Raw genomic sequence first — 72,089 nt, 5'->3', positions numbered from 1 at the left:
TCTTTATCTCACTCCCTGAGTAAAAGTAATTTTTATCTTCTCAACAAAACCTATAATTAGAAAGATTTCAAAGGACTTCTTGTCTTATCTTCTCTGCTTCCTTTCAAATTCCATGCCATTGACTCTATTTTTTTCAGTCACATTCTGATGCTAAATTGAGATTTAGGGATGATCAAAATACAAATATACCTGAAGCCATAATTTCACTTTATCATTCTATTTTCCTTAAGTTAGTTCAACCTTGCATACAAACAAAATAAGTTAATTATCTGTGGCAGAGTCTGTGAGGATATTTAGAGCAGGAGTTCCCAATCCCCAGGTACCCATCTGTGGCCTGATAGGAACTGGGCCACACAGCAGGAAGTGAGTGGCGGATGAGGAAGTGAAGCTTCCTCTGTAGTTGCTGCCACTCCCCATCGCTTGCATTACCACCTGAGCTCTACCTCCCGTCAGATCAGCAGTGGCATTAGAATCTCATAGAGCATAAACCCTATTGTGAACCACACATGCAAGGGATCTAGGTTGCACACTCACTATGAGAATCTAATGCCTGATGATCTGTCACTGTCTCTCATCACCCCCAGATGGGAACTAATTGAAGGAAAACAAGCTCAGGGCTCACACTGATTCTACAATATGGTAAGTTGTATAATTATTTCATTATATAAAACAATGTAATGATAATAGAAATAAAGTTCACAATAAATGTAATGTGCTTGAATCATCCCAAAACAATCTCCTGCCCCCAGTCTGTGGAAAAACTGTCTTTCACGAAACCGGTCCCTGGTGCCAAAAAGTTTGAAGACTGCTTACTTAGAGACACTAAAAGTAGTCCTTTGCATAGCTTCAAGAAGTAGGGGAGGTAAAGCACCAGCATCTCTTAGGACATTGAACATTCTTATTGTTGTGATGGAGCAGTTGCAGTACAAAGATGTGAAAATTCAGAGTGGGAAGAATACTTTTAGCTCAGGGAAACAATGCAAAGTATGTAACAGCCATAGAATCTGAGCTGAGAATTGAAGAACAAGTCAGGAAGGGTAAAGGGGAAGTAGTAATTATTGAATGTGTACAATGTGCCAAGTATTTAACATGACAGAAAAAGGGAAAGGACGATGCAGTATTACTCCTCTGGGAAGAAAGAACAGATCTCCATTTAGTGATGCTCTGTCATTGATGAACAATTTAGATACTGTGAAAATAGTCTATCTGTGCATGGCCAGGATAAGCTAGGAATGGGCTCCTAGGGAGAAAAAAACCCACAGTTTTTACCTTTTTGAAAAATGCATTTGATATGGTTTGGTGCTGTGTTTCCACGCAAATCTCATGTCATACTGTAATTCCCACATATCAGGGGAGGTTCCTGGTGGAAGGTGATTGGATCATGGAGGGAGTTTCCAATAGTTTCACAACATAACCATAGTGCTGTCTCATGATAGAGTTCTCATGAGATCTGGTTGTTTAAAGGTTTTGGCACCTTCCCCTTTGCTCTCACTCTCTCCCGCCACTATGTGAAACAGGGGGCTTACTTCCCCTTCACCTTCCACCATGACTCTCAGTTTCCTGAGGTCTCCTCAGCCCTATGGAACTGTGAGTCAATTAAACCTCTTTTCTTCATAAACTACCCAGTCAGGTAGTTCTTTACAGCAGTATGAGAACAGACTAATATAGTATTCTTTAACAAAACCAGAGAAAGTTGATCTGCATAGTGAAGTTTTTGGTTTTTTGTTTTTAATTTTCTCCAGGTAAGAACAGAAAAAAAGTGGGGGCAGCAGACCAAACTGTTAGGCAGATCTGAGGTCAACAGTGAGGCAGAACCAGGGATTAATGCCAGAAGGGCTCAGATAAAACATGCAAATACTCAGATCCTGAAAGATACCAGGAGGGATGCTGGCCTATTTAATGTATAATGGGTGATGTTAATAAACTAATATTGATTAATGTTAAATTTTAAAGGATGGGTTAATACTAACTGAATGAGTTAATCACATTCCAGGGCCTGACATCCAGGTACCATATTCTGTATCATCCTTAATACGAACAAACAAGGTAGGACTTATTGTTGTATTTTGTGCAAGAGGAAGCTGAGGCTCAGGGAATTAAAATGACTTGTTCAAGCTCAAATAGCTAGTAAATGATGTCACTGTACAGTTAGAACCCAAAATGGTCTGATTCTAAACATCCTTCCTCTTTCCATTATTTTCTGCCACCTCCTAAGATATTTGAACTTGTGGAAATACAAAGTGAAATATTTTGTTTTGCTTTATTAAGGTGCTGAGTGAGCAAAGCTCTGCCCAACACAGTAGCAACATCAAGAAGACGAGAGAGAAAATACACCACAAGTAGGTTAAACCTCAGTCAGCAGAGTTAAGACTATGGTGACACCAAGAAAAGGACATGGGCACATTTTAAGCACTTTTTTTTTAGTCTCTCAAGAAAAAGAATTAATGGGTTGATCATTGCCGTGCTCAAGCTATGAGCTCCTTAAATGCAAAGGATTAAGTTCTCACACCTTGCAGGATAAATGATAATTTACCAGTAAAGAGAGACATATTAGACCTGTCACAAATGGGTTTTATAATATTCAGGGCCGCAATGGCAAGCGAATGAACATTCCACGTTGTCAGTTTCAGCTTTTCTGGTTAAATTAACATCTCCAACAATACACCCTTCTGGAAAGAAGAAAGGACCGGGGGTTGGTGGGGGGGATATATTCTGATGATGAAAATGTGCCACTAAACTAATCTAACTTTATTTGTTATGAGTAAGAAGAAAATACTGAGACCAAAACACAGCTGCACATATTTGATTATCTAAGCTTATCTCTGTGTTTCTTTTGTAAGTTTCCGCCACTTCTCTTTACTTCTCTCTACTTCTCCCACGCAATGGCATGACCCTGGAATTATCACTCTCTAATCTTCCATAAGCAATCCCACTCTCTCCACTCTGCCTCTTCTTCCTTTTCTCCCAGAGCATCTGTTCAAACTGCAGCTTCCATATCCTCAAACCTTCCCTAATCACCTCAGCTTAACCGTAACGTTTGCCCTGGTCCCTTAGCCACCTCTCTTCAGTTGCTCTCTGATTTCTTCCTTACCTTTGTTTTTCTTCAAATGTGCTTATCATTAGCTAGAATTGTTTTACAGCTCGATGTGTCTGTTGACAGTATCTATCTTCCAGTCACAAACTCAAGTGCCATGAGAGCAGGGACATTTTCTGAATTGTCCCAGAATTTAGAATATTTTCCAGGACTCTTAATGCCTAAAAAAATATTTTTGAGCATTAAATTGGTAAGAGAGGTAAGTATATGACTAGGGAAGGGAGAAGTCACATGCAGAGCCACTGACAACTTTTCTGTTTCCCTTCACTGTAATCTCCCTGGACTAAGAAGCCAGTTGGGCCAGCTGTTACCATCCCACCCCCTAGAACAACATGAAGTTGTGTATTTGGAACATCTTAGTACACTGACAGTTAGCAAGGCTATTTCGTTACCTCTTGAAAAACCCATGGGCTACTTGTACATCTGTTGAGATAATTTTGTTTAGAAACCCCTGGCAAACAAAGCAAAACAGAGTGGTGCCCAAAGAACATAAGAAATGGATGGATATATAAGCAAGGGAAAGTCTTCTTCATTTCTTCACTGGTCTGGCCACAGTCTGTCTTGTCTGAGGTCTATTTATGTTTCTAACCCTTCAAGATTTAGAGAACTTTCCTTCCCCAAAACCTGTTTATAGCCTTAGATGACCATGTAGTGTTCCAATTTGTCCTGTGCAGGCCCCATGCAGCACTGTTTGCTGCACTTTCGTGGGCTGTTACCATGGCCTCTATAGATTAATGGGGGCCTGGAACCTTAAACAGGCAAGCTAGGAAGGGGTCTCTATGCAAATACTGAAGAAACTACCTTGACTCTTCTGACAGATCTCTTTCAGCCAAGTCATCCTCCAGTGGGAAGAGAATACTCTTTCTTGATCCATTTCTTATAATCCCATGTCTAAAACATAGAAGCAGGTCAGGGAGGCAATATTAGAGAGGAAATTTCATCTCCCTTCATGACATTAAATTATTTTAGAGGTGAATCTTAGGAAAATTTATCTAAATTTTAGGAAATTTATCTCCAATATTGATGTAATGATTTTTATATTATAGGATTGGGAGACTACAGTGATATTTCTAACATAACACATGATACATAGTAGCCACTGAATAAAAACATTTTTTCATAACTTATTTGCCCAGGTGTTTGAAGTTAGGTGTACTCATTTATGAAACCTCTCCAAACCCTGCTCTTGTGTTTAACTGAGAATCTTGGATTCCTCTTTCCATGTGTTCCCTTAAGTACCATGTTTCCTGAAATTGGTAGGTGCAAATAGTGTTTCCTTCCTGCACATCACAACTCTACCTATTCCAAACCCAGTATACCTACTGTATTGTGTGGGAAGAGTGCATCATGCATGAATAGCTCTGCCTCTTGGCTACTTTCCTTATCAGAGATTAATAAAATTTCCTGCAGCAAATGAATGATCAAGAGACACAAACCCCAATAACCTCACTTTTCAAATTAATGCTTTATATGCATTTTCTCATTTAAGCCTCCCAATCCCATGAGGTAATTATGTTACTGGAATTGAGAATTTCTACAGTTCAAATAATTTGACCAACTTGACTCAGTAAATGACAGAATTGGCTTCAGTACAGGTCTGCCTGTCACTAAAGCCCAAATTTGAAGCTCTCACTCTATTGCCGTTTTTGATAACTCACCACTTAATCACTCTCATTAGAAAACAGACCACATTCTCAAGAGAACTTAATAACATCCATACTGAAAACAATATTTCAAATATTTTCGATATTATTAGGCCCTTATTATATTATATAATGCAAGTAAAATGAGACTCATTTAAGACAAATAATCTCATTAGAATCACTGGTTCAGGAATTAGAAGTAGCCATAAGACACCGACTTCCTGTCAGTACACACGTCCAAAGCAAAGTACTAAAACCTAATGAAATACAAGTTGCCTCATGAATGAAATATTTGACTTACCTGTGGTCAGCTAATCAGTTGAGAACATTCATTGCCTGAAAGCTAAAGATGTGCAATTATAAGCATCCTGCAGGGGTTATCTCGTAACTAGATTGTAATAACAAAAGTTCTCTTTCCCAGAACTTAAAAATGGAATGCCTGCCTGACCTTGAAAAAAAAGTATACTTAGTCACATCTAAAATACGTGGGAGGCATTCTTATGTCACTTCTGTTCCAGAGGTACTAAAGCTCTGAAATGCCTCCATATTTGATGAGTGAACAGCCGACTGCCTACAACAGCCACCATCAAACATTTCTGCTAGTCTTTTAATTCCTGGTTGTTTATGGACTCAAAAAGCTATTCAGAAAAGTCATAAAGATAGTACTTAGAAGATATCAGTCAGATAATGCAAATTTTTTGGATATCTTTTTGGTAACCTACAGGGCATCTGTAAACTAATGGAGGAATTTCACTATTCCTAAACTTCTGAAACTAACATCTGTTAGTCAGACTTGCCATAAACAGAACACTTCCTTTCATTACAAATTATGTCCATTTAAGCTTCATCAGAACAGATTTTAAATAATTATAAAAATTAGGCTGGGCATGGTGTCTTATGCCTGTAATTCTAGTACTGTGGGAGGCCAAGGCTGGGGGATCACTTGAGCCCAGGAGTTCAAGACCAGACTGGCCAACATGGTGAAACCCCATTTCTACTAAAAATACAAAAATTATCCAGGTGTTATGGCACATGCCTGTAGTCCCAGCTACTCAGGAAGCTGAGGCACAAGAATCGCTTGAACCCAGGAGACAGAGATTGCAGTGAGCTGATATTGTGCCACTACACTGCAGCCTGGGCAACAGAGCAAGACTCTATTTCAACAAAGTAAAAATAAGTAAAGAAATAGTTACAATAATTATACTCATGGCATTATAGCATAAAATTTAAAATAGTACTCCTAGTGTTCCTAAAATAATGTGATAATATGCTACACATATGACAAAAAAGATAATTAGTTTTCGAAATGACAGCTGCAAAAACTCTTCCTTTTAATATTGGAGAGAAAAGACACGTTTTTCAATTGTGATATGTGCTGTTTCTACTTATAAATTTCTTAAGAGAGAATAACACCAAGATTTCAAAGACAGAGCATGAAGCAATATACTTGCCAGAATCACTCTTCAACTGAGTACAACTGTAAGAGGCAGCAAAAATTGTAGGGTGTGAATACTGAACTATGGAAGTGCCCACATCATCCTATCCCCAGGCTTGATTCAAGTCTGAATACGGACTGAAAAAAAGAGGCCCACGGTGCTACAGCCCAATGGGTTCTTCCTGTGTGCTGCACAGAAAAAAACAATACACCAAGACAGCGGGTATGACAGCAGAGAGAGAGTTTAATTATCACAAGGCAGCCAAGCAAGGAGAACAGGAGATGTTTCTCAAATCCCACTCCCAGAGAATTTAGAGACTAAGGTTTTCAGGGATAGTTTGGTGGGCAGGGTGCTACATAATGGGCACTGCTGATTGGTTGGGATGGGGATGAAATCCCAGGGGGTTCAAAACTGTCTTTGTGTGCTGACTCAGTTCCTGGGTTGGGGGTCACAGAACCAGTTGAGTCAGTTTCTAGATATGGGTCCCTGGTCTGGGTGGCATCGGCTGGTCCACCAGAATGCAAAGTCTGAAAAATATCTTCAACACCAGTCTTAAGTTTTGCAATAGCAGTGTCATCTATAGGAGCAACTGGGGAAGTTACAAATCTTGTGACCACCAGCTATGTGATTCCTGAGCAGTATACAACTATAAAAAGCAAGTTAGGGAACAATGACTAGTTATTGTTTATGCCTATACCTTAGCAGAATTGAGGCCTCTATTATAATTCTAAGCTTGTGGCCTTGTATTGGTTCCACAAAGGCAGTTTTAGTCCCTGAACAAGGAGGTTGTTAGTTTTGGGAAGGGACTATTATTATCCTTGCTCTAAGGTAGAACTGTAAACTAAATTCCTCCCATAGTTAGCCTGACCTATGTACAAGAGTAAGCAAAAGCAGTTAGCTTATGAAGCAAGATGGAGTCAATAATGCTAGATTTCTCTCATTGCTATAATTTTGCAAAGTTTCAAGGAATTTTGACATTCCCAGCCTGTGTAATGTTGCATTTTTACTAAGGCCCCTCAGGGGTTATAAATCTCTAATTTTATGAGATATCCATGGGAATTCACAGAATATTTATAGAATTTGAATTATTTCTTTCTCCTTCTTGAATGGAAGGCTTGTAATGGCCACAGCCTATGCCTTTTCCTCATTAAATGTTGATTGAGATTAATTTTTTATAATAACTTAGATGACATGCAATCTCAGGGAAGTGAATGTTTCTGTTTTTTCCTCCAGTTTTCTACAGACAAAATAATCTCCCAAATCATCCAATGACCATAAATGCTCCCACCTATATCATAAGACTTTCTCTCCCTCCTGATCTCTAGAATAATATTTCCAGCTGTTTTCCATACATTTCTAAAACTCAATTTTAGCATAATGAACTCTTTAGCTTCCTCTTCTGGAAAACTGCCTCTCTGCTGAGGTTTTCTATCTCATTTAATAAAGTGCTTCTATTCTAATTACAAGCACACATTTTAAAGCCATCTTCAACAGCTTTCTATTCTTCATCCACTGCATCCAGATATTCAGAAAATCCTAATAATTCTTGGGGGGTTTTGTAACATCTGTTAATATCTTAAATATGCTCTTGGTTTTTTGTTTGTTTTATTTTAACCTAGACTAATTCAATAGCCTTCTAATCAGCCTGACAAACTCTAACCATTTGCCGCTTTGCCCATAATATTCCTATCCCTTACCAGCTACATAGATCTCGTTATTTCATCTCTCTCCTTTAAAACTGTATGGCCTCCTCATTGCTTCCAGAATAAAACCCCAAGTTCTTATCATGGGTTTTAAAAATAATCAATTGCAAATTATCATTCTAGTCTGATTCCTCTGTATGTAACACTGTATGCTGGTCAATTTCAAAACACACCTTTAGCTTGTGTGTCTTAACATTTTTGTTCCTGTTGCGACTTCAATTCTCAAGTCTTTATTAAAATCCCTCTCATCCTTCAAGACCTAATTCAGTTGCCACCATGCCTTTGGATTGTCTAATCCTATGTCAGAAAAAATAAATGCCTCTTCATTTGGAAGCCTATAATTTATTTATACATACACTTAGCACTTATTTCTTTCTACTTCCATGCTATCTCAAAAGGCAACATAAAGAATTTTAAGAGGGCATGCCAATGATATTAGAAAGATGTGGGTTACAACTGCAGCTCTACCCTTACTAGCTGTATGACCTTGAACAACATACTTAAAGTATCTCAACCTCTTTTCATCATCTCTAAAATGTGGACAACAATAGCTACTCCATATAATTATTATGTTAATGAGAAATCTATATGCTTATAAATACCTGCTATCATTTAAATAATAGGTGTCAGAAGGAAATATTTTCTCTAAACAGTTTTCATTAAACAAATTCCTCTAATATTTTTACTCTAAAGGCATAAAGAGAAGAAATTTAGAAAATCTGAGATGATAACTCAACAAAAAAAGTTTGAATTTTGCAGACAAATTAGATAAGTTGTATAGATTATTTTATCCTTTATACACAGAGGTCACAGAAGATATTCTTCAGGATACAATGCAGGGCATGACATATATCTCCTAAGAGAAACGGGTATAATTATCACTAGTTGTTTATGCGTGTATTTACCCATCTCCACTCCTCCCTGCTAGATTGTAAACTTGAGAAAATGAATCTTGTCTTACTCATTCTTGGATAATCTCAGTGCCTAAGTGGAGTGCATTGCAGAGTTAATAATGTTGAACTAAGTTAAATTAAATTAAACTGAAGCTAATCAATTCTATGCTGTATGCATCAAAGAAAAAAATTTGCAATTTGCAAGTCACTTCCTTCCTGCTCTGTTCCATCCCCTTGACCTCCTGCACTTTGTTTATATTAGCACAAGATGCATCTCATAGTCTCTCTTTTCCTTTTCTTCCATTAGCTTCCATCTGTTGCTTCTGCTGTATTGCATATTCCTGGAAAGTGTTGCCTTCTCTAATTATTTGACTTTGGTATATTCCCCCCTCCTTCGTGATGGACATGTTATTTGTACAATCTGTAAAGTGTTTCGTTAGCAACGATGTGCACACCACAAAGGGGGCGTGCTTATTATTCACATTTGTCATTATGCTGGAACTGCAATCGCTTTTCTCATTTTAGTACTCCCGCACCTCCTCAATTTGTCTTCCTTTGGCTCATCTCCCTTCAAAAACAACCTGACTCCAGTTGTAGTTGTTTGAATTTGTAACAGATTAGTTGGGCCTTGTGATGTCTGTATAACTTCACAGAAAAGGGAAATATGCACCAAGACTTTTCAGCCAGGGGGCTTTTAATTGTTTTCCTCAGCTCCCAATACCAGATAACACAAGGCACTTCCCAATATGAGTCCACAGCATGTTTGCTGACCTATTATCCATCTCCTGAAAGCAATCATTGAACTCATCCATCTGCTCTATCAGTACATATTCCTCTCCTTTCCCCAGTGAAGTTAGGAAGACTGAAACCCAAGGGTAATTGTAATCTTGTTATCAATAACAGCTCTTTCATAGCATATTATAGTCAAAGTATTATTTCTACCAGCTTGAAAGTTGGTAGTCAATAGCAGAATTTTTCAATCATTTCTCTCAAGTCACTATCTAAGAACCACCTATAAGGCCTAATAAGCACACAAAATTCTGTTTCACACCCCCAGAAATTCTAATCAGTGGGTCTGAAGTGGGGCCAAGAATGTGCATTTTTAACAAATTCTCCAGATGACTGTAAAGCATGTAGTCTGTATACAATATATTGAGTAATACTTTTAGAAATGTGATCAATATTTAACAGATATTTGGCTGAATGTGATGGCTCACACCTATAATCCCAACACTTTTGGAGGCTAACATGGGAGGATCACTTGAGTCTAGGAGTTGGAGACCAGCCTGAGCAACACAGTAAGACCCTGTCTCTACAAAAAAATTAAAAATATCTATACAAAAAAATTAAAAATTAGCCAGACATGGTGGCATGCTCCTGTAGTCCCAGCTACTCAAAAGGCTGAAGTGGAAGGATCACTTAAGCCTGGAAGTTTGAGGTTACAGTGAGCCAGGATCGTGCCACTGCACTCAGCCTGAGTGACAGAGTGAGACCCTGGTATATACACACACACATACATACATACACACACAAATACATATATACATACATATATATATATGCATATGTGTATATACATATATATACACACACACATATACACACATATATATACATATATATACACACACACATACATACATACACCATACACACATACACCAGGTATCAAAACCACCATAAAATTTAGAGAAAAAATGAAATGCATTCCAATAATCATTAGGGAATAAGACAATAGGTAAAATTATTAGATTTGTAGCCAATGTTTTGTTAGATCATGAAGGCTAGAGTCAGAATCTAAAGTTCAAATTGTATAAATGAGTGTCTGAGACAACTCTTAATTTTCTAAATTTTGATGTGCCAATAAGGAGAAAACCATGACTCTTGTCTGAGCATCTGTTGCCATGTAATACATTAACAAAAAACTTAGTGACTTAAAATCAGTTTGGGTGTTTCAGTTTCTGTGGGTCAGGAATTTAGGAAAGATTAGGGTGACAACCATCTGGTTTTCCCACAACTTAGAGGATTCTTAGGAAACACGACTTTCAGTGATCAAACCAGGAAAGTTCTAGGCAAACCAGAATGAGCTGGTAGATCACTTTAGACTTCACTGGATGGTTCTGGCACAGGCTGTCTCAGGTAGGTTTAGTCAGGATGTCAGCAGGATCTACCACCATCTGAAGGCATGACTGGGACCAGAGGATCTGCTCTCAACACAGCACACTTACATGACTACTGGCCAGGTGCCTCAGTTTCCTGCTGGCTGTTGGCAGGCGACTTCAGTTCTTTGCCACAAGGTCCTCACCATAGGTCCTCTCCATAGACTCCTCACAACCTGAAAGCTCACTTAACCCAGACTAAGCAACACCAGATAGGTATTAGGAAGAAAGCTGTAGTGCTTTTTTATGTGATCTAGTCTCCAAAGTCATACATCATTACTTCTGCTTTATTCCATTTGTTAGAAGACTATCACTAAGTCCAGCCCACAAGGGAGAAAAATTAGGCTTTATCCCTTGAAAGAAGTATCAAACAATTTTTAGCTATGTTTTTAAATTTCTATTTCAATAGTTTTGGGGGTACAGGTGACATTTGGTTACACTGATAAATTCTTTAGTAGCAATTTCTGAGATTTTGGTGTACCTGTCACCTGAACAGTGTACACTCTACCCAGTGTGTAGTCTTTTATCCTTCAACCCCTTCTCAACCTTCTCCCCCCAAGTCCCCAAAGTCCATTATATCATTCTTATGCCTTTGCATCCTCATAGCTTAGCTCCCACTTGTAAGTGAGAAGATATGATATTTGGTATTCCATTCCTGAGTTACTTCAGTTAGAATAATGGCCTCCAGCTCCATTCAAGTTGCTGCAAAAGACATTATTTTATTCCTTTTAATAGATAAGTAGTATTCCACGGTGTATATTCATATATTTTATCCACTTGTTGGTTTATGGGCACTTAGGTGGGTTCAATATCTTTGCAATTGCAAATTGTGCTGCTATAAATATGCATGTGCATGTGCCTTTTTAATATAATGACGTCTTTTCCTTTGGCTACATACCCGGTTGTGTGATTGCTGGATTGAATGGTAGTTCTACTTTTAGTTTTCTTTAAAGAATCTCCATACTGTTTTCCATAGTGGCGTTATTAGTTTACATTCCTCCCAGCAGTGTAAAAGTACTCCCTTTCACCATATCCATACCAACATTTATTATTTTTGACTTTTTATTTATGCCCATTCTTGCAAAACTGAGGTGATATCTCATTGTGGTTTTAATTTGCATTTCCCTGATCATTAGTGATGCTGCAAATTTTTCATGTTTATTGGCTGTTTGTGTATCTTCTTTTGAGAACCATCTATTCATGTCCTTTGCCCACTTTTTGATAAAATTATTTGTTTTTTCTTGCTGAAATGAGTTCCTCATAGATTCTGGATATTAGTCCTTTGTCAGATGCATAGTTTCAAAATATTTTTCCCAATCTGTGGGTTGTCAGTTTACACTGCTGATTATTTCTTTTGCTGTGCAGAAGCTTTTTAGTTAAATTAGGTCCTGTTTATTTATTTGGGTTTTTTTTTTTTCTTTTTGCATTTGCTCGTGTGGTCTTACTCATGTATTCTTTGCTTAAGACGATATCTAAAAGAGTTTTTCTGATGTCATCTTCTAGAATTTTTATGGCTTCAGGTCATAGACTTAAGTATTTAATCCATCTTGAGTTGAGTTTGTGTAAGGTGAGAGATGAGGATCCAGTTTCATTCTTCTACATGTGAACTTCACAGATTTTCCAGCACCACTTATTGAATAGGGTGTCCTTTCCCCAATTTATGTTGTATGCTTTGTTGAAGATCTGTTGGTTGTAAATATTTGCCTTTATTTCTGGGTTCTATATTCTGTTTCACTGGTCTGCCTGTCTATTTTTATACCACCATGCTGTTTTAGTATCTATAGCCTTGTAGTATAATTTGAGGTCAGGTAATGTGATGCCTCTAGATTTGTTCTTTTTGCTTAGTGTTGTTTTGGCTATGAGGGCTCTTTTTTGGTTCCACATAAACTTTAGGATTGTTTTTCTAGTTCTGGGAAGAATGATTATGGTATTTTGATGGGAATTGCATTGAATCTGTAGATTTCTTTGGGCAGTATGATCATTCTTGCAATATTGATTCTAGCCATCCATGAGCATAGGATGTGTTTCCATTTGTTTGGGTCATCTCTGATTTCTTTCAGCAGTGTTTTGTAGTTTTTCTTGTAGAGATCTTTCACTTCCTTGGTTAAATATATTCCCAAGTCTTTTATTTTATTTTATTTTATTGTTTGCAGCTGTTGTAAAAAGAATTGAGTTCTTAATTTGGTTCTCAGCTTGGTCACTGGTGGTATATAACAGTGCTACAGATTTGTATACATTTATTTTGTATCCTGAAACTTGACTGAATTTATCAAATCTAGGAGCTCTTTTTGAGTCTTTAGGGTTTGTAGGTATACAATCATATTGTAGATAAAAACAAGAGTGTGACTTCCTCTTTTCCAATTTTGATGTCCTTTATTTCTTCTTCTCATATGATTGCTCTGGCCAGGACTTCCAGTACTATGTTGAACAGAACTGGTGAAAGTAGGCATTCTTGTCTTGTTTCAGTTCTCAGAGGAAACACTTTCAACTTTTCCCCATTCAATATGATACTGGCTTTGAGTTTGTCATATATGGCTTAGCACAACTTTTGCTGTATCCCAGAGGTTTTGATAAGTCGTGTCACTATTATTCAAAGAATTCAAATTCAAAGAATTTTTAAATTTCCATTTTGATTTCAATATTAACCCAAAAATCATTGAAGAGCAAATATTTAACTTCCATGTATTTGTATGATTTAGGGCTTTTTTTTTTTTTTTTTTGGAGCTGCTATCAGCTTTATTCCACTGTTGTGTGAGAAAACACCTGATACAATTTTGATTTTCTTAAATTTATTGAGACTTGTTTTGTGGCCTGTCTTGGAGAATGTTCCATGTGCTGATGAATAGAATGTATATTCTGCAGTTGTTGGAAAGAATGTTCTGTAATTATCTGTTCAGTCCATTTGTTCTAGAGTATAATTTAAGTCCATTGTTTCTTTGTTGACTTTCTGTCTTGATGATCTGTCTAGTGCTGTCAGTGGAGTTTTGAAGTATCCCATTATTATTGTGTTGCTGTCTATCTCATTTCTTAGGTTCAGTAGTAATTGTTTTGTAAATTAGAGAGCTCTAGCATTAGGTGCAAATAATTTGGAATTGTGATATCTTCTTGTTGGAGCAATCCTTTTATCATTATATAATGTCATTCTTTGATTTTGTTTTTCACTGTTGTTGCTTTAAAGTCTGTTTTATCTGATACAAGAATAGCTACTTCTGCTCACTTCTGGTTTCCATCTGTGTGGAATATATTTTCCTACCCTTTACCTTAAGTTTATATGAGTGCTTATGTGTTAGGTGAGTCTCTTAAAGACAGCATATATTTGATTGATGGGTTTTTATCTATTCTGCCATTCCATATATTTTAAATGGAGCATTTAGGCCATTTACATTCAATATTAGTATTAAAATGTGAGGTACTATTCTATTCATCATGTTAGTTGTTGCCTAGATACTGTGTTTTTATCATTATTATTGCTTTATAGGCCTTGTGAGATTTATGTTTTAAGAAGGTTCTATTTTGATGTATAATTAGTTTTTGATTTAGACTTAAAACTCCTTTTAACGTTTCTTGTACTGCTTGTTCAGTAGTGGCAAATTCCATTAGCATTTGTTTGTCTGAAAAATACTTTATCTCTCCCTCATTTATGATGTTTAGTTTTGCTGGAAACAAAATTCTTAGCTGAGAGTTCTTTTATATAAGGAGGCTAAAGATAGGACCTCAATCCATTCTGGCTTATAAGGTTTCTGCTGAAAAATACACTGTAAGTCTGATAGGCCTTCCTTTATAGATTACCTAATGCTTTTGTCTCACAGCTGTTAAGATTCTTTCCTTCATCCTGACTTTAGATAGCCTGATAACTTTGTGCCTTGGTGATGATCTTTTTGGAATGAATTTCCCAGAAGTTCTGTGAGCTTCTTGTATTTGGATGTCTAGATCTCTAGTAAGGTAAGGAAAGTTTTTCCTCAAATATTCCGTCAAATAAGTTTTCCAAACTTTTAGATGTCTCTCCTTTCTCAGGAACACTAATTATTATTAGGCTTGGCTGCTTGGAGACTTGATTCTTTTTATTTTTCAATCTTTTTTGTCTTAATCTGATTGAGTTAATTTAAAAGCCTTGCTTTTGAACTCTCAAATTCTTTCTTCCACTTGTTCTAATCTACTGCTGAAACTTTCCACTGCATTTTGCATTTTCCTAAGTGTGCATTTTCAAAAGTTCTGATTGTTTTTTCCTTATGATATCTATTCCTCTGGAAATTTTTCCATTTATATCTTGGATTTTTTTTTTTAATTTCTTTTCATTGGTTTTCACCTTTCTCCAGTATCTCCTTAATAATCAAGTTTCTGAATTCTTTATCTGGCATTTCAGAGATTTATTCTTGGTATTGATCCATTGCTGGGGAGCTAGTGTGATCTTTTGGGGGTACTATACAACCCTGTTTTGTCATATTACCAGAAGTACTTTTCTTGTTCCTTCTCATTTGGGTAGAATATTTCTTCAAATTGTCCTTGGATTTATTTTTGATTGAACTGTTTCCTCCTCCTCCTCCCCTCCTCCTTCTCCTTCCCCTCCCTCTCTTCCTCTTCTTATTCTTCTGACTTCAATGCTTATAATTTATTTTAGCCTAATTTGATTCTTGGTACTTGTAGGGATGAAGGTTCTGTATGAGTTCCTTATTATATAGAATTGTTGTGTGCTGGCTTTCCAAATTGCTGGTTGTAGTAGTTATGTACGTGGTGTGTGGACAAGTTCACTGTCTTCTATGGGATTGGAATGACAGGGATCTCTTGAAGCTTATCTCATTCTGTCATGGTGTATACTTTATTTATATATTTATTTACTTAATTTTTCCCTAGTATTTTATTTATTGAGTTGATGATTCAGGCTTCAGGCCAGTAGGGGAGGTATCTCTGGGTAGGCATTGGCTATAGCTAAGGCAAGTGGGTAGATGTAATACCCAATGGTGAGCAGAGGTCTCAATCCTGATGAAGGTGGCTGGAGGAGCTCTCAATTAGATGTACTGTGGTTTTGTCAGGGTAAAGGTTGGGAACTACCTCAGCTCCCCTGCAAGGTCAGCAGAAAAGCTATCTACCTCCCAGTTTCACTCCTGTTCCAGTGTTCTGACTATTCAGATTACACAGGCACCTCCTTTCATCTGTAGGGATATCGATGTTCCAAGTAGAGAGGAATTGTGACTGCCTCTCATGCAGACCTAAATCTAGAGAGCATCTCTCTTGTGGGTCTGCAACCACACTGCATTCTCACAGGAGAAGCCCCAGCTGTGTCTGCAGTGGTATACAATGCAGGGAACAAGAACTCTTTCTCCAAGGCCCTTCACCATCACAGAGGCTGCCTGCCTGTTGGGGTAGAGATGCAGACTTTCCCTACTGTGTCCAGCACTGCAATTGTGTCTCTGCTATAAGAAACTTCCCACCAGCAAAAATATCTGGAACTCAAGGCCTGCTATTCAGATTCTACTGTCCCACAGGGTGTTCCTTTGATGAGGTACTCTCCCCCTTTCCCTAGGAATGGTACTTCCTGAGAGCCAGACTACAGTGATTCTTATTCTGGGTCTAGCCACCCAGTGGAGCTACCAGGCTCCAGGCTGGGGCTAGGTAATGCCTGCAAAGATTCAGTGATATGACCTGTCTTCAGGCCTAGCAGTGGATACCAGCAGAGGCTCTACCGGAGGTGGCAGGGGAGTGATGTAGACTCTGCGAGATTAATGGTTGTAGAAAGGATCTTAGTGTGTGTGCTGGCTTTTTTGAAGGCTGGTTATACTAGTTGTAAACTTGTCCTGTGGACAGACTCAGGATCTCTTGTTAGCCAGGGTGTTTCAGGCAGTAGTGTTACCTGAGATCCCACAGCCATTTTCTCCTTCCCAGGTGCAGTGTTATTCCACCAAGAGGTGCTGTAAGGACCTGAGTTGGTTGGCCTCCAGCCAGGAGGTGGTGTTTTCAAGAGAGCACCAGCTTTGGTAGTAGCAATCGGATTTGAGCTTGCTGTAAGTTGTCCAGGGGAAGTATTCTGGTTTCTCAGGTGATGGGCAGGGCCACAAAGCCCCCAAAGGTTTATGTTCTTCATGTAAAGCTACAGGGTGGGTAGGGAAATGCCATCAGGTGGAGGCAGGATTAGGCAAGTCTGAGCTCAGACTCTCCTTGGGCAGGGCCTGTTGAGGCCACTGTTAGGGACAGAGGTGGTTCTCAGGCCACTGGGGTAATGTTCCAGAGAGGATTATAACTGTCTTTGCTGTGCAAAGGGAGTGGGAAGTAGTAGGCAATAGTAAGCCTCACCCAGCTTCCACACAGTTGGTGAGGCTGGTCTCACTCCTGCAATGCACCACCAACAGTGCCAGGTTTAGATCCAGGCAGCATATTCACAGAATTCAGACCTGCCCCAGGCCATAAACTCCCCTGCAGAGATAGCAAGCATGTCTTTCAGCCCTTATCCCTCCCCATCTGCTCACAAGGCCAGGCACTCAGCTCCTGCATTCATGTCTGCAGTGCAATTGCTTCTTACCCCTGGGTTCTGTTCAAGGGAGTTCTTACCCCTCAAAATTATATCACAAAATTCAATTGGAGGCTTCTTTCACCCTGCAACCCCTCCCTGTGTTCATCTGCTGACTTTCCTGAGGGTCTCCATGAGATATAGTTAGAAATGGCTTCTCTGGGCTCACACTGGAGACTGGGAATGCCTACAAGGCCTTTTGTGCTATGGCTTCTACTTATATATTTCATGCCACTCCCTAAATCTGTTCCAGCTCTGGGCAGGGATAAGATATTCTCCTCTGATTTGGATTTTCAGATTCCTTGGTAGGGATGTCTGCTCAGAGGCAGGCTCTCCCCCGTCCACACTCTGTTTTTTGCCTGTCTGACAGAGTAGGCTGCAGTCTGCTGCTTCTTTCAAAGGTTCTGTGGATACTTTCAGTTTTCCTGGTAAGTTTCCGTGGTGGTTTTGGGGGCAAAAAATCCAGTGTGAATCTCCCCACTATTCTGTCCTTCCAAGTGGGAGAGGCACACTCACACAGCCTCCTATCTGCCACCTTGGAAAAAAACACCGTAGTTATATTTTAAATAACTACAGCTCCTAATATTTTCTTCAACATCACAATTTTCCGAGCTGTTTTAATGACTGCTATTCCTACCCTCCAAAACTGAAAGAATTTCATGTTAGAAAACAATAATCTTTTCCGAACTTTTCTTTTCATAGTTGCACTATAACTGGCCTTTCTGACTTTTAGGAAATATGTTCTTGTGCTTTAATAAAATAAAATAAACTTTAATGCTATTTTACTCACAGAAAGCTCATATTTCTAAGGTAAATGCCAGCAGGTTTCCTTCATAGCTGAAGGTAACATAGAAACTTGGCAAGTTCACAATTAACTAGATCAATGTGGTCAGTCAAACCAGAAAATGACAGTACCAAATTTATTTTATCATATTTCCATTTTCATTTTATTTTTCTGTTGAATGTTAGCTAAGCAGAAACAAAAGCTAAACTCTAACAAATTAGCTATGTGACCTTAGGCAAGTATCTTTTCTTGGTACTCTCTGTACACATAAAATGAAAAAAAAAAAAAGTCTAGAAGTTCTTTAAAGTTCTTTGTATTTGTAGTATTGAACGATGATCTGAACCACTAGGAAATCTGCCAGATCCTAAGGCAAAATGAACCAGCCTATTCCCCTTTCTCTTACTGCATCTATAAGGGTAGAGTATATATTAGTGTATCTGCCCACCCAATTGATGAATTCTTATACTGCTCCAGTTGCCCCATGAAGGTAATACAGTGCCATAGAGATAATAAAATTATCTGATGACAGCCAGGCACGGTGGCTCACGCCTGTAATCCCAGCACTTTGGGAGGCTGAGGCGGGAGGATCACGAGGTCAGGAGATCAAGACCATCCTGGCTAACACGGTGAAACCCTGTCTCTACTAAAAATACAAAAATTTAGCCAGGCGCAGTGGTGGGCGCCTGTAGTCCTAGCTACTCAGAAGGCTGAGGCAGGAGAATGGCGTGAACCTGGGAGGCAGAGCTTGCAGTGAGTCGATATAGTACCACTGCAGTCTGGCCTGGGCAAAAGAGCGAGACTCTGTCTCCAAAAAAATAAAAATAAAAAAATTATCTGATGACATGGATGAGTAATATATTATCAAAACATGGCTCTAGTAACAGCACTCCTAAAAGCAGACCAACCATCTTTGAAAACAATAAATTTATGAAAAGTGTGACACAGTCACAGATGCTGCAAATCTTCCTTACTATCCAAATCCTGGAGGCTACACAAAGGTATGCACTGTGAAGTCCCTTTTGTTCCTTACCCATTTTCCACGCCACATATTGCAAACTGATATTTCATACATATCCACTCAATTCTTTGGTCAAAGCTCCTCTGCATCATCCAAGAGAGTTATAATGTTTACTTAACAGTAAGTACTAACAGCCTTAGGGCTGTGATCATTTTAAATTTTGTTTTAAAATCTTCTTCCATATTGATGCTCCTTCTCCTTTGTGTTTGTAAAATCTTCCTAATACTATCTAATACAGTTAGTTGGGTTTCTTTTTCCTTTAATTGGTTTTTCTTAAAATGGAGTAGTATGTTCTAATATTTAGAAAAGATTTTCATACATAGAAATATCAATAAATAGTTCAAAATAGTATCCTAAGCTGTGTGCAACAGAAGGCACCTATAGCCTTAGCGACTCAGGATGAGGTGGAAGAATCATTTGAGCCCAGGAGTTCAAGACCAGTTCAAGACCACCCCGGACAAAATAGAAAGACCTCATATCAAGGAGAAAAAAATAGTGTTCTAAAAGTATAACAAAAATTCATATATTCATCATAGGAAATTAAACATCTCAGCAGTCCCACTCATTTCACGTAAGTGCTTTCCCACATGTTGTTTTATTTAATCCTTACAACAAATCTAAAATTTACGAAGCAAGTACTTGTATCTCCATTTTACAAGTAAAAAAATAGAGCAACAACACAATGAAAAAAGATAACTAGAGGCCAATGTCCCTGATAAACATATATACAAAATTCTGAATGAAATACCAGCAAACCAAATCCAACAGCACATCAAAAAGTTCATTCACCATGATAGAACAGGTTTTGTTCCTGGGATGCAAGGTTGGTTCGACATATGCAAATCAATAAATATAATTTACCACATAAACATAATTAAAAGCAAAAACCATGTGATTATCTCAATAGATATGAAAAAAAAACTTTTGATAAAATCCAACATCCTTTCGTGATAAAAATTGTCAAGGAACTAAGCACTGAAGGAACATACCTTAAAATAATAACTGTCATCTATGACAAGCCACAGCTAATATCATAATGAATGGGCAAAAACTGGAAGCATTACGCTTGAGAAATGGAACGAGACAAGGATGCCCACTCTCACCACTCCTATTCAATATAGTGCTGGAAGTGTTAGGCAGAGTAATCAGGCAAGAGAAAGAAATAAAAGACATCCAAATTGGAAACAAAGAATTCAAACTATCTCTCTTTACAGATGCTTTAATTCTATACCTAGAAGACCACAAAGACTCCTAAGCAAAAAGAACAAAGCCAGAGGCATCACTTTACTCCACTTCAAACTACATTACAAGGCTACGGTAACCAAAACAACACGTTACTGGTACAAAAACAGACACATAGACCAATGGAAGAGAATAGAGCACTCAGAAATAAAACTCCATAGCTACAACCATCTAATATTTGACAAAGTTGACAAAAATAAGCAATGGGGAAAAGACTCCTTATTCAGTAAGTGGCAATGGGATAGCTTGCTAGCCATATGTAAAAGAATGAAACTGGACCCCTAATTTTCACCATATACAAAAAAAAAAAAAAAAACTCAAGATAAATTAAAGGTTTAAATGTAAGACCTCAAACTATAAGAATCCTAGAAGAAAACCTAGAAAATAGCATTCTGCACATCAGCCGTGGGAAAGAATTTATGCCTAAGTCTTCAAAAGCAATTGCAACAGAAACAAAAATTGGTAAGTGGAACTTAATTAAACTAAAGGGCTTCTACACAACAAAAGAAACTATGAACAAAGTAAACAGAAACCTACAAAATGGGAGAAAATATTTGCAAACTATGCATTTGACAAAGGTCTAATGTACAGAATCTATTTGGAACTTAAACAGTAATCAAAGAAACAAATAACCCCATTAAAAAATGAGCAAAAACATGAACAAAAACTCAAAAGAAAACATAAAAGTAGCCAAACATATTTAAAAAAAAGTTCCACATCACTAATCACCAGAGGAAAGCAAATCAAAACCACAATGAGATACCATCTCACACCGATCAGAATGGTTATTATTAGAAGGTCAAAAAACAATAGATGTGGAGAAACAGGAACACTTATATACTGTTGGTGGGAGTGCAAATTCATTCAGTCACTGTGGAAAGCAGTTTGGAGATTTCTCAAATAAAACAGAACTGCCACTCAACCCAGCAACTTCATTACCGGGTATACATCCAAAGGAAAATAATTTGTTCTACCAAAATGACACATGCATTCACATGTTCATTGTTGTGCTATTCACAATAGCAGATGTGGAATTAACCTAGGTGCCCATAAATGGTAAACTGGATAAAGAAAATGTGAGATATATAGATATAGAATATAGATATATAATGGAATATTAAGCAGCCATAAAAATAAAAATGAAATAATGACCTTTGCAGCAACATGGATGCAACTAGAGGGCATTATCCTAAGAGAATTAATGCAGGAATAGAAAATCAAATACTACATGTTCTCACTTATAAGTGGGAGCTAAATACTGGGTACTCATGGGCAGAAAGATGGTAACAACAGATAGTGGGGACTACTAGAGGAGGGCAAGAGGCAAGGGATTAAAAACCAACTATTGGCACATGCTCAGTATTTGGGTGATGGGATCATTTGTTATCCAAACTTCAGCATCATGTAATGTACCCAGATAACAAACCTGCACATGTACCCCATGAATCTAAAATTATTGTTGAAAAAACAAAAAACTTCAACACCTCTGAGTCAAAAGAGTGATTCAGTAAGGATAGATTCTGAATAGAAAACACTTTTAACAATACCTCAATTTGTATTTTCCTTTTTATATATGCACAAGAGTGTTATATGATGAAAGAATAAATGTCTAGCTAAGTCTAAAACAGTTCTTTCAATATGTATGCAAGAAAATTCTATTTGATAACAAAGCATTTAGCAATAACAAATAAATAAAGGAATAAAGGAATTGAGGCCTAAAAAGTTTGTGATGTCTCCAAAGTCACACTATCTAGAGTTAAAAAATAAGTGGCATATATTCTAAATCCACACTGAAATATGTAAGTCTTCTATAACCTGATGCCTTTACAAAATGCAGGCATACAGTATTTATATCTCATACATAAACACAATCCTTCATAAACACAGAGAACATAAATTTTCTCCCCACAGATAAAGAACAAACAACTTTGAGAGAGCTGTTACTAGGCAGAGTAAATGAGTCAATGGTTAATGACAGAACATGATATACTATTTTATCTATCATGTAGCAAAGGAAGTTCAGGGAATTCTAATGCAAGAGCTGTCCAAGTTGTAAAATGCTTCTAGCCTGTAATTCCTCCCTACTGTGTGATATCCTTGGCAGTACACAATAGCCTAACCCTTCTGCCTTAATCACAAGATAACTCAACATGTTCATATCAGTTATCTTCAACATGTGGCACACATACCAGGTACAAAGTAATGACATTTAACTAATGCAAATTCAAATATGCAAGGCTAAGTAAAAATAATAAATAAACCTATTTAGCCCACATGGTTCTAAACACTAGCCAGCCACTTCATCTGGCAGAAAACTCAAGGAAACAAATTTCTTTCAACACTGAAGGAAAAATCTGGCTTGTGTTGGACTTACTAGGTTGGTGCACTATGCATAAACTCATATAGTGTGTTCCTTATGGGAGAATTTGAAGGATTGTTCTAGAGTAATTGTTACTACATGCAAGTTGTGTCACATACCATGACTTTGAAGCCTAACTCAAGAGGAAGAGAACAGTTGGTGGGAAAGGTAATACACGAAAAGTAGTCAAAAACAGTGTCTATCTTTCTAGGTAGTTAAGCTTGGCTCTTAGAAACACATCTAACTTGGGGACATTAACAATATAGAGGGAACCCAGGTACCCCATATTGGTCATGGTGACCATCATCCCAGTTAGATAGACTCATAAGAAGACCTTGCTCTGACCAATGAATTATGGTTCACAGACACACCTGACTGTGTTTTCTCACACCAAAGTAGATGCAGAACTTTAGTCAGTTAGCTTCCTCTTTATTAAACAAAGCATAAGAAAAGAGCATATTGAGTTACACAGGATGACTTCACAAAAACTGCAAAGATCAAGGAGTCATGTTTTCAAAGGGTTTCCCATAAAAAATCTTGCACATTCGTCTCTTCTCTGCACCCCTACCCCCATCCTATTCCCTTTTCTTACTGGAAAAGACAATCATTGCATTAAGTGATTAAGTGTTTCTTTCTTCTGACTCATAGTTCATAAGACCACAGCATGAATTTCAATTAACTTTTCTCACTGTGTGAAGGGGAAAAAAAGAAAAAAGAAAAATCAGACCTTGGAGAACAGGGTTGTTGGAAAGCATTTTCAATGCCTGCACGTAGTTTTTTCACCAGGGCAAAACTGCAATAAGATGGAGAATGGGCCCAAGAATCAAATGCTCTTTAAGTTAGCAGCTCTGATATTCGTTCTCTATTTGAAGAAAAGTACTACATGGAGAGATTATTTGTGGTTAGAAATCTTAGTTCCAAGTTCCAGCTGGATGGCTACTAGCTGTGCAACTCTGAAGAACTAAAACTTTCTGAAACACTGTTTCCTCATTTATTAAATGAAAAAATATTGATACATCACAAGCTGGCTGTGAGAATGAAATAAAATTGTATATGTAAACTGCTCAAACACTATGGATAAAAGACAATTGTGCCTCTCTTGTGCTTTCCACCATAAGTAGAAGCAGCCTGAGACCCTCACCAGAAGCAGATGTTGGTACCATGCTTCTCGTACAGCCTGCAGAACCATGAGCCAGATAAACATATTTTCCTCACAAATTACCCAGCCTCAGGTATTCCTTTATAGCCACACAAATGGACTTAAAAAAATAGAAAGAAAATAATGGCATTGCTCAAAGTAAAGTCTCTCTTAAGAAAGAAAATAGTGTATGTAAATGATTCAGATGTATTAAGAATTTAACAATTCAGACCAAGTACTTAAAAGTAAGGCCCAATTGTTTATAACTGCTTTACAAGGAGGAAGGAAGGGAGTGTTTTCCATTTAGAACATTGCCCAGTTCCTCAACACCAATTGTTCAGTGTCTTTTTCTAGTGACTACATCTCAATACACTTTTAGGACTGTCCTGTGCACACTGGGGAGGAAGGATGGACCATACAACACTTAGGTAGGGTTGATGAAACCACAAAACAGATAGAGTTAGCTTATGATACTAACTAGGGCAAAGAGGCATAATCCTTTATTTATGAGTCAGCAATCCTACACCACCCCTGAAAGAGCTATTTAAGAGGATAACATATATAAACATTCTCATGGTATTTGTCTAGTAAGCACTTCAGATCTATAAACGGTAACAGTGTTTGCATTACAGGATGAAGAGTTTAACCTTCTCCAACTACTGACAAATAGTGCAGAGGGGACAATTTCTCCATGAACCCTTCTGTGCTTTGGAATTTTCCATTTAAATTAATCCTAACCCCAAAGGAAGGAACAGGCTATGGGGGATCAGGACAAAAGTGATAACAGTAATAGCAGCAATATTTTCATGTACTGCACTGCTACAATGTGCAAGTATTGTGATAAGTGTTTTACATGCATGAGCTCATTTAATCCTCCTAAATATCCTATAGAAGTAGGTCTGCAGAAGGAAACCAAGGCTTAAGGAAAGAAGCAACTTCTACAAGGTCATATAGTTAGAAAATATTGAATCTAGGATTCAAGTTCAGTTCTCCCCGAGTCCAGAAAAGGGTTCTTACGCCCATATGTTATATCAAATATAGGAAAGTCCTTGTTTTTTTACACACAAGAGGTCATCGTAGGGACTGGTCTGGTCAGTGAATCAGTAACGTTTGTGCTCACTCTTGCACAAATTTGTTGAATGAGTGAGTTCATATGGGAATCTGCTTTTGTTGCTTCTGCTGCTGTTATTGTTTTCTTTCTTTGGTAATTGATGACATGAAAAAAACACAAAGAGTGAAAATAAGCCCCTTTTCTGAGAAAACTAAAACCCCTGAGATGCAAATGAAATATTCAAGGAAGAGAAGGTGCATTTAAAGAAAAGCTAAGGCCCTGCCTGCTGCAGGCAAGTGTGCTCCCTGATGGGTGGGCTGCTGCCCAGCAGAACCAGAGGTAAGACATTGGTTCCTTTAGCAGCAGCCATGGCACAAGCCCTGTGGAGGGACTGTTGGCTGTGGCTCCCCCTGCAATCTACCATAATGCAGGGAGAGAGTGTCATTAATAATCATTAGCGTAAGGCTTACAGGTGTTACAGCAGATGTTGCCTGGCAGGAAAACTGGCAGCATCTGAGAACACAAACGGGGAGGTAATTTTTATCATGGGACAATTCTCAAAAGATGTCCAGCCTAACTCAAAATGTGTTCACTCTCCCAGCCTTCACATATGATGGGATCTTCACCTCATCTGACCTGCCCACGAGTTAGATGCCCCTCCTATGGGCTCCCAATACTCTACAACCTACTTCCATCGAAACCTCGATTCCACTGAATTATGATTTTTTGTGTGTTTATTCTTCTCACTAGATTGTGAGTTCTTTGAAGAATGAAGACCTCTTTCATTGATCTTTGTGTCTCTAGCATTCAGCACTTGATAAGTGCTCAGTTATTGTTGAACGAATGAGTGAGTAAATGAATGAGTGAACAAATGGATGTATGGATGGATGGGGGGGTGGGTGGATGGATGGATGGATGGATGGATGGATGGATGGATGGATGGGTGGATGGATGGGTGGATGGGTGCGTGGGTGGGTGGGCGGATGGATGGGTGGATGGGTGGGTGGGTGGGTGGATGGATGGGTGGGCAGGTGGGCGGTTGGATGGGTGGGCGGGTGGGTGGGCGGATGGATGGATGGGTGGGGGGTGGGTGGGTGGGTGGATGGATGGATGGGTGGGCGGGTGAGTGGATGGATGGATGGAGAGATGGATGGATGGATGGATGGATGGATGGATGGATGGATGGATGGGTGGGTGGGTGGGTGGGCGGATGGATGGGTGGGCCGGTGGGCGGTTGGATGGGTGGGCGGGTGGGTGGGCGGATGGATGGATGGGTGGGTGGGTGGGTGGGTGGATGGATGGATGGGTGGGCGGGTGAGTGGATGGATGGATGGAGAGATGGATGGATGGATGGATGGATGGATGGATGGATGGATGGATGGATGGTGGGTGGATGGAAAGGGCAGGCTACATGCAAAATGTTTCAACCAACCTTCACTCTCAGAAGCAAACGTCTCAAAAATGACCTTGAGAGCACTCCACATTCACAAGAATATCACCTTACCTTAGGAAAACCTTTTATTATTTTACCGTTCTTGCACAGCCACAACCCTATTTAATTCTCAAAAACAGCCTTTTATGACACATTGGGAGAATGTAATCAACTCATTTCACAAATGAGGAAAGTAGCTCACAAAGGATAAGTGACTTTCCCAATGTCAAGCAGTAGGAAGGTGGCAGAGTTGGATTCTCATCCACACTTCCTGATGACCACCCTATGGGCTCTTCCTGCCACTACACCACACCGTTTGCAAGTATTATTTCCCTGCTACTAAGGAAGCAGTTTTCACTTAGAATGAGGCTCTACCATGTGATTACCAACCTGAGCAGACTTCTGTATACTTGCAGCATGGAACACAGAATCCTTAAGCCCTCCTGCCAATTCACTGTTAGAGGAAACTGGCATTTCTGTTCTCCTAGAATTGGTGACTAGAGATCAGAGATGAGGACAAAGAAGCAATAAGCATCCCACATTATACTGAGATTCTTTAATGATGGGAGCCAGGCACCTTCCTGAGGGGACAGGAAAGAGCATGTTCTCTCTAATCTTCAGCGGTAAGTGCCCTAGTAAAGACTAGCAATGATTGTGAGTAGAAGCAAATGGTATTCAATCTTCATTTGCTTATCTAATTTAAACAGATAACTTTTATCCTGCTCTATACCTAGATAGACATGCGAAGCTTCACATATTAGGACACAAAGAAGGAAAAAATGTATAGCAGCTCTATGCCCAGTAGCTGTATTTGGCATAGGAAGAATGACAGGGTTTCCTGGGAGTCAAGTGGAAAAGTAAAATGATAGCCTGATTTTCAAATATAATTGAAAGTTCATGAAAGGCCAGGTTGTTATTCGAAGGATAGTTGGGGAATGTGGCATCCTGACACATGGGAAAGCGTGATGGTTAATGTTAGGGGTTCATGTGACTGGAAGGGGGAATGGCTGTTTCTGGGTGTGTGTTTAAGGTTGTTTCCAGATGAGATTAGTGAGTGAGTCAGTGAACTGAGGGAGAAAGTCCTGCCCTCAAAGTAGGGGGCAGCATCCCATGGGCTGGGGGCTCCCCTAGGACAAAGCAGGTGGAAGACAGGAGATATTCAGCTCCCTCTTGCTTCCTCTCTGTCTCAGAGCAGGATGCCTTTTTCTCCTCCTGCTTTTGGACATCACACTCCAATTTTGTTGGCCTTTTGGCACCAAAGGACTCCCAGAGCCTTTCAGGCCTTTGGCCTCAGACTAAGGGCTGCAGCATCAGATTCCCTGGTTCTCAGGCTTTTGGACTTTGAACCATGCCGCCCACCTCTCTAGTTCTCCAGCTTGCAGGTGACCCATCAGGAACTTCACCTATGTGATTGTGTGAGCCAATTTCCCCTAGTCAGTTTCCTTTCATATGTATCACAGTGCTTCTGTCCCTCTGGAGATGTCCCCTTAACACAGGTAAGTAGATGACCTTGAAGATACTGGCTTCCAAACTCTCCTGAACATTCATAGTTGTAAACCCAGAAAATCTGAGAGAGGTCTCATTTAATTTAGAAGGTTTATTTTGCCACAGCTGAGGACACATGCCCATGACACAGCCTCAGGAAGTCCTGACGACCTGTGCCCAAGGCGGTGAGGGCATAATTTGGTTTTATACACTTTAGGGAGACGTGAGACATTAATCAGTAGAGTAAGAAGTACACTGGTTTTGTCCAGAAAGGCAGGGAGAACTTGAAGCAGGGAGGGGTCTTCCAGGTCACAGGTAGGTGAGAGACAAATAGTTTCATTCTTTTGAGTTTCTAATTAGCTTTTCCAAAGGAGCCAATCAGAATATGCATTTATCTTAGTGAGCAGAGGGATGACTTTGAATAGAATGGGAGGCAGGTTTGCTCTGAGCAGTTTCCAGCTTAAATTTTCCTTTTAGTTTAGTGATTTTGGGGGCCCAAGATATTTTCCTTTCAATTGTCTATACATATGTCTCATACCTCCCTCTTAAGAACTAGCCACCAGGCACAGTAGCTCAGGCCTGTAATCCCAACACTTTGGGAGGCCGAGGCAGGCAGATCACGAGGTCAAGAGATCGAGACCATTCTGGCCAACATGGTGAAACCCCGTCTCTACTAAAAAAATACAAAAAATTAGCCGGGTGTGGTGGTGCGTGCTTGTAGTCCCAGCTACTCGGGCGGCTGAGGCAGGGGATTCGCTTGAACCCGGGAGGCGGAGATTGCAGTGAGCTGAGATCGCACCACTGCACTCCAGCCTGGTGACAGAGTGAGACTCCATCTAAAACAAAAAAAAAAAAAGAAAGAAAGAAAGAAAAAAATAACTAGCACTGATTTGGCAGTTCCTCAAAAAGTTAAAAAGAATTGCCATAAAAGTCAGCAATTCCATTCCTAGATATATACCCCCCAAAAATGAACAGACTCGAACAGATAATTGTACTTCAGTGTTCATTAGAGCATTATTCACAATAAACAAAGGGTGAAAACATCCCCAAAATCCATCAACTGATGAAGGGATAAATAAAATAAGGTATATGCATACAATAGGTTATCCAGCATTTAAAAAATGGAGTCCTGACCTGTGCTACAACATGGATGAAACTTTTAAACATTATGCTAAATGAAATAAGCCAGACATGAAAGGACATTTTGTGATTCCGGTTATATATGCAGAATAATCAAATTAATAGAGACATAAAGTACATTAGAATTTGCCAAGAGCTGGCCAAGCGAGGGAGTTCACGCCTATAATCCCAGCACTTTGCGAGGACAAGGCAGGTAGATCACTTGAGGTCAGGAGTTAGAGACCAGCCTGGCCAACATGGCGAAATCCCTTCTCTACTAAAAACACAAAAATTTGTGAGGCCTGGTGGGCACCTGTAATCCCAGCCACTCAGGAGGCTGAGACAGGGGAATCACTTTAACCTGGGAGGCGGAGATTGCAGTGAGCCTAGATTGTGCCACTGCACTCCAGCCTGGGTGATAGAGCGAGACTCCATAAAAAAAAAAAAAAAAGAAAAGAAAAGAAAATTTGCCAAAAGCTTGGGGATGAGGGACTGGAGAAGGATTGCTTAATGGGTACACAGTTTCTATATGGGGTGATGGAAAAGTTTTGGAAATACTAGTGATAGTACAACATGGTGAATATACTTAATGCTGCTGAATTGTACACTTAAAAATGTTAACATGGTATGTTTTATGATATGTTATATATATTTTATAATACTAAAATTTGAGTTTTTAAAAATTAAAAGTAAAACTACCACTTCCCTGTGGCCCTGTACTGGGAGATGCTGCAGAGGCTCTGTCCTGCAGTTAACAAGGCCATCTCTCAAGATGCTTCCACTTCCTCTCCTGGCTATTAACTAGAGTTAAATCTCAGCATAATATAGCCAGAATTAAATAATCCAGCTTAAAAAAAAGGATTATACTTTAAAAGAGTTAAGAGTTTATTATATACAGTTCAAAATTATGATTGTGTTCCTTGGAAATCTCAAAGAACACACCATTTGCCAAAGCTATCAGGAACACATTGGGAAGAATGCACAAGGCTCCCTCCCCTCTGCAGGCCAGAGATGGTGGTAGGTGGGAGAGGCCATTATGGAATAGTGCTTCTGAAGCAATAGAGTTTAGGTGGCAGAAGCCAGGAGTTTGCAATTATTATAACAGCATACGAAGTTAGGGCAGTAGCCAAGAGTCTTGATTTCAGAGTATTTTGCAGATGTTTAATAAAGCATCCTAGTGGCAAAAAGGGTCAGGGGAGGGTCAGGCAGCCCACAAAGTCACTGCTTGAGACATACAATCAAAAGAAAGCAAGAATGAGTGAACAGGAGGAGTCTGAGGAAGTGAGTGCAGTAAAAAGTTACCATCTCTTGCCCAGATACCACCCCTAAGCCAGTTTTCAGAACTAGAACTGATTGCCCATACACTGGCAACACCAGGGCAAGTATATACCCTAATGATTCCCCTAGTCCTTCTTCAAATGGACCTATAGCCATTTAGTTGGGCTAGAGTTACCCTCACATTGAGATCTTGTTCTTTGAAGTAAGAGCTATAGAAAGTGGAGGACCACATAGAAGTCTCTGCAACTGTCTCCCTCCCTCTTGCCTTAGATATGAATTAAAAACAATATTGCATCCTGGGGGAAATGTCAGAGATTAGTTATACCCTTAAGCATCTAAATAATGCAGAAATGGTAATCCTTATATCTTCATTTAATTCCAGTTCATCCTTGCAAAAGCTGGATGATTGCTGGGGAATGAAATGACAGTATACCACATGAACTCAATCATTAGCCCCAACATTGCCACCACACAAAAGGTTATGTTGTTGCTGGAGCAGACTATTATGGAATCAAATAAATGATACATAACCATGGATTTGGTGTATGCATTCTTTCTATTGCAACTAGAAAAGAGGATTCAAAACAGTTCACATGGAATTGACATGGAATAGATAATAATATACATCAACACTTTTGGCCCAGGGCTATGCTAACTCTTTCACTTGCCTCATGGTCTGTTCCAAATGCACCTGTACTGCCTGAATATCACACATAATATCACATTTATTGATACATTATATTGATGACATTATGCTTACCCAGCAAACTGAGCAAGAGGTAGCTAATGTGCTAAAAGCTATGTTAAGACAACTACATCTTGAGGTCTCATTGACCTTTCACTGCAATAAAGTGTTTAGGCGTCCAGTGGTCAGGAGAATGCTGAGATAACCACTCTAAAGAAAAACACAGAGTACATGCAAGGGAAGAAAATTTGACCTTATCTTCCATCATACACAAAAGTCAACTCAAAATGGATTAAAAACTTAATCCTAAGACCTGAAACCATAAACCCTCTAGAAGAAAACAGAGGGGGAAAGCTTCTCAACATTGGCTTTAGCAATAATTTCTTGAAAGTCAAAGGCAACAAAAGTAAAAAGAGACAAGTAAGGCTACATCAAACTAAACAGCTTCTGCACAGCAAGGAAAACAATCAGCAAAATGAAAAACCAACCTACAGAATGGGAGAAAATATTTGCAAACCTTTTCATCTGATAAAAGATTAATAGACAAAATATATAACGAACTCTCCTACAACTCAACTGCAGAAATAATTATAAAATAAAATAGCCTAGTTTTTAAAATGGGCAAAGGAATTGGATAGACACTTATCTAAAAAAGAGACACAAATAACAATAGCCAAGATGTGGACTCAACCTGAGTGCTCATTAATGGATGAATGGATAAAGAAAATTTGGTAAGTACATACAATGGAATATTATTCAGCTTTCAAGTAAAAAGGAAATTTTGCCATTTGCAACAACACAGATGAACCTGGAGAACATTATGCTTAGCGAAATAAGTCAGACAGAGAAAGACAAATACATGATACCACTTATATGATGAATCTAACATAGCCAACCTCATGGAAGCAGAGAGTAAAATGGTGGTTGCCAGAGGCTGGGGAATCAGGGAGGTATTAGTCAAAGAATACAAAGTGTTGCTTATACAAGATGAGTAAGGTAGAGATCTAATGTATAGCATAATGCCTACAGTAAATCATACTGTATTATATACTTTAAAATATACCAGAAGTGTAGATCTTATGTTAAGTATTATTATCACAAAGCAATAATAATTGTAATAAATAAGAAGGCCAGGGGAGCTTTCAGAGGTGATGAATAGGTTTATGGCACACATTGTGGTGATGGTTACATGGGTATATGCTTATCTCCAAACTCAAATTGTACAAATTACATATGTACAATTTCTTATATGTCAAACATACCTCAATAAGGTGGTATGTTAAAAGAGCAAAAAGAAAAGACTAATCACTGCAGCTTTTCTATCTCTATTTCTATATCTACCATTACAGAGTGAAGCACACACCTGCGAGGCCTCTGTTGAGTTTCGGAGGCAACACACTGCACACCTAACAATACTGTTCCAGATCAAACACTGGGAGTCATGGAAACTGCTGAATGTAAATGGAGCCTGAAGGAGGAAAGTTTTCATCATCAGGTTCGGGTTGCAGTATAAATAGCCCTGCCACGTAGAGAATAGGTTCTCACGAACCCTCTGGTGTGTAAGGTGCCAGGGATGGAAAAAGATGTGTTTATGGCAAGCCCAGGGGGAGAATTACAAAGCAGAATCTGGGTTTCTGGTACAAAGCTTTGACTTCTGCTGTGAAAAATCATGTGTTGGGGAAACACATGAAACAAGAAAAGCTGTTGACATGCTCCTCGGCTCTTGTAGAGATGGAATACTTAATCATGAAACACCCAGGAAATGGACATGCAGAGCTCCCCATCATAAGCTGGGTCCTGTCTCACCCACTAAGTAATGAAGTCAAGCTGATCCAAAGGCAGTTCAAAGAGAGTTTTATTGGGAACACAGGACACGGGCAAGCTGTATGAGCAGGGAGCACCATGTTATCCTTCACGGTTACACCACCATCTCTCTCTCAGCTTACATAGACAGCCATGGGAAGTCCTGTAAGATGACCTAAGGAAGGAAGAAAAAGCCCAAGTCTGGATTATGGGTGGAAAGACTTGATAGGAAGGTAGAAGCCAAAAATGGATAAGAGCTGCATTACTGTCTCACTCAAAGGTAGCCTTGGAAGTCAGTGGACAGAATATCTTCCCAAAGGGTGCACTGGGTAGTGCACTGATCAACTATTTTGCATGAAAAAAGAAAAGACCTGAGGGATATATATATACACACACACACACCACATACATATTTATATACATACATATACACACACACACATACATATATATATGTGTGCATATACATATCTATATATGTATTTATATAGAAACTCACGTCAAAGCCAAGAAGGTAAAAGACTTGGGGAACAAAGATTTCTGATAGAAGCACGTAGAAGGTAATATAGGCACAAGTATTAAGTGCGATGACACGCATTTCCCATTAAGACCCATCAGAAGGCATCTACCACAGGAAAGGCAGTAAATTTCCAACCAGATGAAATGAATCAGTCTGTTGATATCAGTCAGACTTTGTCAGCCGCCACCTTCAAGTACTGAAAAAAGAGGCAAACAAACAAAGTGGCAGAGACAGAACTTTGCATGGAACAAACACCGTAGTTTCCCACTTACCAAGGTTGATCTGACCATTGTCACCTCTGAATGTCCAACCTACAAGCAACAGAGACCAAAGCTGAGACTGGCACTATTCCTTGAGGAGACCAACTGGCCACATGGTGGCAAGTTGGCTACAATGGGTGCCTTTCAGCCCAGAAGAGTCAATGATATATTCCCATGAAAATAGATAGCACCATCATCCAAGGACCAATAGCCTGATTTACAGGCATAGAATCCCACACCAATGTAGTGTTTAACCAAAGGGGCCACTTCACTGTGAAGGAGGTAATGAGGTATGCCCATAATCATGGGACTTGCTGGTGGTACATGATCCTGCACCATCAGAAGCCCCCATCTTGATATAGTATTGGAACAGCCTGCCCCCACACCTCCCATCTCCCTGGCTATAAGCCTGACATATGATAGCAAGGAAAGCTTGGAATGATATATGAGATTAAATTTTAAACTGGTCTTTTAATAGCTGAAAATATCTGTAAAATTATGGAATCTTCCCAAAATGAATAAAGGGATTTGCTCTGAATGGGGAAGGGAGATTTGGCATAGCATGGATAAGAGCTATAACCATAGAGAAATAAAGCCATTTCATGTTTTTATCTTTCTTAATTGAGAGTACTCGATAAACTGGTTGTATTTACTGTTGTCTACCCATCAGCAGCAGGGCCCATCTGGGAGGGCACAGATGTTGCACCCATACTGTACAATTTGGTGTCCACAGAATGACATTCTCCCAAGGTTTCCTTTTCTCTAATGGCTGCTGAATTATTCACATCCTCAAGTGCTTTCTGAGCCTGCATTGTCATTATTAAACGTCCTTTCTGCAACACTCATCCTCTCTCCCTTCATAAAAGAACCTTCTTCCCTATTGTCTTCCTCATTTGCAATTCATTCTCCTAATCACCACAGCTTTGTCTGGACCGAAGAAGAGTGTCCTGGACTCTTTCCATATAATTCTCCCTCACTTCAATCATGGGAGGGAGAAGCAGCGGCTGACTCACTTCAAAGATTCATTCTTTAAAAAAATATTGTTTCCTGATTGGAAAACACTTTAAATAAAGTGTCCTAAATACACTTAACTGCTCTTTCATGTTAATTTAATACCAGAAGGAATTTTTTTTTAAAAAAAGACTAATTGAGCTCTAACAATATGCCTTTGAAAAGTCGGAAATTTTTAGGTGGCTTTATAGTGCTATGGAGTTTGGAAATCTCTCAGAAGAAGAATTCATTTATTATTGTTTTCTACTTTACAAAGAATAGGACTATATATGCGTGTATATGTATATATACCTATATATGTATATCACTAAATATGTATGTATGTGTGCATACATGTGTGTATATATCCCAAAATAACAATCTTTGTATTGTATAATATACATTTGTAATACACATATATATACATATATGTGTCAAATATATAAGCATGCTTACCTCACAGCTACTATTTACACACACACACACACACTCGTTACAGAGAATATACATATATATCACCAAGAACAAAAAAAAAATTTGAGCCGTCTTTGGCCAAAGAAGGCCAAAAGAGTCAGTACAGATACACTTGGACTTCCCTCCTCTAACTATTTATGAACCACTTCCTCCATATTTGCACAAGATCCCATTCCCCCCTTCTACACAATGACATTTAAACTGCATCTCTCTTATGTCTCCCACTTTTCATCTCTACTGGTTTTTCCTGTCAGCATAAAGCATGTTATTACTTCTCCAACTTAAGAGATGATAATAATGATAACAAACCTCTCCTTAGTTCCTCTTCCCCCTCCAGATGCTGCCCCATTTCTCTGCTCCCCGTTACATTAAAACTCTTTGAAAGAGTTATCTCTGTTCAATATCTTTCATTTATCTCATCCAACCTTCCCAAAACTCATTTCATGTAGGCTTTTGCCACCAAAACTCCACTGAAACTGCTCTTATCAAGGTCACTAGAGATGTCATATTGTGAAATTCTGGGTCCATTATTCTCATCTTACTTGACCTACCAGCAGCTTCTAACAGTCATTCTTTACTTTCTCTTAGATACATGATTTAATTCTATTTTATTTTTTACTTTTCCTCTAGGACCCCATGTTGTTCTGATTTTTCTTCAAATTGTAACCATACTTTATTAATATTTTTGTTAATTTTTATTCTTTTTTTCTGGCTTCAGACCTTAAAGGTTTAGTCCTTGAACTCTTTCTCTTCTTGATATCCTCTTCTGGTCTCTCAGTTTTATCATCTGAGACCCCAAAGTAGATGCCCCTTTATCAACTAAGAAGAACCCTAAGGTTAAGGAAATGAAAGGTACCTAGGAGTTGAGGGTTCAGGGTCTGGCTGGCATAGAGAATTTCCAAATTCCTACAGCTACAAGAAAAACTGCACTCTTGCTAAACTCCCTAACAATAGGAGCTATCAGGAAAATTATCAGACCCTTCCTAACTGATTTACAACCCAGACCACTACAACTCTGCTGGACAGAAGACTGACCTTAGATTCTTTTCTAATAAGCAACTGCAGACCTTAAGCTGATTTCAGCCAGCTTTTAGAGGTTGCACGCAAATCGTTTTTTGTCTTATAATTTACCTTTTGACATAAGGAGTCCAATTCCACTTCATTTTCATGCTAAGTACCTACCCCCAAATTGCCATCAGATGTATGTTACATGTTTATCCATTGTACATAACTCACCTTCCCTCATAAATATGTATAGCTTCTCCTCCAAATCTGCTGAATTTGTAGGACTCTATTTTGTAATGCAGACCCTGGGAGGCATAAAACCCAACTAGTCCTTCTCCTCTTCAAAGAAAGAACACCTTTGGTTAACACCAGAGACTTATCTCTTTTTCAGTTTGTGAACTGATATTCCCAGTAAAGTTGTCCCTTTTATCTTTTAGCCATCCTGGTGGTCTTTTGGATGACATTTTTGAGTTCTACCCAGAGGCTGATCATTCCCAATTACTATAAAAATCTCCAGCCCAATCCTCTCCTCTGAATTCCGTGTTCTCATATCCAGCTGCCTTCTAGACACATGCCTAATCAACATCTCAAATTTAACATGTCTAAGATTCAAATCCTGATCTTCTCCCCAAAACCTGCTCTCTTAGCAGTCTTCCCCAACTCAGGTTATAGCAGCCCCAGCCTTCCAGTTGCTGGGCATCATCTCGGCATCATCTTTGACTCCCCTCCTTCAAATCCTGTTGGTTCTCCTGCTACTTCCCTGGCTCCAACCACCATCATGACTTGCGTGGATTATTACAATGCCCTCCTAACTGATCTTTCTGCTTCTAGCCTTTTTTACTTTATAGTCTGAGCTCAGTCATAGTAGTCCTTTTAAAATGTAAGTCAGATTGTTACACTCTGAAATCTTCAAAAAATTGAGACTGGAAGCCCTCCAGGGGCTTTCTATTTCATCAGAGTAAAAGCCAGAGAGGTCCTGTGCGATGCACATTCCCAAACTCTCTGACCCGATCACCTCCTACATTTCCACTTGCTTATTCTGCTCCAGCCATGGGACCTCCTTGCTATTCCAGAACAGGTTAGGCATGCTTCCATTCCACATCAGGGCCTTCTCTCTGCCTGGAACATAATCATAATGCCTACTACCTTCACTCTTTCAAGTGTCTATTGAAATGCCATCATTTTATTGAACTCCCTTCACTCAGTTTTTCTTCCTCTTATCCTGCCTTATTTTCTTCGAGCACTTACCATTTTCCAAAATGTGAAATAATGTAATTATGTTTTGTATTAGGCTCCTCCTAATAGAATATAAACTTCATGAAAACAATATATTTTTTCCCATCTTTTGTTCTTCTACCACCCTACCTCTTGTGCCTAGAAAAATATCTATCACAGAAATGTTTTATAAAAATTTAGTCAGTAAATTAAAGATTCAGTTCAACTGTCCTTTACTAAGGACTCACTTTGTGCAAAGCACCATGCCAGGCAGTGATGAGAACATATTGGGATGAATAGAACAAGCTCCCTGCCCTCAAAGAACTTATTGTGGTCAAGTATTAATAGAGTTAGCCAAGCAGACTGCCCGTGAGGCATGATTGTTAGAGGCCTACAGAGGTTCCTCTTTCCCCAATTTACCTCACATACAAATTCACTGATACTTAAAATCCCATAATTACAGATAATCCACTCCACCTCTGTCATCTTAAACAAATTATTTAACATTTCTAAGTCTCAGATTTCTTATTTGTAAAGTGAAATAATAGTGCCCATCTCATAGGCTGTTGTGAAGACTAAATGAGATAATCCTTTTATAAAGGCTTAGTGAAGTCTCTAGCATGTAGTAAACATGAAAAGATGTTAGCTGTTACATCCATTCTCTTGACTCAAAATCCTTATCCTTATTAAAATGCAAAACCTTTTCATAGAGATACTGGATATTTTTGAAAACCAAATACAGCAATTGCTGAAACCATGATCCAGAGTTTCTTTTAGGCAAGAAGAGGGCAAAATAATCATATTTATCATGTTAATTATCATCCTCAAAGGGAGGATGTTTGTTCTTGACTAAGTTCTCCAACAAGGGATTCACTAAGGACCAGACGAGGTACAGGCAAAGAAAAAACAGAAATCCCACCTCCTTCTGTAGAAGCAATGGACATTTTCACATGTGTCCTTGGGGCTGTTGTTTCTCATTTCTCTTTAAAATTAAGAATAAACAGAAAAAAACAATGATAGACATTACATTACTAAATTATTTGCTTATAACACTTACCATTTGCTCACATGTGAAATAATTTACTTGGTTCTAAAATATTTGTTGAGCCACTAATAAGTGCTGGCTTTCTATATATTTCATTTTCTGAACACCTCTAAGAGTTATGTATTATTCTTATTTTGTAGTCAAGGACAAGAAGGCTCAATGATATTACATTGTCCAAAATCACAGTAATAGGGAAATCCAGGATTCCAAGCTAAGGTTCTCCATCTGAACCCTATCACTACCCTATCTTATAGTCAGTAAAGTTAGCCATGAAAAAACAAATGCAAAAAACATACTGGACAAATTCCCTAAAAAGGGTTAAGGAAAGACTCATAGTGGCTCACAGCAGAGAAATGTGAACATCTCTTACCAGCCTGGTGATCAGTGCCTTTATGTTAGTACCCTGAAATTGGTAGTCATGGGAATTGTTCTACCACTGAAATTAGCAACAGCTACAAATCAGAGCCAGTTTACCAGCACACTGTAGAGAGTGCTTAGGCATTCTTGGAATCCAAGAATGTCTGATACTAGTGTCTCTGGGAGCCATTCACAGATTTTAAACAACTAGAGAGATAGGCCCAATCAGCGTTCAAGGTGTAACGGTCTTCCACTACCCTAGAAGATTCCTGCTGTCCGTATTACATCATAAACAATCTATCAGATCCCCTCCTGAGAGATGATCTCAACAGGGCATAAGGAGAGAGAATCTGAGGACCCATGTTTAACTGAAGGGATGAATGGAAGAAAACCCACCTGTGCAACAAACAGACTCAAAAAGGGGAACCTGGGAGCCACTGAGGACCAACATCACCAGCCTCAGCATTGCCTGTGATGGCTTTGGCCACATAAGAAGCCAGCATTGACATCCCAGCCTGGCAAGAGTAGGGAGGGGCCAGGACTCATGCCCTACACTCCATCCAATTATGCCTTTCATCACACCTTTATCTTTCTTCTATTTTACCTGTAGGAAAACTGAAGCATGAATAAGCATACTCAATAAAGTCAACTTAAATGCATATAGATAGGGATTTAGCTAGAAAAAGTGATCTGAGGTTCCAGAGAACTGGAAGATTGACAGAACTGAGTCATTTTCTCTTCTGGTAAACAGAGGAAACGTCCCTCCTCAACCCAACAGGCACTCCCTGGCTATCGCTGGATAAATGAAAAAAGTCTTTACAGAAATATTATCCAACCTAGCCTCCAAATATAAACAGGTTTTGCTGTTTTTTGTTTTTGTTTTGTTTTTTTCTGGGGGTGGTGGCAAGGGGAGGGTTACAGTTTTCTAAGTTGCTGTTTCTTCTTACACTAAGGAAAAAGAGAATATCCAAAGAGTTTGATTTGTTAAAATCCACCAGGGACGTATTTCTTCCTGACACCTAGTATTATTCAAATGACAGCAGATATGACTAAAAGCATTTATCACACTCCCTGACTTGCTTTAATCTCCCACAAAGGGAAGCTGTGCTCATTGCACCGGGCAGGGGGGATAATGAGGCAGCCGCCCAGGCTGCCAGAGTGGGGCATTGATTTTAGGTACCAAAAATAGAACCTGCTGCAGTTTCCAGCCGGCTGCCCTGTGTCTAGAAGTGGATTATCAGCTGAACAGCACAAGTACAGGGAGATGTTTCCAGGCAATCAGATTGGCTTATACACAGAGCATTAATTCTCCAGAAATATGACGTGTTGACCAATCAAAATGGCTTCCTCTTCAAATAAAGTCTGTAATCTCTAAGGCAGCATTTGCAGCTTCAAATAGCAGTAATGACCCCTGCTTACAGGGCATGTTCCAGGAATTAGCACCTGGATCGGGTTAATGGTATAAAGCACAGCTGTTCCTAACTGGTCATTAATCCCAAGTAAATACCCAGCAACTCGATTTCTGTGGCTTTAGGATAAACCCGAAATCAAATGGCCCAGTCAGACCAAGCAGCTTTAATACAGAAAAAACAAATGACCACAAAAGCCTTGCCCTCTGGGTATAGTGGGGGTGCAGTTGAGGGGGGAGCTAATCCAAAAAGCATTTTTTCTTTCATGATGTTCGAAATACTGATTTCCAAACAGATGCTTGTCACCCTTACTAAGCAGAGAGACGTCACCAACCCGCAGTCAGTGAGGAATGAGCTGTAAGTTGTTTTTCTAGTTAGTGATGATGGATTTTGAACTGATTCATTCACATCCTCTGACCTCGCTCATCCCCCACGCTAGGATCAAATAGCAGATGTCTACAGAGCTACTAGTTCTTCTTAGGCTGCTGTCTGTAACTAAGTGGCCAGCCAAGTTAACAAGGGATAAAGACCTGGCTGGAGTCTTGCACTGTGCTGATGGGGTCAGCAGAGCCACCCAACTGAAACTCAACACGTATGACTGATCCTTGTAGAATACATTTCTTTTAGCTCTGTAATTCTCTTCAATCATCATGCCTGATCATTTTCAGATTGTATCCTGTGATCTTTGGGGTTTCAGAGAGATGCATTATAAACTCTGGAAGGGTGGGGAGCGGTGAGCAATGGAGAGACAGACTGGTGAGGGAAGATCAAGTGAGCTGACTCCAGGTTTCAACTTCAAAGAATCTGCGCTTTCACCTGTTTCATAGACTAAAGGTCTCTGTAAAATTTCATTTACAAAAATAGTTCTGTTGCTAAAATTACAGTTCAAAAACATCTGATTGTAGCTGGCTTTCTCATCTTCCAGATGAGGAAATGGCTTCCCCACACTGTATGGTTTCGGCAGCCCTCCAAGCATGTAAAGTTCAGCCATTCCTCCTTCCCTTCAGTTCCATCAGCTCCTGTTACCTATTTCACTCTTGAAAAATTTATATCGCTGCCTTGTTTTGCTAATTACCATTTTCTCAAAAAAGCTGTATCTTCCTCCAGGGCAGGATAATAGCTAACATTTCTTATCCTCTTTAGTGCTTAGCATAATGTCTCATACAGAATAAACATTGATTTCTTGGAGAAATGACCAATGGCAATGGTATTGAAGGCATTTGTCAAATACAAGACCTAGCTAACAGTGGCTTAAACAGTTTTATTTTCGTGAGTTTGGGGATTTGTGTTGGTTTATGCTCATTTGTTTTTCTTTTGTCTTAACATTATCAAAAAGTATTAAGGTGGTAAGGTACTGACATTTGTTAAATGGTTCAATGACATCAGAATTCATCTTTACCTAATGACCTTAAGATAGCGTAACTCCAGGCTTTATTTACAACCATGTGCAAGGGGAGGAGGAAAGCAAAAAGTTATGTCAAAAGTTGTTCCTCTAAAAAACAAAGGTCAATTTGTTTCCAGAAGCTTTCTAGTGTAACCTCTTGTAAATCTCTGTCAAGGACTACAAAGTGTCTGAGATTTCACCCAATTTGCAAACTAACATGTCAGCATGCCACAGATGCATGAATGCAGGAAGAAAATATAAGACTGCTGGTCAGAGATAAAGAAGTTTATCACTCATCGCAAAGTATGCAGCATGTGTGATATGTTCTGGCTCTGTATCCCCACCCAAATCTCATCTTAAATTGTAATCCCACATGTCGAAGCAGGGAGGTGACTGGATTATGGGGGTGGTTTCCCCCATGCTGTTCTCGTGATAGTGAGTTCTTACCAGATATGATGGTTTTATAAGTGTTTGGCAGTTCCTCCTTCACATGCTCTGCTTCCTGATGCCTTGTAAAGAAGGTGCCTGCCTCGCCTTCTGCCATGATTGTAAGTTTCCTGAGTTCTCTCCAGCCATGTGGAACTGTGAATCAATTAAACCTCTTTCCTTTATAAATTACCTAGTCTTGGATATTTCTTTATAGCAGTGTGAACACGGACTAATACAATGTGCATCAGCATATTTGTGTCAGAGCCCATTGCTCCCAAGTCCCACAAGGGTGACATCAATAGGCCCAGATAGATGCCTGCAGCAGGAGTGGTTTGCATTCCAAGAGAGGAAATCTGAGCTTAGAGAACCCAAATCTTTTATAATGTGCAGTAAGAATGCATATTGTTTGCTCCAGAAAAAAGACACTATCTCTTTCTTCCATGACTGATTACTATACAATCTGGAAAAGATAATCCAGAGAAAAAGGGAGAGTCAGTGCCTCTGCTCTTAAGATGTTCAGAAACATGAGAACCCTATGATTTGTCCCTCTATATTGTCTCATGAGCAAAGACTAGAACCTATGGCCATACCTGTCTGTATTTTAATGTGATGATAGAATAATTATCCTTTGAGTGACATAATGGCAATGATATTACATCCAAAAATAAATTCTATCTTATCAGATGGCTCTGAAGTAAACTTTCTCTATGTAGCTCTAATAATATCAATTTCGTTTATTAATTTTCAACTTTCATGATTAACCAACAAAAACATCAAAGACTTCATTGTAAACTAGAAAGAGTAACTGTAGCCACACTAGGCCAATCTGGTTGAACTTTTACGTAACAGAGTTGTGAGTTGTTTTTCAGTTGCCACAGGCCCTCAGACTGAAGGTCACATAACCTGAGTAGGCCCAAATGAACCAGGCATGCAACCACAGCAAGAACCTAAGTGCTTGGGCAGAGAAGCATAGACTGAATTAAGAAGTGGGCGTTGCATGACAGGATTCAGGATCCAATAAGATTGAGCTCTGGCATCACCCCATGGCAGGATCCAATTAGATAACACTCACTCACTTCACCTCACTGCAAGATCCAATCAGATCATCCTCATTACCCTATGCTTATAAAAACCAACCCAGGCCCCAGTTCGAGGAGACAGATTTGAACATTTCCTCCTGTCTCTTTGCCAGTTGACTTGCACAGAACCTTTCTCATTGCAAAAACCCAGTGCTTTGGTGTTTGGCATTGCCCATGGACAAACAGATCCAGTTTGGTTTGGTAACACAGATATCATCAACCAAAATATTTCTGGAATGGTGTATTAAGTTGATGGAAAAATATGCACACAACACCACTTCAAATGAATTGAGAAAAAGTGAATAAAATATAACATTTAAGTTTTCGAAACCATAACTAAACTTGGCACCAAGAATAGAAAATTCTCAGGTGATAATAAAAGGAGGCTGAACTCAAAGTAGCTACTGTGAACTGAAAGCAAAATACCTCACAGTATTTTGGAAACCATAGTGGGTTTTAAAAACTAGGGAATGGGATACTTTCTGTTTCCTGCAGAGAGGGGAGTCCAGGCCACTGCCCTCAAGAGCATAGGAATCCAGAGACATGATTCCTGCATACGGCCAGGAGTCACAAAGCCTTGTCCCAGCTGTAAATAGGGTCTAGAAGAACCCCACGTGACACCCTGGGATTTGACAAGAAAGGCTCCCATCCATTCAGGTTCATGTTTATAAAAAGTCTGAATGCAGGCCAATGCCATTTGCAGGGATAGGATCTGAATTCATATGCTCCAAGGACACGTGAATTCCAAGCCAAGGAATCTGCATGAAAAATGGATTCAGAATTTATCAGAGACCAGTACAAAATCACACTGTAAGAATGCTTCTACAAACAAGATTTGTAGCAAGGACTTCCATGCAAAATGGCCATCACCGAAAATGGGTTCATAGCCAAACATGATAAAGTATGTGAGGAAATGAAGTACACTAAAGAACCATTAGGAAATGCAAGTAGACAGGAAAATGTACAGTCTAGAACTAGAAATAGTAATGCAATATGAGAGAGGCTTTGAAATTAGCATGTTTAAAATGCTTAAAGAGATAAAGAAGAAATAGAAACAGGAAAGTATAGGACAAGTATATTATAAAAACTACCAGATTTTTCTAAAGACTAAAAAGAATGCCATAAATAAACAATACAATCAGGGAAACTGAAATATTATGGGTAGATTTAACAGTACAAACAAAAATAAAATGAATTAAAAGAAAAATCTGAGAAAATACGTAATTCAGCACACAGAAAAGGAAAAAGTTATGAGATATATAAGCTAGAAAGAAAAGGCACAACACACATCAAATAAGCATTTCTAATGGGGGAAAATAGAGAAAAAGGAAGAATTATTAAAAGGACTAAAGATAGATTTTTCAGAATTTAAGACATTAGAAAAGCACACCAAATCCTCTGCAGAATAAGTCAAAATAAGTCTATACCTAGCCATACCATAGTGAAACAATAGAACATCAAACACAAAGAAAAGATTGTAAAAACAGCCTCATTTGTTTTGGTATATATATGTTTAGCTACAAAGTAAAAAGAAATACAATGCTTTCAAAATGATTGAAATTCATTTTCTTTTCTCATGTAATAATCTAAAGCACTTCTATCCAAAAAAAGTATAAAGCAAGCCACATATATAATTCTGAAACTTCTAGCAGTCACAGTAAAAAAGTTAATGTTAATATTTTACTTTCTTTAATGCAATATATCTAAAATATCAGTTTAGTTCAACATATAATCAACACAAAAATAATCAGATACACTAGTCCTCCCTTATGTACAGTTTCACTTTCCATAGTTTCAGTTCTCACAGTCACTCTTAGTTTTACTTCATAATGGCCCTAAAGCACAAGAGTAGTTTGCTGGCTATGTGGACCTGCCAGAAGAGAAGCTGTGATGTACTATTTTTTGTGGGGGGTGGGGGACAGTGGCTGGGGGGATGGAGTCTGTCGCCAGGCTGGAGCGCAGTTGCCAGGCTGGAGTGCAGTGGCACAATCTCAGCTCAGTGCAACCTCCACCTTCCAAGTTCAAGAAATCCTCCTGCCTCAGCCTCCTGAGTAGCTGGGACTACAGGTATGTGCCACTGCACCCAGCTAATTTTTGTATTTTTAGCAGAGACGGGGTTTCACCATATTGGCCAGGATGGTCTCAATCTCTTGACCTCTTGACTTGTGATCCGCCCGCCTTGGCCTCCCAAAGTTCTGTGATCACAGGTGTGAGCCACCTTGCCTGCCCGAAGTACTTCTTTTAAATGAAAACATGAAACATCTTCACTTAATAGGAAAAGAAAAAAAATCGTGCCCTGAGGTTGCTAAGATCTACGGTAAGAACAAACCTTCTATATACGAAATCGTGAAGAAGGAAAAAGAAATCTCTGCTAGTTTTGCTGGCCCACCTCAAACTGCAGAAATTACAGCCACACTGTTGTCAGTGGTAGTCTCCAAGTTCCCAATCACAGGCTGTTCATCCCCTCTCCCTGCTTCACTCTTTTCTCTTGTCTGTGCTTTAGGCCTCAAACTGGTCTCCTGGCAGTGCTCAGAGCACGAGGCTAGACCCCTGCCCTGTGACTTTCCCATCTTCATGGTCTACCAAGGCATACCATGGGGGAGGTGGACCAAAGACCCAGGCCTTTACTCAGTAGCCAGTCCTACCCCTCCAGTTGTCTTTTTACCAGTTCAGGGTGGGAGAGAGAAAACTGCAGCACTCCAGCATTTGAGCTACTCAGGTGTTGGGAGCCAGAAGGGACAATGTGTTTAAACAACCTTCAGAGCTCTGACATTAAACCTGTGGCCACCTCAAGTCAGAAAGCCTCACCTCTTTCTGGCAGTTATGTGGGCAGGGGGTCCTCAAAGGGAAAACATATTTAGACAGCTGTCCCCAAGTCTACTAGCCATCTGCAGGGGGAGTGATGTGGTCCTCATCCTCCTCTAGAATGTTCCCCAGGGGGAAGAGAAGACTCAGCTGTCCCTCAGCAGCTTGTGCCAAGATCCCAGGCAGAGGCCGGGGCGGAAGCTTCCACAGGAGCCCCTTACCCTTGCTCAGAGCCACTTTGTGAGGTGATGGGAGCCAACACCGTTTGGGGGAGCCCTAGTGCTGTTCGACACACCCCAGCATCAGGTCAGATCATCATAATCAAAAAATATTAATGAAGTTTAGACCCACTTTTGGGGAAAGCAGGACAAACTACCACCTCACTACGTGTGTGTGACTTCAGTATCCCACTGCAACTTACATTTTTTAAACAGGAATTTTCAATCCCTTGTGCTTACCTAATAATCTGCTTTAAACAGTTCTAGACACTGCTAGTGTTTTAAAATGCATCCATGTTAAGATGAATCTCCAACCTGAGGAAAAAAATAAAACTCAAAAAGCTTTATGTGGAAAAAAAATACAACCACAGTGCATGGTAAGTGATTAAGATGGAAAAGGTATTACATTTGTGTGTGGAAGATATGACAGAAATGTGTTCCAATTTCAGGCATGTGTCACCACTGTAGGTCTTGGAACATATCCCTCGTCCATGGATAAAAGAGGGGATTACAGTATTTTACATGTTTTTGCTAAGTCTTTAAATTCTTCACATTTATAGCAGATCTCAATGTGGACCTTATATTTGCATTTACTGTGAGAAAAGTACATTCACATACCCAAATTGTTACAAACATTTTCAAAAGTTTTCAACTCCCAGATCAAATATTAGCATTTAAATTTAAGTTATTGAAAATTAAGTAAAATTTAAAATTCAGTTCCTCCGATGCACTGGTCATATTTTAAGTAGTCAATGGCCAAATGTGACTTTTGGCCACCATAGTGACAGCATAGTTCTGTGGGTAAGTATTCTAAGACTGGCTGGGTATCTGGGTCCAGGAAAGCCTCTGCAGTTCTTGGCACCCCTGGAAGTAGGAAGCAAGGGTCCACGTGTATTTTTTAGAGCCCCTTACTAGAAGGTGCATACATATACACCTTGGGATAACTTAACCACATAGTTAAACCAAACTGTGAAGGTAATATCTGTGAACCCATATGCTAGTTTTTTGTTTGTTTGTTTGTTTGTTTTGAGACAGAGTCTTGCTCTGTTGCCCAGTCTGGAGTGCAGTGGTGCGGTCTTGGCTCACTGCAACCTCCACCTCCCAGGTTCAAGCGATTCCCCTGCCTCAGCCTTCTGAGTAGCTGGGCTTACAGGCATGTGTCACCACGATTGGCTAATTTTTAGTAGAAACAGGGTTTTAGTAGAAACAGGGTTTCGCCACGTTGGCCAGGCTGGTCTCGAACTCCTGACCTCAAAGGGATCTGCCTGTCTCAGCCTCCCAAAGTGCTGGGATTATAGGCAGGAGCAACCACATCGGCTTAATTCTATTTTTAACTAAGAAAAAAAATAGATAGCCACAGACAACTCACAGGATCTGCTATCACACCAGAGATTAAAAAATCAGAAACACATCATCTAACAGGAACAACAAATTGGCAACAGATACCCCATTGATAAGACAATGCAATCATATTTTCAAAGTGCTAAAAGAAATAATTATTATCCTTGATTTCTACTCTAAGTCAAACTATCATTCAAATGAAAACATAAAAAATATATTTTCAGAAAAGGTTAATAATGTACTACTCTCAAAGACCTCGTAGAAAAAAATACTAAGTGGTTTACTTTAACACAAGAAAGCTAAACATGAAAGGAGCAGGCTACAAGAGCAATAGAAATAGGAAAAAAAAATTTTTTTCTCAAAATCTTTTCTATATATTCACTTTCTAAATCTCTCCTTTGTTGAGAGATAAGAAAAGTGAAGAAATTAATGTTATTCATCCTAACAATAAAAAAAGGTAGAGGTAACACAGGTTACGTGAGTGGTGGAAACAGGGACTATCAATATACCCCATGGTGTAACGCATGAAGAAAATAATTGTGACTTAAATCACGTTTTTGTAGTTGCAAAGTTAACCAGTGAAGATGGTTAAACTCAGTCATGTAATTATATGGGAGAGAAGCCATGTAAGTGAGATTATAAGGTTAGGGTTAGCACTAGGGTTGATGCTGAGGTTAGGTTTCCAGCAGAAAGTCTAACAACATCTATAGTAAATATGCCAATAAATAGATACCAATAAAGAATGGTATAAGGGCCAGGCATAGTGGCTCATGCCTGTAATCCCAGCAGTTTGGGAGGCCAAGGTGGGAGGATCACTTGAAATCAGGAGTTCAAGACCAGACTGGCCAACATGGCAAAACCCCATCTCTACTAAAAATATAAAAATTAGCCAGGCATAGTGGCAGCCGCCTGTAGTCCCAGCTACTCAGGAGGCTGAGGCAGTAGAGTTGCTTGAACCTGGGAGGTGGAGGTTGCAGTGAGCAGAGATTGCGCCACTGCATTCCAGCCTGGGCAACAGAGTCTGACTCCATCTAAACAAAAAAGAAGAAGAAGAAGAATGGCATAACCTTACTATTTTGAATTTGCACATTCAGAAAAACTAAAAGGGAGTACTGAAAGTAGTTCATTCCAGGAAACAAAACTGGGATTAAGTCAACTGGAGCAAGAGATTGCTGCTTTTCATTGAAAATTCTTCTGTACTAATTTTTTACATATTTGTATAATTTTATTATATATAATTATAATTTTATTTTAAAAATTTTTAATAAGCTGGGCGCTGTGGCTCACGCCTGTAATCCCAACACTTTGGGAGGCTGAGTCAGGTGGATCACAAGGTCAGAAGTTCAACACCAGCCCAGCCAAGACGGTGAAACCCAATCTCTACTAAAAATACAAAAAAAAAAAAAAAAAAATTAGGTGGGCGTGGTGGTTGGTGCCTGTAATCCTAGCTCCTTGGGAGGCTGAGGCAGGAGAATCCCTTGAACTCGGGAGGTGCAGATTGCAGTAAGTCAAGATCGTGCCACTGCACTCTAGCCTGGGCGACAGAGCAAGACTCCATCTCAAAAAAATAATAATAATAATTAATAAAATATACATTTATGTATCTTGAATATTTGAAATCATTACATTTGGTTTATTATGCTAGTAGTCTAGCATTGGGAAATGAAAACAAAGATTTCTCTGTGAAATTAACTACCCGTGTTTTCTAAGCAATAGCCTTCTAAATCACTGATTCCTTTATATAGACTTGTAATGCTAAACTGGTTCCGGTGGTATATCTCCTTAAAGAGATGTGAATGATCTTTTGTCTACCCAATCCATTATAATTAGGATTCACGATGCTGCTGTCATGGCTAAAATGACATGTTGTTCTTTTATCTTTCCCTCACAAATGTGTTACCTACTTGAGACTCTGACCCAACCTAATCCAAGCCACTAAATAAATGCTCACATAACTTATCCCAAGCCCCAATCATCTCCAGCCTAAGATGAAATCTTTACTGGTCATATTGTTTCTCTTTACTTTCCTATAAAGAATTATCCACACAGAGGCCAGAGAGATCTTTCACGTGTTTTCAGTAATATGCCAAAGCTGAAGACATTGATCTCATAGAAATAAGTAGAACAGGGCCAGGTGCGGTGGCTCACGCCTGTAATCCCAGCACTTTGGGAGGCCGAGGTGGGCGGATCACGAGGTCAGGAGATCGAGACCATCCTGGCTCACACGGTGAAACCCCGTTTCCACTAAAAATGCAAAAAATTAGTCGAGCGTGGTGGCGGGTGCCTGTAGTCCCAGCTACTTGGGAGGCTGAGGCAGGAGAATGGTGTGAACCCCAGAGGCGGAGCTTGCAGTGAGCCGAGATGGCACCACTGCACTCCAGCCTGGGCAACAGAGCGAGACTCTATCTCAAAAAAAAAAAAAGGAAAAGAAAAAAAAGAAAACAGAAAGAAGTAGAACAGAGGATACTAGTGACTGGGAAGGGCCGGGGAAGGGACTGGTATGGTTTGGATGTGTGTCCCTTCCAAATCTCATGTTGAAACGCTATCCCCAATGTTGGAGGTGGGCTTAGTGGGAGGTGTTTGGATCAGGAGGGGTGGATCCCTAGTGAATGGCTTGGTGCCATCCCCATGGTAATGAGTCAGCTCTGCTTGGTAATTTTGTTAAAGGATACAAAATTACAGCTAGATAGGAGAAATAAGTTCTAGTGTTTTATAGCACCATGTGATAACTATAATTAACAACAATATATAGTTATAAATTGCTAGGAGAATATTGACTATTTCCAACACAAACAAATGATAAATGTTTGAGATAATAGATATGCTAATTACCCAGATGTGATCACTATACATTGCATATATGAAAACATCACTGTCCCTCATAAATATGTATAACTATTTTGTCAATTTAAAAATCAAAGTTAAAATAAATATCAGACTGCCTCACTTCCTAAATTAATCCCCTTCAATGGCTTCCCATATCACACTAAGAATACAATATATTATTTCCATGGCCCAGCCCGCCCAGGACTTGGCCTCTGCTTCCCTGTATAACTTCCTCTCATTCCATCCTTGCTTACTCAGCTATTTTTCTGTTTAATAACCTAAGTTTTTTCCTGCCTTGGGATGTTTCCCCTTATTCTACTCCATGCCTGGAAATCTCTTCAACCCATTTCCATATGATTTGTGCCTTCCTGGCATTTAGGTCTCAGCTCAAAATTTACCTCCCAATCGTAAGTAGCTACCCTGACACTCAAGTTATTTTCTTATTCTGGTTCTTATTTTTATGAAATGTTCCACTTTATAAATTATTGAAATAATCATGTTCACTATTTTTTTCTTTGTTTTTTGGTGGTGGTGCTTATCTCTCTATCACATTCTTGGCCCACAACCAGCAGGGTTTCTTCCTGTCCAGACCATAAAAGTGTTGGACAAATGGTAGGTGCTTAAATAATATTTTTGAAACAAATAATATTAGATAGATATCTTCTCACCTACCACTAGATTATAATCAGATTTAAAAATTCAATGTTCTTATCTATAAAAACTAAAAAACCTACTGGATTATGTATCTCCTAACTAGTAGGGTTAGACAATTTCCTTCTCTGTTCAAAACTTTTAAATACTGCCTTGCACAGCAAATAAAGTACAAATTCCTTAATATACCTTTTAATGCCATCAACAATACACCCTCTAACTATTGCCTATAACAGGAAAGAACCTGCCTCAGAATTTCCAATATAAAACTTTGGGAGGATGTCTATTCAAAATGATAGGAAATGCCCTCCTTTGGTAAGATGATTCCAAAAAGTAGTTGCATCTTAACATTGTTGCCAGTAAAATAAGAGTAATACACGCATGAGAATAAATATTTTTACAAACAATTCCATGTAGTTCTGTTAGTTTCTATAGATTTAATTTTTAAACAGAATGAGCCTATGAATGATCGATTATGCCAACACAAATCCTCACACGTATCTGGTTATAGGTACTTACTATCAGTTTTTGTATCTAATTGAAAATAGAAAATAAAACAAGGGAAATTGTTCACAGTACTTTAAATTTCCTTCCAACCATTTCCTCCTCCACTGGCCACAAACTAACCTTCTGTAGTTCAGCCCCTAGAAATCAGTCATATTCTTAAACATGTTGTCTGCTTTCTTACCTACATACTCTGACAAACATATCTGCTTAGCATTTTCTTCTCTAGAAACCTTTTTTGAAGCTATATAGGGAATTCTTTGCCCTTCAGATCTGGGCAAAATATTCTATCATGTTGGATTCCATGTCCCTCCCCCATTGTCTCCCAACATTTCATTATTTTCAGTAATTTTGTTAAAGATATGCAGGCTGATGATAGGCAGATGGAGGGATACGTCAAACCTTCAAAAAAGGTTTTTGACTGACTGGACAAAAAGCTGTCTCTTTTTAGTCATCAAATGTTTTTCTCTTTCCCAAAGTCTCCTCTGGTTTATCAGATCCAAAGTAATTGCTATATAATCGATACTATATTACACTATTTATGCATACTTTTAAAATTGTCTTTTTTCATAATTTATAATGTATATGTCTTCTCTTCTCTATTATAAATTCCACTAGTCCAGATAATATTTTAACAGTTCTATGTCTATAAGGTGCAAATAATAATGCCTATATTATTATCTGCACCCTAAGAAAATTAAAAATATCAAAAGGCCATGTAGATTCATGTGTTTTATAAACTGCAGAGTGTTCTCCAAGTGTGGGTTAGGTTATTATTAATGTAATTTGAAGGATAAATCAGATGCACCAAAATTTCCATTATGAAGTGAACTGTATCTGCTTAGAAAAGGGCTGAGTGTGCAAGATACAACTCCAACAAGGCCTAAGGATAGAATTGATCTGAGAAAAATGGGGGAAAAATTGCTGGTTACTCTGGAGAAGGAGGGAAGAGAAAGAGGAAGTAGATTCTGTGAGATGTCAAAAAATTGAATATTTGTTGACATAATCCCTCCATCTGCCTGTCATCAGCCTGCATATCTTTAACAAAATTACTAAAAATAATGAAATATTGGGAGACAATGGGGTAGGGGCGTGGAATCCAACATGATCGAATATTTTGCCCAGATCTGAAGGGCAAGGAGTTCCCTGTATAGCTTTCTAGTTACCTGACTGTAAGCTTTAATAGTGGTCACAGTAGTAGTGATACTTGCCCAAAAATAAGCTCAGTGCTATCCATATAGCAGATTCACACTTTGTTAAATAAAGAATATTCACTTAGAAATATGGACACATTCTTGAACAAAGTGTTTCACTCAGGCATTAATTTTCCAGCATTCATAAAAGTGTAATTCTTCACAATGGAATCTTTGCAGGTCCCCATTCTATAAAAAGTTACAGATAATGAAACTCAGATTTAATCCTGAGGGATTAAATCTTTATAGTTTGATGAAATGATTTATTGTTTTTGTAGTAGGGTGTGATACTGAAGTTTCAACAAAAGCATCACTATAAGACATATCAGATACCACTGTGAATGTGGGATGATTCTCATGTGAAAAATGTATAAGAGATAGTTGAGGCATGATTTCATAAATCTTGGACCTTTCAGAAGGATCAAGGATGTAAGTCAAGTTAGAAAGTAGAGAAACAAGAAGGATTTGTAAGGTTTTCCTTAGAAAGAGCTGTTGAACTGCAGAGTCCTAACCAATAAAGGTAGGGGTTATGGGAAGATGCAGTGCTGGTGAGAGAGATGCTAAAATTTAACCCAATCACAGCAAGAGGGAGCTTTGGAAGAGCTTTCCATGTGTTCCATGCAATCCTGATATGACTCTAAAGTAGCTATCCTATGACAGCAGGATAAAGTGACATCATTGGAATCCCCCTACAACTTCTCAGTCTTGCAAGCAAAATGGTTACAAAAGTATGTCTTTGATGCAAATATAGACTGCTCATGAGAAAGAGACCTGGGCCAAGTCTTATTGACTTGGGATAGTCCTTTAAAATCCTATCCCAAGTCAATAAGAACACAAAAAGAACAGCAATTGGAGTAAACCACCAGAGAATCAGGTGCTCAGAGGTGTGTGGCAGCCTGAGAAATAACGATACCTATGTTTCAAGAGTTGACAATAACTGGAAGTTGTGAAGAATCCATTGAAGTACCAAGAACGAGTCTGTTCTAACCATTGTCCAGGCCCAGAGAACTTGAAGTAGCCCAGTTAAAGTAAGGTCTGCTTTATCCCTTCACCTCTCAGTCTCGCATCTCCCAAACCAGAGGCCCAGAAGAGTAAAAGTTACTTACTTGTGAAGGAAGGAAGTGAGAGAAAAGAAACAAGCCCTGAAGGTAGCCTGCAACCCAAGCACATATCCAAGGAAAGGAGAGGAGGACTTTTAATGGAAGATTGAAGAAGACTGATTAATATCTTGAATGGAATACTGAACAGTTACAAACAAAACAAACAGAACAGAGTTACTGCTTTGTCACTCATGATCTTATGACTACCAGTTACCTAAGAATGAGCAGAAAAATTACAGGATAAGTCAAATTTCCCACCTAAGAACAAAGAGAAATAACTCACCCATGGATGAAATGTAAATTGGACAGGGCTGGTAAAAAAAAAAATAAAAATGTATTACACCCTGAGAGTTCTAGATTCACTATACCTGTTACATTTATAAAAACCCTAGAGCGTATCTTTAAAGCCTCCAGAAGATTAGAATCCAGAATATTAGAGTTTCAGTTTAGCCTATTTAACAGTCATCATTTATTCTAGAACCATTTGTAAAGTGTCCCTACTTTGGGCTGAGCACTGGATTAGAAGCTGTCTCCTACATTACGTCCATTATCCTCACAGCAATACTCACTCTCCAGTAATATAAGAGGCCAAGGCCCGTTCACATTCTCAGTATCACTTAATCCCCCCAAACACATTGCAATATGGTCAGGACAGGATTATTATCTCCATTGTACTCCAAGGAAAATAAAGCTAGAGGCATTAGACAGCTTACCAAAGACAACAGCACTAGTGAGCTATGCAGCTACCCTTCCTCATCACAGAACCTGACTGTCTCCTGAGCTCTGTTCAATACAGCTATCACGCTCAACTTTTTCATCTGGCACTTCACATGCTTTTCTCAGAGATTCTGTGTAATACATGTTTATAGCTGACTGCATTTGTTTTACTCTATCTTGATAAATCTTCATATGTAAATTTCAATCATTTTTCTATTTGTGGCCTTGGTGGTTAACATTAGGGCATAACTTTGGGCCTTCATCTACAAGGTAATGTGATTTAAAAAAAAAAAAAAGTTTGGAGACTATTTTTTCTTTGTTTGCAGCAATGTTTTCTCACATTTTTTTTCTAATCCAAATTTAAAAATTATTTCAAAGGGCCCCTTTACAAGAAAGTAGGCATCTAACACAATGCAAATTTTTAGAAAGTAATCATTTTAATTCTAGGATCTGTCAGTCACTGTTGAACTAGTAAACTCTTCATCTCTGCATTGCCAGTATATTACCTGAAATAGGTGTAGCGTATTAATCTGCTTGGGCTGCCACCACAGAACGCCACAGAAGAGTGGCTTAAACGACAGAAATTTATTTTCTCACAATTCTAGAGGCTGGAAGTCCAAGAACTTGAAAGTCATCACTCCCATCCTCACAACAAGGAAAATTCTGAACAAACTGAAAATCGAAAACCTTATTAGATCTATCAGAGAATTAAGGCCACAGGAAAAACTGCTGTCACCAAAACTGAAGATAGAGAGGCAGATACAGAGATTCACAACTTAACAGATCAGAAGCCCAGGAGGAGAAGTGCACAGCAAAAGCCATATTGGTGGGAAGATTTTCAATTATAATTGACAAATTACTAGAGGATCAGTATGGAATAGCTGGAGAATTAAAAACTTGGAGGGGGCCCAGTTTTAGGGGTCCCCAACACTTTTGTGAATTTTACCTCTAGCAGCTCTATCATTTATTCAGTGAGTATAGCTTATAGGTAAGTGAAATGAATGACAGAAATGTTATAAGTGACAGAAGGAAGAAATTAGGGATACTGTATTATAAGGTACTTGTACTATCTGTGAGGCATGTGAAAGAAAAATAGAATCTTGGGGCCACAAACTCACTTGCCAAAGGGAAAGTTAACCATGAGAACTGAGCCACCAACACTATTTCCCTTTTGTTTTCAAACAGGTAGTTTTCACAGTCCCGTGTCACAGCCTCATTTCCTCTACTCCCTCTTTTCATATGCTTACTTTCTCTTATATAAAATGTAGATTTACTAAGTGCAAGAAAACGCATAATTGACACGCTTCTTTTTTCTCATATAAAATGTAGATTCACTGAAGCTCATCAGAGCCTCACTATAATGTAACTATCTGCCTCACAGCCTATACTCCCCTCCCTTTTCTCTCTCTTCTGCTTGCTCTTTTCCCTTTTTGAACAAAAGTTTTGTGAAGAAAAGTTCACAAAACCCTCTTTAGAAAAAAACATAGATCACAGACAGATGCTCTTGTGATTTGAGTTTTTTCCTGGGCTTCCTCAACTTTGGTTAAATAAACCTCTAATTGATTGAGATACCTGCCTCAGTCAACTTTTTTTTTTCTTTTTTTTTTTCTTTCTTTTTTTTTTTTTTTTTTTGAGACAAGTCTCCCTCTGTTGCCCAGGCTGGATTCCAGGGGCGTGCTCTCGACTCACTGCAACCTCCGCCTCCCGGGTTCAAGCAATTCTCTGCCTCAGCTTCCCGAGTAGCTGGGATTACAGGCACCTGCCACCATGCCTGGCTAATTTTTTTGTATTTTTAGTAGACACGGGGTTTCACCATCTTGGCCAGGCTGGTCTTGAACTCCTGATCTCATGATCCACCGCCTCAGCCTCCCAAAGTGCTGAGATTACAGGCATGAGCCACTGCGCCCAGCCCTCAATCACTTTTTGGTTTACAGGGAGTATAGTGTTATTTGAAAGTGGGTTTTGATTGGTCATTAATGTATATTGCAATCTCTACGGTAACCACTAAAAAACATTTTTTTCAAAAGGAATTATAATATGTTAAGAAAGGAAATAAATGAAATCATGTAAAATGCTTAAAATCAAAGAAGGAAGAATATGAGTAGAATAAAATGACAACAAATAGAAAATACATACAAATATGGTAGACATTATTTCAACTAGATCAATAACCACTTTAAATTCAAATGTTCAAATATACCAATTAAATGATGGAGATTGTCAAGAGTAGATTTTTTTTAAAAAAACACTCAACTACATGTTGTCTAAAGGAAACTCATTTTAAAGATCCAGACAGATTAAAAGTAGAGATGAAAAAAGATATATCATGCTAACCCTGACCAAATAAAGCTGAATGACATATATTAATTTTGGACAAAGCAAAGTAAGTATGATAAAGGTTCCTATTAGATTATGTTACAGACTTTCATAGAGAGAATATTTAGAATCCTAATCTTGCAAAAGAAAATTATTGTGGGTTTTGTATAAAGATTTTTCTCCTAACCCTACTTTGTCCTAATAGAATTTTTTTTTGTCTGCTTATTTTAAACCACTTTTTAGATTTCAAGTTCCAATATAGAAGTCCTGGAGGATATATACTGATTCCCCAGGATATGGCATGCTTCAGTTTTTAAACTAGTCAGGTTTATGACTTCAGGAAATTTTCCAAAGCACTCCAATCCTTGTCCTACCTAGTAAGTAGCTAATACGGGATCAACAAGAAGGAATGTGGATCATACTGCCAGCAGGGAGTAGCCATCACATGGCTAGAGTTCCATTCCCCAGAATCTGAAGTTGGCTCTAAGCTTTTAATCTGGGTACCTCAGTTAGTCACATTCAGCTGATGGACAGAAAGTATCAACTGGTTACAGATAAGTCAAATCAAGGATGGATCCAGGTTTTGTAGGGCCTAAAAGCTTTTACAATCTTGAAGGCCCTCTCTAAGAAAAATAACACGAAATTTCAAATATAAAACTAGGGTACAAAAATAAATCAGAAAAGGATCATAAATACAAATTTTTAAAAGCTGGCAGATGCCACAAACATGACAAATATTCAGAAGATAGCATAACATTTTCACTAATTAACTTTGTGACAAATATCTACAATATTTTCTTCACATTTTTGACTGCTCATACTTAGATCACCTCTTCAAATAGAGTCAAGTATCTCATAACATTTAAATCAAACAGGGACCATGTATATGATGGTGATCCCATAAGATTATAACATCATTTTCACTGTATCTTTTCTAGGCTTAGATATGTTTAGATACACAAATACCATTTTGTTACAATTGCCTACAGTATTCAATACAACAATATGATGTACAGATTTACAGCCTAGGAGCAACAGGTTACACCATATAGCCTAGGTGTATAGTAGCTATATCATCTATGTTTGTGGAAGCATACTCTATGATGTCCTCAAAACAAAGAAATTGCCCAATGACACATTTCTGAGAATGCATCACTGTTGTTAAGCAATGCATGATTATAATAATTTTATAAAAATAATTTTCTATTAAGAAGATTTTAAATATCTCATTCAGCTTTAGTTGTTTATGTTTTCCTTTTATTATCAATAGTTTAGAAAAGGTTCAGCATCACAACTCAATATTGGTAGACGTCACATATATATTTAGGATTACCAAAGATAGAAAAACCTTCACATTCTTGTGTGTGTGTGTGTGTGTGTGTGTATGTGTGTGTGTGTGTGTGTTTTAATTTTATTTCAATAGTTTTTGATGTACAGGTAGTTTTTGGTTACATGGATAATTTCTTTAGTAGTGATTTCTGAGATTTTTAGTGCACCCGTTACCTGAGCAGCATACACTGTACCCAAAATACAGTCTTTTATCCCTTACCCCCACATCTTCCCCCAAGTTCCCAAAGTCTACAGTATCATTTTTATGCCTTTAAAATACCCAAGTTACATATTTTTTCTCATGTTTTTATTTTCCTACGTAAAATCCCTCCAAACTCTTTCTTGTGGAGTCTTAAAATCCCCCCTACTCTTTTTCACACTCTACTTGAGTAGAGCAGAGCAATGAGTTTTGTTTTTTTAAAATGCAGACTGTTGATTTCCAACTAAGGATGGGGGGAAAGTGAAAACAATGGAAATAAAAGGTCAAAGAATCCCTCAGGTGAGTCACACAAAGCTATTTATATATTTTTTCAAATTCATGTCTAAGAATTGGCTGAAAAGTGACAATTCAGAATGGTTGAGTGAGAAGGAATGAAAAAAATCACAATTCTGTGACATGACTCAGGCTCCACACTCCGCCGGTCAATGATTTACAGAATTAGATAGCAACCCAGAGAGGGAGAAATTAGCCAAGGCTGGCACTCAAAAAGGCAAGACTGCACTGCAAAAGAAAACAGGACAGATAAGACCAATGAAGTAGGAGAATTTCCAGGGATAGTTACAGATCACGACTCCACACTTGGTCACTGCACAGATCCTAGATGAACCACAGGAAGGAAGGGGACAGAAAAAGGCCCAGTTGGAACCCTCTAAGGTGTGAATCAACAGGGAGAAACTCCAGGCACAAGAGTCAAGGCCCTAACTCTCATCTGAAAATGATGCTTTTGTGGAAAAAGAGGCAGCAAAGCAAGAAAACAATCTCCTCTCACGAATGACTACATTAGCATGCTGACACAAGAACATACCCTTGCCACAAAAAAAATAAACTACAGTGGTGCCTCAGTTCCACAGGGATTGGTTCCAGGAACCCCCTTAGACACCAATATCTGCAGATGCTGAAGTCCCTGATATAAAGTGGCATAGTATTTGCATGTAACCTATGCACATCCTCCTATAAATCATCTCTAGATTATTAGTAATACCTAATACAATAGAAATACTACATAAATAGTTGTTATGCTGTATTTTTATTTATATTATTTTTGTTTTATCTTTTTTTACTGTATTTTTTATATCATTTTTGTTTTATCATTTCCTACCCTCCCACCCCAGAATATTTTTTATTCTTTGTTGGTTGAATCCGCTCATGCAGAACCCATGGATACAGAGGCCAAGTGTAACTAAAATCCAACCAAAAATGCCCACCATTTCAGTGTTTTTTTTTTTAAAGATTGAAAGATAAATTCACCTTCCCCAACCTCTGTTTTAAAAAAATACTTTATACTCTTAAGGAGCTCTGAACTTATATATACACCAGAGATTCCCCATAGATACACAATCTATAATTTACATAGTTTACGAGATAAAAGATATTTAATAGTTAAAAAGGCAAGAAAAGAAAGGCAAGATTTAAATGTAGTGGTAACAAATGTTTTTTTGTGGTAATAAATGGTTCTTTCTTCCCCCCAAGCTTTGTGGAAGTGTGGAGATTCACATTCAAAATGAAGAATTGAAGAATTGTTTTGTGAAATAATTTGCAGAGGCTCAATCAAGAGAAATGAAATTACTTAAAGCGCAATTTCAACATAGTGAAAGCCTGCTAGGGAGGTAGATTCAGGTTTCTTAGTCATCAAATGCCACACTGACCCAGATTCAGGACAGAGTGAGCACCAAGAATTTTGAAAGCTGATCGAATGGATAGTCTATTTTAATTTTTTTAAGCTGCCATTTCTCCAAAAAAAAAAAAAAAAAAAAAGCCCCAGGGCATGCAAAGAGTAATACTGATCATTAAAATATTTAAATTTACCAACAGTAGTGGTTAATAAAACATCAAAATGAAAGTTTACAAAAAGTAGTCTCAACTTGTCTAAAGCAGCACACTCACCCAGCCAACTCATTCTTCTCAACCTCTTTCACTTCTCACCCTCCAAACTTCAGGGGAACACAGTTCTCCCAAAGTTTTTGGGAACTTCCCCAAAAGTTTCATGCAATTCAACAAAAACGTGTAAGTTACTCCACAAAAGACACTCTAAGGATAGAAGGATGATCCCGTAGAGTGTTCACTCTCTGTAGATATTTCATTAATGATGGACATATTATACTCTGACTTGTACTATTTATTTGTCCCCAAATTCTATAGAGTAGGGTCATAAACTAGGGAAATGGGCCAAACATAGTCTTCAGGAGAATTTTTGTTTTGTCTCCCCAGCTTTTCAAAAAACATTTGAATTATTTACCAATATTTTTTAAACTAAGAGATCTCTCACATACAAACACACACACTCACACTCACACACTGGTTTGGGCGTAATGCCTAGAACATAGTGGTAGTTACCTATTAGATAAGGAGCTCAAAAACTCACCATAATCTTAATAGCTTTTTTACACTCAAGCACCTCCCTTAATTAAGGAACCAGGCAGGCTCATGCACATATTTCAGTTTGGAAAACCAACCTAATTGTCCCATAGAACTGATATTTACAGGTTTTTTTTCCCCAATAATAAATGCAGAAAGCATACTTCCCTGGTCTTAAAACTTGAAACTTCCATTTGTCTCGTTTGAGTTCTATCCTCAGGAAACTGACCTTCAGGAAAGGAACTGGAACTCACATTAATGCATCCAGAAAATGAGATGCCCGATACCTCACCCATCTTGATTGCTTCTTTACCCCTCCTTAATTCTTGTTTTCCCACCTTCCCTGCTATATAAACTCCCCGATTTTAGTCCACTGGAGAGAAAGATGAGAGATTGAATCTCCTCTTCTCCTTGGCTGCAGCACCACACTAAAGCCTTCTTCCCTGGCAATACTTTTTGACTCAGTTATTGGCTTTCTATTCTGTGAACAGCAAGACCTAGACCCAAACCCCTGGCTTTTTAGTAACTTTTGCAACCTGTGCTACAAAGAGGAAACAAAATGCAATAGGAATACAGAGAATCAACAGCCAAGTGGTGGGCAGAAAAAAAAGAAGGGCCATCTCATGGAAGAGCAGCACATGAGAAAGACATTGACAGACAGGCAAGATTTTATAGGTAGAAATGATAGAAAATGTCATTCCTAAAGGAGAGAACCACATCAGCCACATGACAAAAATAGGAAAGGGCAAAGAATGGAGAGTATGTCTGCTAGTCTGGTATGATTTCATGACCCATATATAAGATGAAAAATAAGAAGGCTGACATGGCAGGCAGCAACCACAGAATGAAATGCCTCAACCACAATTGGTAGTCTAAGTTTTAGAGTATAGAAGCTTTGAAACCAGAGCTGTTCTTTAGGATAACTTTGCTATTAAATTCTAATAACCTGTAAGAACCCTTGAGTTACTGTGACAACTATCCCAAACAGCAGACTCATTATCCTTAATCATATTCTGTGTCCCTTCTGCAGTACGAACTCATCAATAACATCACATTGAACTGACAGTTTAGAACACAAGAAACTGCCTTCCTTCAGGGTGAAGATAGAATATGAATGTGGCAAGGAGGGTATTAAAGATCAGGGTTCTCTTATCAAAGCTTCCCATAGCTATGTGCTCTTGGGCATTTTCTGTAAAATATTAATGATAATAACCTTCTTTCTAAGGTCATTGTTACAATTAAATGAAACAAGTGGTATAGTGTTTTAAAACAGTTTGCAAACAACACCATGTAATGCAAATAAAAGTTATTATTATTATAGACACAAGGGGTTGATCAGATTCTAGCCCCTTTCTAGGGCAGTTCTTTGCGTTCTGTGTTCTGCAATCTACCTCTTACTATCTCTTACTTTCAATCCAAGTGAGGCCCCTTTTATTCTATTAATATGGCCTTTGAAGGGTCATATTATATTTGTTCTCGATGACATCCCAGTTTTTAGTCCTAATTATCGTTCTCAACTGGTGTTTCTGTAATAGAAAAGAAATACCTATTTCCTGGGGAGAAATTCAAATCTTCCCCCTAAAGACCTACATATTGACTCAAAATCGTTCTTTAAAGCTTTGAATATAACTTAAAATGCAATTTTTCTTTTATCAACATGATGGCTTTATCAACATAATTATTGATATTAATAATACCAACTTTCTCTAACTTATATTCATATACTCAAATTAAAGTGCTGGGTAAAATTTGTCCAAATAAATAGAAACACTAAAGATCTTAAAAATACAGGGACATGCCTCAGGCCAACTTTTGGGGGAAGAAAGTCTGTAAGAAGAAAGGTAAGGTAAAGACCAGAACACCAGAGCTGCATTTTCCCTGAGGTCAGTTGCTGATACCACAAACATTGTGTTCAAGTAGACAGCATTAGCCATATGTGGCTAGAGATTTAGAGTTCAAGAGTGATATGGTTTGGCTGTGTCCCCACTCAAATCTCATCTTGAATTATAGTTCCCCAAATCCCCATATGTCATGAGAGGGACCCAGTGGGAGGTAATTGAATCATGAAGGCAGTTACCCTCCTGCTGTTCTTATAATAGTGAGTGAGTTCTCAGGAGATCTGATAGTTTTATGACGGCTTTTCCCTCTTTGCTCAGCACTTCTCCTTGCTGCTGCCATATGAAGAAGAATGTGTTAGATTCCCCTTCTGCCATGATTGTAAGTTTCCTGAGGCCTCTCCAGCCATGCTGAACTGTGAGTAAATTAAATCTCTTTCCTTTATAAATTACCCAGTCTTGGGTATATCCTTATTAGAAGTGTACAAAGAGATTAATACAGTAAATTGGTACTGGTAGAGTAGGGGGTTGCTGTAAAGATAACCAAAAATGTGGAAGCAACTTTGGAACTGGGTAACAGGCAGAGGTTGGAGTAGTCTGGTGGGCTCAGAAGAAGACAGGAAAATGTGGGAAAGTTTGGAACTTCCTAGAGACTTGTTAAATGGCTTTGACCAAAATGCTGACAGTGAAATGGACAATAAAGTCCAGGCTGAGGTGCTCTCAGATGGGAGATGAGGAGCTTTTTGGGAACTAGAGTAAAGGTCACTCTTGCTATACAAAGAGACTGGCAGCATTTTGCCCCTGCTCTAGAGATCTGTAGAATTTTGAACTTGAGAGAGATGATTTAAGGTATCTGGTAGAAGAAATTTCTAAGCAGCAAAATGTTCAAGAGGAAGCACAGCATAAAAGTTTGAAAATTTTGCAGCCTGACGATGTAGTAGAAAAGAAACACCCATTTTCTGGGGAGAAATTCAAGCCAGCAGTAAAAATTTGTGTAAGTAATTGGGAACTAAATGTTAATTGCCAAGACAATGGGGAAAATGTCTCTAGAGCATGTTGGAAATCTTCCTGGCAGCTCCTCCCATCACAGGCCTGGAGGCCTACGAGGAAAAAATGGTTTCCTGGGAAGGATCCAGGGACCTCTGCCATGTGCAGCTTCGGGACATGGTGCCCTGCATCTGAGCTGCTCCATCTGTGGCTAAAAGGGGCCAAGGCATAACTTGAGCCATGGATTCAGAGGTTACAAGTCCCAAGCCTTGGTGGCCTCCATGTGGTGTTTAGCCTGCAGGTGCACGGAAGTCAAAAATTGAGGTTTGGGAACCTTTGCCTAGAGTTCAGAGGATATATGGAAATGCTTGGATGTCCAGGAAGAAGTTTGCTGCAGGAACAGAGCCCTCATGGAGAACCTCTGCTAGGGCAGTGTAGAAGGGAAATGTAGGGTGGTTTCAAAGTTGCTTCCACATTTTTGGTTATCTTTACAGCAGCCCCCTACTCTACCAGTACCAATTTACTGTATTAATCTCTTTGTACACACAGAGTCCCCACTGGGGCACTGTCTAGTGGAGTTGTGAGAAGAGGGTCATTGTCTTCCAGACCCCCAAATGGTAGATCCACCAACAGCTTATACTGCGCACCTGGAAAAGCCATAGATACTCAACACCAGCTGTGAAAGCAGCTGGGGTGGGGGGCTGTACCCTACAATGCCACAGGGGTAGAGCTGCTCCAGGCTGTGGGAGCCCACCCATTGCATCAGTGTGCCCTGGATATAAGACATGGAGTCAAAGGAGATCATTTTGGAACTTTAAGATTTAATGACTGCCTTATTGGATTTCAGACTTGCATGAACCCTGCAGGCCCTTTGTTTTGGCCAATTTTTCTCACTTGGAAGGGCTATATTTACCCAATGCCTGTACCTCCATTGTATCTAGGAAGTAACTAACTTGCTTTTGATTTTACAGACTTATAGGTAGAAGGTACTGGCCTTGCCTTAGATGAGACTTTGGACTTGGACTTTTGAGTTAATGCGGGAATTAGTTAAGACTTTGAAGTATTGTTGAAAGGGCATGATTGTGTTTTGAAATGAGAGGACATGAGGTTTGGGAGGGGCTGGGATGGAATGATATAGTTTGGCTGTGTCCCCACCCAAATCTCATCTTGAACAGTGGTTCCCATAATCCCCACATGTTGTGGGAGGGACCCAGAGGGAGGTAACTTAATCATGAGGACGGTTACCCTCATGCTGTTCTTGTGATAGTGAGTGAGTTCTCACAAGATCTAACAGTTTTATAAAGGACTTCCCCCTTTGCTTGGCTCTCATTCTTCTACTTGTTGCTGTCATGTAAAAAAGGATGTGTTTTCTTCCCCTTCCACATGATTGTAAGTTTCCTGAGACCTCCCCAGCCATGTTAACTGTGAGTCTGTTAAACCTCTTTTCTTTATAAATTACCCAGTCTTGGGTGTATCTTTATTAACAGCATGAGAACAGAGTAATACAAGAGGAGCTTTATGAGACCCTCCTGATACAGAGCTTGGGCCCCAGGTGTCACTCTATCAAGGTAAGGGTAAACTAGATCTCAACAGTTCCTCTTCTTTCCCAACCAATGAAAATTCAGAGAGGGCTGCCTTGGTGACAGACCTGAAAGGGAGATGAAAAGTGAAAGGCATAAGTCATACCTAGTAGCTGCCCACTTGCCCTTAAGAGGTGTTCAATGGACCAGGCACGGTGGCTCATGCCTATAATCCCAGCACTTTGGGAGGCCGAGGCAGGAAGATCATCTGAGGTTGGGAGTTCATGACCAGCCTGACCAACATGGAGAAACCCAGTTTCTCCTAAAAATACAAAATTAGCTGGGTGTGGTGGTGCATGCCTGTAATCCCAGCTACTCAGGAAGGCTGAGGCAGGAGAATCACTTGAACCCAGGAGGCAGAGGTTGCAGTGAGCCAAGATTGTGCCACTGCACTCCAGGCAAGGCAGTAAGAGTGAAACTCAGTCTCAAAAAAAAAAAAAAGGGGGGGGGTCAATGATCCTGGGTATCCTATGCATAGGCTGCATGGGCCAGAGACTCTTCAACCCTGAATTGGTCCACAGCAGTTCATTCTGGAGATGGCTATCAATGTCTAGCAGAAACAAACACAAAGCTTCTCTATTCTCACAAATAATTTTTCAAGAATATCCAGGAACTGTCATATATTACCATTTACACAAGAAAACAAGACCGCACAAGCATGTCACAAACAAAGCCACAGACAGACAAAACAGACCTACAATGATTTCATGTATTTGAACTATCAGTCTAACAGGGGATGACAAGCATGTACACAACCAAAATTCAAAATAGAACAACATTCAGAATGAGAGAAGAACGGAGTGTTCTTCTCTGAGAATAGGCGACTATTGCCTTGCACGCAGCAGGGTTCTGCATTATAGTCAAAGCTCTGCCATTTGCATTGTTTCAGGGAAAGGAGGCTAAAAAGCCATCTGGCATTTAAAATAGAGCATTGAGCCAGGTGGAGCCACAGGAAAGGGTTATAACCCTGTCACTTACTAGTGTTACATCTTTGAGTCACAGGTTTCTTATCTGAAAAAGAAACAATGACTATTTCAAATAAAAATATGAAACTTAAATAAATTGGCTCATGTAAAAACCTGACCTATTGCCAGTATTTAATAACATCAGCTCCTTTTATTAGAATTGTTCAGGCAAGAGCAAAATCACAGGGATCTTACTTCTATAACATAGGATGCTGTTTTAAAAAGTGGGGCAAAATAGATTATCCTACCCAACCATAAAATCTCACCCAACTTCTGTAGCCTAAAAAGGGCACACTCAAGCCAGCAGCCAAGTTATATGGGAAACACAGAAAAATATTTTAGCTCCCAAATGCAGATCTCAGAAACTTGACACAAACCAATTTCCTATTGGATAGCATTAGATCTGGGAAAAAAAAAAAAAAAAAAAAGTCTATAGGAGGGACAATCTGAAGCTATCCCAGCAAGATTAAAGTCTCTTGCAATTTCAAATGGCCAGGAAACTTACAAAGCACAGAGATAAGAGTAATCCAAACTGATTATCCCGGGGTCCCTGTTCCTTTGGAGACCAAGTCCTCTTCCCAATTGTAGTACCCAATCAAGTAAGCAGAGTCAACATGGCTACAGGGTTCCTTACACCTGTGGTCACCATCTACCTGAGGAGAAAGAGTGAACTGCAATCAAGGTAACAGAGAGTGAGTCATTTCTAGTTGGTGCCCTTATAAATATGCTTCAGTTGTCCAGAACAATTGCTTCCAATAAAGGCTAAGCAGACAGTTCTGCCAGGAATGTCCTTATGAGTTTGTGCAGATTGTAAACGTGTCAGAATAGATGCTTCCTTGTATTTCCATCTTTCAACCAAGCTAACAAGTCAGGTTATCTTTTAGGAAATCATTTCATATGTTTTATTAGAAGCCAAGTTTGAAAGCTAGATGAGCCCCCAGTGACCGACGGTTTTAATTAGACTGGTTTCATGATTTCCTTCCATAACACAGGGTTTCACCATCTCCTTCACAGTTGTCTCTCACCCAAAACTACTTCTCCCTTTGTATTCCCTAACTTATTAAAAGCTAACACTATTTATCTGGTGGTGCTGGAACCTGAGAGTTATCCTCGAATAGTTCCTGTTCTAAAATACCCACAACTAACTGGCTACTTCTCCTAACAACACTACTTTCTAAAGGTCTCTATCTGTGACTTTATTTTCATGTGCATGATCACTGCTCATTCAGGCTCTCAGCAGTGCTCACCTGGAATAAATACAAAAACCTCGACTGGGCACAGTGGCTCACGCCTGTAATCCCAGCACTTTGGGAGGCTGAGGTGGGCGGATCACCTGAGGTTGGGAGTTCAAGACCAGCCTGACCAACATGGAGAAACCTCATCACTACTAAAAATAGAAAAAAAAAATTAGCCAGGCATGGTGGTGCATGCCTGTAATCCCAGCTACTTGGGAGGATGAGGCAGGAGAATCACTTGAACCCCAGAGGCGGAGGTTGAGGGAAGCCAAGATCATGCCATTGCACTCCAGCCTGGGCAACAAGAATGAAACTCCATCTCAAAAAAAAAAAAAAAAAAATCTCACCAGTGTCTCACACTTCAGCCTCACCCCGTTAGAACCACCACCTTCCTCCCAAAAAAAAAAAAAAAAAAAAAAAAAAATCATTAGAAAATGCAGATTTGATCATGTCGCTCTGTTTTGTAATATCATTCACTGGATCACCATTACATCTAAGAAGTAATTCAAGCTCTTCAGTATTTTAGCCAAGACCTTGTACCCTATCATTCTGTCCTTGCAGATCCTACAGGTGTTCAGGCTATAAAGAACCACTTGCCAATCAGTGATGATGCCAAGATCTGTCACCCCCAAATCTGTATGGCTCCTCTCCTTGAAAAGCTTTTCTACATATCCTCCTTCTCATTCTCCACTAATTCATCTGGTTAATGTCTACTCATCTTTCATAACTCAACTGAAACATCAAACCATTGGGATGCTTTTTGCCATTTCCCTTTCACACTCAGGTAGAATTGATTTGAAAGCTAGATGAGCTCCCAAGGACCTACTGTTTCAATTAGGCATTATGTATTTTTATTCTATAACCAAGTGTTTGTCAACCTCAGTACTATTGACATTTGGGGCTGGATAATTCTTTGTCACAGGGCACTGTTCTGTAGGATGTTTAGCATATTACCTGGCCTCTATCCATTAGTTGCTAGTACCACCCTTCCCCGGTTCTGACAACCAAAACTGTCTCCAGACACTGCCAAATGTCCTCTATGGGGCAAGTCAATCCCTGTTGAAAACCACTGCTAGAGTACTATATTAACATCATTTCACGGCTCTTTTGTAGTATATTTGACCATTTCACCACTGAAAAGAATTTTTGTTGGCAGAAGCTATCTTTTTCTCATCAGTGTAATCCAGTGCCTACAACAGTATCCATCACATGAAAGATGAGTGATAAATATTTCTTGAATGAATAAAAGTAAAAGAATTATCAAACATTAAGTAAGTATCATGTGGAATGGCTCTGCATTCTCAAACATACCTCCAGGAAATCCCAGAGTATAAAATGTGCCCTTATGGGTCAAGAAAATAGTCTGTAACTTAGAATTCTCAGCTCTTAGAATTATATATAAAATCAAAATGGATTTCAGGAATGAATGAGTTCCGCCACAAATTTAAGAAGCACACCAGATAAAGTGGTTGTGCATATGCCACACAGCATATATGCAATAGAAAGTCATCCTGAGGTCAGGTACAGTGGCTTATGCCTGTAATCCCAGCACAGTGGGAGGCTGAGGTGAGTGGATCACCTGAGATCAGGAGTTTGAGACCATCCTGGCCAACATGGTGAAACCCCATCTCTACTAAAAATACACAAAATTAGCTGGGTGTGGTGACAGGCACCTGTAATCCCAGCTACTTGGGAAGCTGAGGCAGCAGAATCACTTGAACCCAGGAGGTAGAGGTTTCAGTGAGCTGAGATCACACCATTGCACTCCAGCCTGGGCAACAAGACTGAATCTCCATTAAAAAAAGAAAAAGAAAAAAGAAAGTCATCCTGTAGCAGGTCTCTTCAATCTATCCTGACAGTGTAGCTGAGACTTCTGTATGATAATTTTGAGATGTTTTATCTTGCATAAAACCTTAGCTAATACATTGGGGCCTATCACTTTTCATTGGTAACTCTACAAGCTATTTATAATAGCCCCATTCCAAACCATCTTGTCCTTAGCTCTTTGTCCCAACAGCATGCTCTGGTTTAAACACAATACTCAAGGATACTGGAGATGAAAGGCAGGCTCTGAATATGACACTTCAAGACACTGATGCTCAGCCAGAGGAAAATAAACCAATCTAAACAAAGTTGTAAAATGCCCATTAGACTGGAGATTTCTACCCCCACATCCATAACAATGATATTCTGCCCTGAGCAGCTCACTTATCACTGCATGCTGTAAGAGCAGCTCCATTTCTGCCCTTCTAGTATCCAGCACTGCAAACCAAAGCCAAGCTGTAAGAGTGATATACTTTTAAACTTCAAATGGACTGGTAGAACCATTAGGCATTTTCAAGACCATACAATTCATATTCTGATAGCCATGGGGATGAGGTAACCTTAGTATTCACAAAGTGCTGAGAACAGAGCCGCTTAACTGAGAGAGTGGTCCACTGAACAGTGACCTATTTTATTTCATCTCCTCTGGTATAAAAGCATCCTCTCCAGTGTGCTAGCAAAAAAGACAGAGATTGTCTTTCATTTTTGCTTATACAAGCTCCCTGAAATGAAAGGAGAAGGGATTTTGTTACCTAGAGGGCTTGACTGCGATGAGATAATATATTTCCTCCTCTTCATTTCTGGGAGAGAGAAAAAAATTAAGAGATAATGGCTATAGAAGTCCATGTACTTTTTGAAAGAAGATAACATAAGGAAGTATGGAGCTCAAGGAGACTTCCAGATATTGCTTGGGTTAGTGATGATGAAGATAAAAGCAGGTGATGCACAACTTTTCAAAATACCTGGGTTTTGTTCAAGTCCCAAAACAGGCTTCATGGCCTAGCTGAGGCAAAGCTGCATTCATCAGAACTCCAGAAACATCTGAAAAAAGTTCACCAATTGCGATTGCAGTCATTTTACCAATAAAGAGTCAAATAGACCTTGGAAACAGGCACAGCACCAGTATTCCCGTAACACTTCCTTTGCTCAAACACTTCCCATTCTTCTAACATTAATCCTTGAGGTTCTAAAGCCGACTCTAATTGAAGTGAGAGCCACATCTGTGATGCATTAGTACGTAACACATCTTCATAACTTTGTATTTGAAAATCCTTGGAACCACGTGTCTTTAGAGGCAATGCTACTGAGGCAGGAAATTAACACCTTAAAGATGCTCATATAGGCAGACAAAGTTCTCTTAGACGTTTTTCTTCTTTGGATTTGTCATGCAATTATCATTCTATTTTCAGCTCTCATTTGGATCCTTGATGGGCTTCTTCTAATGCTCATATTCTTGCTAAAATGAAGACAACAAATTGTGATGTGTGCTGGTTATATAACTGATTATATAAGATCCTTCAGTAGCATGTCTGATTTAAGCTCAGTTCTTACAGAATTACAAAGTTCAGGTAATTATGTTTGCAATGCCTGTGAGAAAGGAGTTACTAACCTTGTTCTAGGGCTTGGGATCTGAAGAGCAGCAATTCTGTTTGCATGCTTACAAGGATTTTACTTATTGTTTATATACTAACAGTGTGTAAATAGTCATAAATTATTATTTCCCTCTTATCTTTAGCAAGATTATTTCCTTTTTTCCAAAGTAATCCTAAGTATTACTTTAGAGTTCATATTATCTACATCTCTAAATGGCATTTATGATATTAGCATGTTGAATATGCCATACAGCATATATGCAATAGAAAGTCATCCTGAGTCTCCCACTGACCTTGACCAAGCTACTTACTTAGTACCTTAATAATTTATTTGTATATAAAGTAATGGACTCCTTGTTCTTTAGGAATCTCCATTACAGGACATGACTATCTTTGCTTTAATGGAGAATTTCAAATCTTAGCTACAGATACAAACAAAATGAGAGAAGTTTTGAGACAGAGCAAGATCAGGAGTTCAATTTAACGTATCGAGGGTCTCCTTCTCCAACTTTGCTTCTTCTTTCAGCCCTCTTCTCTTCCAACTCCAAATATTCCCAGGACCTCTGTTATTATCTATCCACTGGTAAATACCAAATGTATTCTCAAGCCCAGATCTCTTGCTTTTAAGTACAAGCTTCTCCATCACATTTGGATAACCAACAGGTACTTCAAACTTAGCATATGTAAAACCAAATTCATCTGCCCTTTGGTTTACAGACGTTCTGTGCTCTGTAGCTCAGGGAAGGACGTATTATTCCAGTCCATTGTCCAAAGGAGAAGACAGAAAGTCATCTTTAACTCATTCTCTCCCTCACTCCACACCTAACCAACCATAAGTCAATTCTCCTTCTTGGGCATTTCTCAAATCTGTATTCTGTTTCTACTGCCATTATTTAAGTTCAAACCACCATCATCTCTTGCATTGCATGAGAACTGGTTTCCCTTCCTTTACCCTGACCACTTCTAATTCGGCCTTCACATTATTTCCAGGGCAGTCTTCCTAAAAGGCAAATCTAATCTACCTTTGCTTTGCTTCAAACTCAATTACTCCCCTTGCTCTCTCGATAAAGTTTAACAATTTGGCCCTCATTTCCCTCCCCCCCTCAAGCATCATCACCCCCCATTTTTAACTCCATGCACCAAACGTATTGTACAACTTGTAGTTCACCAAAAGGCCATACTTCCTCTTTCTCAGGGCCACTGACAACTGCTCTCTTTACCTGGAAAGCACTATCTTGCTGCCCTCTCCCTTACCTAGACAATGACAAATCATCTTTCAGGTGTCCACGCAAGCTTTACCTCCTACAAAGGCATTTCCAGGCCACCAATTTTCCCTTCCACTCTTACCTCCAGAGCTGGATGATCTGGTGTCCCTCTGGAGTCTACTCCATCACAGCGTTTTTCACTGACTAATAACAATTTAAGGAAAGCTCATTATGTGCCAGACCCTGAGCTGATGCCTACATGAGTTATATCAGAGGTTCCCAACCAAAGGCTTATGGGCC

At 39.0% G+C, this 72,089-nt stretch overlaps 1 long non-coding RNA gene across 1 annotated transcript; it reads right to left on the bottom strand.

Annotated features, from left to right (window-relative positions):
* Positions 1 to 28,055: 28,055 nt before the first annotated feature.
* LOC104669253 lies at positions 28,056 to 60,195 on the bottom strand. The gene is made up of 3 exons (XR_748962.2): positions 60,096 to 60,195; positions 33,617 to 33,655; positions 28,056 to 28,775 (listed from the first exon to the last, which is right to left on the bottom strand). It is a non-coding gene; the product is annotated as an uncharacterized LOC104669253 (long non-coding RNA).
* Between the last annotated feature and the right edge of the window lie 11,894 nt (positions 60,196 to 72,089).

Source organism: Rhinopithecus roxellana, chromosome 9 (genome assembly GCF_007565055.1).
Source record: "Rhinopithecus roxellana isolate Shanxi Qingling chromosome 9, ASM756505v1, whole genome shotgun sequence".
NCBI classification, from domain to species: domain Eukaryota; kingdom Metazoa; phylum Chordata; class Mammalia; order Primates; family Cercopithecidae; genus Rhinopithecus; species Rhinopithecus roxellana.
Note: the sequence above shows the minus strand (reverse complement) of the source record. Positions and strands in the feature narration are given on the sequence as shown.